The sequence below is a fragment of the Aptenodytes patagonicus genome, chromosome 3 (assembly GCF_965638725.1).
Source record: "Aptenodytes patagonicus chromosome 3, bAptPat1.pri.cur, whole genome shotgun sequence".
Taxonomy (NCBI): Eukaryota; Metazoa; Chordata; class Aves; order Sphenisciformes; family Spheniscidae; genus Aptenodytes; species Aptenodytes patagonicus.
The window spans coordinates 62,707,498-62,779,159 of record NC_134951.1 but is presented as its reverse complement, the minus strand read 5'-3'; the positions used below and the strand labels follow the sequence as shown (position 1 = coordinate 62,779,159).

At 43.2% G+C, this 71,662-nt stretch overlaps 1 protein-coding gene across 8 annotated transcripts; it reads left to right on the top strand.

The window, feature by feature from the left end:
* Window positions 1-20,056: 20,056 nt before the first annotated feature.
* On the top strand, window positions 20,057-69,388 carry ECHDC1 (ethylmalonyl-CoA decarboxylase 1). Of its 8 annotated transcripts, none has more exons than XM_076333556.1 (6): window positions 20,057-20,079; window positions 37,917-38,138; window positions 43,166-43,308; window positions 48,042-48,094; window positions 50,028-50,108; window positions 68,901-69,388. In XM_076333556.1, the coding sequence occupies exons 2-6, from the start codon at window positions 37,919-37,921 to the stop codon at window positions 69,304-69,306; spliced, it is 903 nt and encodes a 300-aa protein (XP_076189671.1). In that variant the 5' UTR covers window positions 20,057-20,079; window positions 37,917-37,918; the 3' UTR covers window positions 69,307-69,388. The 8 variants fall into 8 exon arrangements, with proteins under 8 accessions (XP_076189671.1, XP_076189672.1, XP_076189669.1 ...); XM_076333557.1 differs by lacking the exon at window positions 20,057-20,079 and adding an exon at window positions 26,071-26,083; XM_076333554.1 differs by lacking the exon at window positions 20,057-20,079 and adding an exon at window positions 26,622-26,704.
* The last annotated feature ends 2,274 nt before the right edge of the window (window positions 69,389-71,662 follow it).

Here is a 71,662-nt window from a genome sequence, read left to right as displayed (position 1 = left end):
GGGAATAAGTAAAAGCGGAGCAATAATAAACTCCAGATAAAATTCTTTGGGGATAAGTAGCCAAAATAGGCATGGTGAGGGGAAAGGACAAGGCCTGATATTTTGATGAAACCTTCATCCAAAGCACTTCCTAGTCATCACTCACCTAAAAAGAGGCAGTGTATGAGATGGGTAAACACTCCTCCTCCCATTTTACAGGTGGGGAGGTGAAGATGGGCACACGTAGGTGGTGCATTTTTCCAGCATCTCGCAGGAAACCTTGGCAAACCTCAGGCAGCTCTCTCAAACCCTAGCAGTAGACGGTCCCCCCTCTCTAGCTGGGAGCTGAGAAGCCATGGCGAGTGATCTCCGCTTCCTGCAGGAAGGCATCAGGCTTGCTGGGGTGGCCGGAGGGGGTACGGCCAAGGGCGAAGAGTTTGAGGAACCAAAGAATCAGTGTTTCCCTCTCCCTCACGAGCATAACTTCTGGCAAGTCTTCCCAGTGAGTTTTCAGTATCTGCTAGCAAAGACAAACTCTGTGTCAAAGGGAAAACAGCCTCACGAATAAACGAGCAGTGTATTTTTCAAGCCATGATAACCTCATCCAAAATGTGGTCTGGCAGCGGGCTTTTGTCTTTCTTCACGTGCTTCTGCTCCTGAGGACCTCCTATGGCAGAATCAGAAACAGCAGTGAAAGCAAGCTCCTCAATCTCTGATTTAAGTACACCACGGTGTTCTTTTAGAGGACTTGGCCCCACAGTAACAGTAGGCTTAAGTGCACATGAAACTACTTTTCGTTTTAATGCTTCTCTGTCTCAGTGCTTTCTGTCTGTGAATTTTGTAGGCAGGGCTCAGAAGCTGAGATCCCAGCACGGCGCGGGCCAAGGAGAAAAAGAACAGCTGAGCACACCAATAAAACAGAAGTAGAAATGGTAGCTACGCTGAGAGGGGCAAGGATCCGCAACCACACGGTCTGGCTCAGCATTGCCCTTTGGATCAGAAAACCGGGAGCAGGAGGGAGGGGCTCACTCTTCCTATATGGCTTCACCCACATCCTGCTGGGGACAGATCCCATTTCTTTAACAATGTGGATCTGGCTAAGGAGCAGCCAGAACAGTAAATATCGATGTGGGCAGAGTTCATAATGCCCTGCTCATTTTTGTTTTCTTGAAGTATTATGTAGCAGCAATAGTAAGTGGGTCTCTCTCCTCTTTTAGATGCCTTCAGGGAAATGTGAGGGTTTTCTAATTTTTTTTGAATTGGGTGAAGCCAAAAACTGGAAGGTGGATTTAATAGTCTGAAACCCAACATGCTTGAAACTATTCCAGAGTATTTCTGGGCTGGGATGTTCTTGGGAGAGCACCTCTGGATACCACAAAGTTGTTCATGGCATTAATCTGGGATTTGCCTTTCCTCCTTTAATCTTGTCCCTGTTGGGGAGATTTTTGCAGAATTGCATCACCAATTCTGATAGAAGTAAAGTCATTTCTTTCTGTTTCTTTTATCTAACAGGCAGGACATTTAGCCATTTGATTGCTATTGATTTCCTGGGGAATTAGGCACCTAAGTATTTTTGGGATTTGAGCCAAACCTCTGTGAAGAGATCTCCTTTTTGCACTTATAACATTTCTGGTCAGCCTATCCACAGGTGAGTGCCATAATCTGCCTTGAATCTTACTGTTCTCAGTCATACGTCCCATATTCCTTTGCCAAGTTTTCAGGGACAAAATCTACACTCAGCGTTAGAACTGTGAGCTCTACAGCTTGGTAAGAAATGGTGTATGGGTAGAAGGGCCGCCTTCTGCTCCCATCCAGGTCGTGGGGTGGAGGGCTGCTCCGTGTACTGGCAGGTCAGGGCGGATGAAATGGTGATATGTGGGGATATTCATCGGGGATGAAATTTGATCAGATGTAAGTTAGGTCAAACAGAAGGCTAGAAAAAGTAACCCTCAAAGCAAACAAAATGCAGCTGGATACAATTACTGGTGTGAGCTCTGTCCATTCTCTGGCCATTTTGGGTTCTTACACCACAAGTAGTCACTAATGGAGCTTTCAGCAACAGAAAAAACCCAGCACACTAGTGCTACTTTGGCTGACTTTAAAGCATGTGCTCTCTTGCACTGTTTCTGCAGAGTGGATTTTGGAAGACGGTTCAGCTTTGACAGTGTGTCCTTTTTGAAGGGCTCTGCTGACCTTTCCTGACAGCTAACAAGACAGAAGTGAGCTGCCTGCATTTTTTCCCCCTCACAATATTTGAAGACACTAGCAGGTATCAGAGTACATGATGGCCTGGACTTCTAGATGATGCCAGCTGAGGCACTTGCAATCATGTTGCCTACGTGGGGAAAGACTGGTCTCTTTCTGCACCTGGGATTTTCCTAGCACTTACATTTCAGCTTTTCTGGGGCCATCACCTCTGTGTGCCCCACTGAGGGACACGATCACCTGCCAGTGGCTGTCCTAGCCTTCTACACAAATTGCTGCAAATAGGTATCACCAAGTATTTATCACTTGCGGCTGGGTATGGTGGTTGGAGAAGAGCTCTACTGAATGCCAGGGAGCTCCCTCATTTCAACATGCGCAAGCATTTCTGGGTGCTCCTACTCTGCTGTGATTGGCATTATATATTGTGAAGATAAAAGTCACCAAGCCCTAACCACTCAACATGCTCCTACTACCTTGAGCAGTGTGTTTTTACCTAGGGTTTGTAGACTACTTCTAAAAGGTCTGTAAGAAGTAACTAAGGAAGGTAAGCCTATTGAAACTAGGTTTAAACTCAGTGGCAGGCTAGATGCTTAAAAAAAAATAAAATTAAGAGTCAGCAAGCCAAAAAAGGTTTCTGCATCTGAAACGTGCAGGTTAAAAATCAGTATCAAACTCTAAAGTCCATTGTCAGCTCTTAAGTAGCTATAATAAAGATTTCTATTCTTAAGAGTTACTGTTGCTATTGCAAGTCATGAATGAAATAGGCATGAAGGACCCCAGCAGAAATTTTTAGTAACATACTGAGGATGATACAGTTTATAATCTATCTGCTTTTATTTTTATCTTTTGTCTTTCTCCACATGTCTCTGCTCTTCGACCATCTAAATCGGAAAACTGTTTAGATTCTACAAAATGTGTTGGGGATTTGCTTTTCACATGTAACTGTCTTTTATTGAATCAATATGTACTAATCAAATCTGTAAGAAACAAATTCTTGTAGAAAGCTGCATGCAGCCTTCTGCCATGCAGTGGGCAGTCCCTTGGCCCACTCAGCCCACACTGCCTCCTCAAGCCACTTCATAAGCCACAGTAAGAAAGACACGCCGCCAAAAAGAAGATGGCAGATCCCGGAGTTAATCCCTTGCTGGGCACAGAGGAAACAAGGGTCTCTGAACACGTGGCAACAATAGCCCGTTTCATGGTGTTTCCAGAGCATAATTTCGGGCCATCAGTGCAATATGCACGAAACACGAGCATTTGTGCTGACTGAATATTTTGCTTGGGACGGGCTTTTTGAATAATTGTTGCTAATACTCTTGCTAATGGTGCTAGTTTGTTGCTTCAGTGATTTAAAGGAACTGTTAGACCGGCAAATCTGGCTTCCTGTAAAACTACAGACCATTACACTTCATCCAGCTATTCCTCTACTGAGTGGAATAGTTCATTTCTGACCCAAAAGTGATGTGTTTAGCTAAGGCTTCTGGAAAGAAAGTAAAGACAATAGTGATGGAGAATGTATCAGAAGAGAATCTCTCTCTTGTATCTGTATCTACGGATCTCTGTATCTGTATCTGTATCTATGAATCTATCATAACATTCAGTGTGTTCTGGATTGCTGGGTTTATATATGTATACACACATACACACACACGCGCACATACACAAAGTCAGGTTATAGCCGTATGTCTGATTTCTCACATTAATTAGTTTGGCTTCATTTTCCAGCTATGGTGTAACACCATGTCTATACAATTAGAGATATTTAAAACCCTATGTATTTCCTCATGAAATGTCACCATATAACCATCTCATCTTTTTTTTCATGACTGAATTCTTCAGGTAATTTTGTTTGTTTCTTTGTTTGCACGTTTGTTTCCTAGGATAGTGCCTTTCAGTCTGCTAGCCTGGCTTGCATCTTTTCTTCCTTGACATGAAACTTTGCAGGTTTGTGTTGAAGCCATTGTCGTGGTTTAACCTCAGACCGGCAACTAGGCACCACACAGCCGCTCGCCCACTCCCCCCCAGTGGGATGGGGGAGAGAATCGGAAGGGTAAAAGTGAGAAAACTCGTGGGTTGAGATAAAGACAGTTTAACAGGCAAAGCAAAAGCTGCGCACGCAAGCAAAGCAAAACAAGGAATTCATTCACTCCTTCCCATGGGCAGGCAGGTGTTCAGCCATCTCCAGGGAAGCAGGGCTCCGTCACGCGTAACGGTTACTTGGGAAGACAAACGCCATCACTCCAAACGTCCCCCCCTTCTTTTTCTTCCCCCAACTTTATATACTGAGCATGACATCACATGGTGTGGAATATCCCTTTGGCCAGTTTCCGTCAGCTGTCCTGGCTGTGCCCCCTCCCAGCTTCTCGTGCCCCTCCAGCCTTCTCAGTGGGTAGAGCGTGGGAAGCTGAAAAGCCCTTGACTAGTGTAAGCACTGCTTAGCAACAGCTAAAACATCGGTGTGTTATCAACATTGTTCTCACCCTAAATCCAAAACCCAGCACTGTACCAGCTACTAGGAAGGAAATTAACTCTATCCCTGCCGAAACCAGGACAGCCATTTTCACTGAATCGTTCCAGTTTACCAAGTGATCAAGATCATTACGGTTGACAGTCTTAGCCTGATCTTACCTACTTCTTTCATCTTGTCTCAGCCACCAGTTTTAGCATCAGTGATTTTATATTTACTTCTTGGCCCACAAGAAAATGGTGACTATTGCTAGACTCGAGCTGAGGTCTGGAGAAGCTCCCCAGATACATCCTCTTTCAATGATGATTCCTCACTAACAAACAGTTTTGAGATATGGGGTCACATATCTCTTTGTACTGGAGTGCCGGAGAGTACTCATTTTTAGAGCAAGAATATTGTGTGTTTCAAAGCTGATTGCCTTACACAATTGGAAAAAGTTTTAGGTTAAGGTCATATCTCTTATTAGAATATCCAAAATAATGAAAAGTTATATATGTGCAAACTACTTTTATCAACTAAACTCTTCAATAGGTGAAATTAGGGTTGTCTTACACTAAATATTTTCCATAAACTATGTGTCTTGACACTGTCCACCCATACTACATTGAATGTGATATCAGGGTATATGACCTGCAATTATTTGAGTCTTCTTTTGTGTTCTGTTTGAATACTTCCATATTTGGGATTTTCTCAAGTATACTAAGATTTATCAGAAATAATGACAGAAGGCCATTGATCTTTTTAGCTTATTTTTCTACGACTCCTGGATGAAAGCCATCAAAACTCAGGCTGTATTGCATATTCAGATTTAAAAAAATCCTATTTAAATCTTTTTTAAGAAAAATACATTATTTTCTGGAACATTAATTGCAAAATTGTGTGGGCTTTTTTAAGGAGAGCTGATTATAGTTTAAAAAATGTCCTTTTCATCAGCTTAAGTAAATTGAATTCACTTATAGTAACGTATTCCAAAGCAGGATTGCTGAAGCCAAACCCATGACATCAGAGAAATGTATTTGCGGGCAAGTACTGCTTATGACTGTAGCTGGTGGCGAGGATTAGCTTTACAAGAAAGGTGCAGCTTGAGGAAACTGAGAAAAAAAAATGCTCCCATTTTTTAATAGCTTTACCATGCAAATCAATGCACTTAACTTACACTTACCATTTAATACAGATAGTGTAGTACCTAAATTCAGCACTGTAGGTGAGACCATGTAATCCTTTGGTTGCACCACCATTAGAAGATGCTAAAAGTTGTGAAACATTGCATTTTCATTAGTTATGAGCCTTGCACTCCTGGGAAGTCACGGCTCCAACTTGTAATTGGGAATCCTTTGAAAAAACGCTGGATAGAAGGAAATTTCAGCAATATTTCAGCAAATTTTAGGAATATTCCCACTTTCCCTAAGACATTATTCTGTTTTTACATTTCTTAAAAGAAGAATGTGAAACCAAGATTTAACTGTAATTTCCCGTCTTCTTCCCTGTTGACACAGTTACTTACTCAATATGTGTGAATAATTGCTAGCGACCAAACTGCTCTGTGAATTTGATCTTTATTTGCCTGCAGTACAGGTGGGTTTCTTCCAGTGTATTTCTTGGCTAAATTCACCCATGTGCTGGTGTTATTAGAACTTGTGAACTGGACACAGAAGCCCTTCCCCCTGACATTGCTTCTTGCTGTGCTTGCTCTCAGGAGTGACATGATCGCTTCTCATAGCTGGCTGGCTGGCTCTAACTCCAGCTTAAAAATCCCACTAGAATTTTGATTCTTTTTTTCTCCTGGGAGAGACACTGACATAAACAGGAATGAGGAACTCCAGAAACTATGAAATAATTTCTTTTCCACCCAAACAGGCTGTATGTATGCCTCTTCCAACAGTAAAGAGGGTTCTGTCAGATTTATTGCCTGGATGCACAGTTTGCATTTAATTTTCCCTCCTCACCATCACACAGGTTTATTGCCATGTTCATACGGAATAATCAGCAGAATTGGAGATCCAGACCCCTACCCAGTGGAGATCCAGTGCCTTCTACCACTGAGGCAACTCCTCCTGTTCAAAGGGGACTTAAAGCATCTTTAATTCCTGCGCAGATGCAGCACGCTTAACCAGAAGACCTTCTTGAATGATAAAGAGGAAGCAGATCTGGACTGGAAGATGGAGAAGCCAAAATCCCATATGATCCATCTGTTCAGGTTAGTGAGATATTTCCTTGGTTAGATAAGGCAATGTTTTACTAGATAGACACCCTAAGGCTAGTCTGGTTTGTGCCAGAAGTTGGTTTGTCTCCTGGATACTTTGGTGTGATGGATTGGTAATAGAAAATGTTCCTTGGCAAGCCAGGAGATGACTTTCGAAATAGAGGCTGAACCTTTGTTCAGAACAAGAGGCAATACTCATTCTGCTGATCTTCTAACTGTAGAAATTGAGCTAAAAATCCTCATTTGGCATGTTAATATTTTATTTTAAGGGTGCATCTCTACTAGCTTGGAAAGCTATGTCCCGTCCAACTTGACCTTCCACACTGTAACTGAAAGCGAAGTTTGTTTTCTGGAATGCCCCTGCAAGAAGAAATATTTCTTCATTGAAAATGAACCTTTCAGGACCACAGGAACAGCTGGAGTTCATTGATTTTTAGCTTATGACAAACACCCCTCGTTATGTTTTGCAGTATGAACTCAGCTTTCGTTACTTCCTGAGGAGAGAAAACGTTATGTCTGCCTTCCTGATTGGGCTGCAACAGTTTATTCATTTCCCAGGAATGCTGATTCAGTGCCTCTCTTCCTTCTCTTCTTATAGTCAAACCGCTCAGGCAAAAGTTTGGGAACATCCAAGACTATTTTAAAGCAATTCATACTCCGTATTTCATTACGCTGTCTCATTTGAACTGCTCAGCTATCTAAGAGCATCCAAATGATGACGTCATGCAAGCATGTCTTCATTATGTCAATCCATGAGCATAACGATGCTCGTATATGTATACATACATTTCTAGCAGTTACAGCTCGTAGGCTGTAAAGCTGATGCGCTAATCTGAAGCAGCAGGTTGTTTTGGCCTCCGCTTCTTTTCTGTAAAAACCCAGCACCATGTCGCCATACGGATGTGCTCTGGAGCACAGTGTTAGCACAACGTACAGCTCTGCTTGCTAAGCAAGCGCTGCTGCCTTGAAACAAACGTGAAATGTGTGGCTGGGATTTTCATTTTCCACCAAGGCGCTTAGATGCTGTTAGAGTGATGAGAAAAAAAGACTTTTTAAAAGAAGAATAATACCCAGTGGGCCTACAGACACTTTGACTAGCCATGCTGCCACAGGGTGTCTCTGTCAACCTTACTGGGGCTAGTTTCTGCAATATATTAAAAACAGGGGAAGTACTATCAGCTGTAGAGCTGGGCAATCTGTTAAACTGAACCCTTATAATCTTTTGTTGAACAGATTAATGAAATCTTAAGCAAAAGCAGTTTGCCTAAGAGCCATACTATGCCTGCTTTTGAAAGGGATTGGTTTTGCATGGGCCAAAGTATTTTTTTTTTCACCAATATGATGCAAAACTTCAGTTTGCCCAGTCTGGGTACAAAACCAGAGTTGTTTGAAGAGCTTGACTGAGCTTTCCTTGGGTCTTAGAGATTTGTTTGACTCTATCTCTTCTCCTCTATCCCTCCCTGCCTCACCCAACAAAGGGTACATAGAGCAATCTCAGTTTTAATTTGTCTGAACAAACCAAATGCTTTAAAGGAATGCTGCCCTGTAAATAATACGATTCTTCCCCCTTGTGGCATTTCTTACAAAAATCACAATTTGTGATGTTTACGGTAAATACTTTGCAAATCTGACAGACTCAAACCCTTGTGTCTCATTTGTAGCTACAGGCAGGCAGAGGGAGGAGGAGAGCAGAGGTTTGAAGCAGCATTTGAAGATGACTTCTGTCACTTCTGATATGAGTTCAGGGTACAGCAGTGCCACACCTCAAGGTACGGCAGCGACATCGGCTGCCCTGTGGTGCGTGGCCTGACAGGAGAGGCTGCCGAGAGGCTGTTCTGTTTTCAGGAGTCTCACGCTCTTTCAGTGACACCATTTAACTCCGTGCTGCCCCAGCGATCACGGGAGTCAGCGAAGGCAGCGTGTGTCCCTGCAGCGAAGAGGCACTCCTCGGCAGGATCTGATTAACATCCTGTTCTTCTTTATCCTGATCCCTGCTGTTTAAGTAGATGCTCTGGAGCTCACTGAGGACTTCTGGCATTTGATACGCTGTCAATGCAATGAAGATATGGTTCCCCACAGGAGAAGGCTCATTCCTCTGACTCGGAGCAGCAATGGCAGAGGACGCGTTTTTCACGTGCCGTTGCAGAGCACAAGAGGAAGTTTCAGAGGAACTGCAGGTGAATTTCAGGATGTAATACCATGTCATTAATTTGATGAAGTTATCAAAATATAACTTAGGGGAGGGCTTTGCTTGCCACTGCTCTTCCTGTAGTGACGGTGTAATAAATCTGTATAGCAAATAACTCTGCTTCTCCACATTTATCCTCATTGTTTAATGCCAAATCCCTGCATCAATATACACTTGAGTTTTTTTAAGTTCGTGATGAAAAAGAAACCAGACTTCCTGGAGAGGGGAGGGAACACTCTTGGGTCACATCGCAGAAATTCCTGTTTGAAGCTCTGGTTCTTACTTCAGCTGCAGCACATCTTCAAGCCCTGTGAGAAGCATTCAGCCTCTCTTGGTGACCTTCTTATATCAGTGTGCAGCTGCCAGAGTAACTACCAGGGGTTACAAATGAGGCACAGCAGTTATTTAACAGCAGAAAAGCACTCCTCCCATTAAAGTCTTTGCAACACCTTTAACTAAGGCAGAGCTGTGCTTCATTGAATAGCACCCGCACATTTAACTTCTTTCACTCCGTACTGCAGGCAAGGTAAGGGGCACACACCTCCCCTACAATTTTTTCTGCTTGGAAAATCAGAGCCTAAGTCTGCTTTTGACACGAAAAATAAAGACCCATGTGCACTTCTCAGTCTGTTTCAACAGCCTGGCCTGGAGACTCCCTGTAAATTCATACTGCTGCACCAAACCACCACTTTTATTTTTCATTCAGAGTCTTGAAATAGTAGCAAAATCCTATTTAATTTCCCTGGTAACTGTATGGAAGAGAATAGAGTATTCCCTGGCATAGATATGCCGAGCAATAACTGAACTTCATGATGAGCAATTTCAAAACATCATCAGTTTTTGCCACCGCAGGATATTTTTTCCTCAGTTCTCCCACAAAACTCTGCCCACAGTCAACTGTTTTTACGCTCTCCCATTTGTTCCCACACAGGTTCCCGAATATTTGATTACCACGTTGGTCAGATTCATGGGTCTGCTGCAGCTGTTTTGTAGCACCACAGGTACACAGCGGCCATAAACCTGAACCGTGCTTTGTAGCTGCTGTGTGTTAGTGGAAGTCTCAGGTCATTAACCGAATACAGCTCTACAGAGGGACTGGGATCTGGTCCTAATGTGGCAGCTTGGAAAACAGCACCAGTTTCCCCATGCTATCGATCAGAGCCGGTCACCTCTTCTATACAGCACCTTGGAAAAGCAAGCTCATGGCCAGCAGGCAGCTGATTCCTTCCCACAACAGGACTGGGAAACAGTCTCCTGCAAGACAGCTGAAAACACATTTCATGGAGCATGTGTTGGCCTGTATCACAGTGAGGTGGGCACATATCTGCCTCTGTCTGATGAGTGTGTCCAGGCCGGGCCGTTTTATAATTATGGTGGTGTAACTTCTGCTGCCTGCCCATGAGGGCAGCTGGGGGGTGTGATACTGGATTATTGGATTACAGACAAACAGCTGGCAGTTCCACTCTGGCTGCCACAGCTGTACATAGGCTTTGTAGGACAGTCACATTTTGTAGTTTGGGACACCATTGACTAAAAGTTTAGGTTATATCATCATACATTCCCTGCCCTCACTGATATTTTTTAAATGCTTGTTTTTAACCCCAGGGAGCATTTGGCCTTCTGTAACACAGTGTACTCAAGATGGCACTCAGTACTGGGCACTGATTTATAAACTCTGAGGCCAGGACAGACTGGGAACCATCTCATCTGACCGCCTGAACAAAACAGAGCATTGCATTTCAGCCATTTATTCCTACATTAAGCATAGTTGTTTGGGAATTTGGAAGACATTTGAGTCAAATGCACACCAAGCGCTAAATCCCCCACTAGTTCTCTTGACATTTGTTCCCATGGTTGATTCCCCACTGCACCCCTGCGCTTAAAAAATGGGTGTCTATTTTCTCACTTGAAAACATGAAAGATTTCTCACCTGGCATTAACTGGTTCACGCTGGTTCACATCAGGACTTCTTCTCTGCTGGCGTGAAGGCACCTCCTCCTGGTGTGGGCACCTGGTCGACGAAACCGAGCCAAGGCATATGTGATGCACAAGCCTCAGCATGGCTCCTGTGAGCCTTCCCAGTGCAGACGAGTGCTGCAGGCATGGGCTGCCTGCCTCGTCTCCTCACCCTCGCCTGTACCTGAGGGTCTCCCTGTTAGTGTAATTACTCTGGCACCTCCACTGCAGAAAGCGTGTCCATCCCTCACAGCTAGGTGAAGATAGCAGTAAATGGGGAGCTGAGGTGTTCTCCTGTCAAGAAGCCACAACTCCTGAAGTCTCCACTCTGAGGTAAGCCTCAGGTGCAAGGCTTCGTTATTTCCTTCTTGAAGTCAAGCCTGTCTTGTGAATACCAGGTCAAACTAAAATGCATATTGATTGCTGTGTTACCTTCCCTGGAGTTCTATCATTAGCATCATCAAAGCGCCAGCTATGATGTCCTGTGTTCCTCTATCCTGCTGTAGACACTGGGTTTCCCCATTTGTCTAATCCTACAAGGAAGCTGAATTGGTTTATTATTGCAGAAAAACTGTATTTCCATTTGGTTTTGTTAAGGTATTGCTCAGTTACTACAGGAATGCATATAACCACTATTACTGATTAATAACAACTGTTACTGTTCAATCTGGAGGAAACGCTAAGACAATCAGCAGCTCCTCCATTATTTGTTTTAGAGCAAACCACTCCCAGTGGTTGTCCCGGACCCGAAGGTGGCAGCAGGAGCACCAGGGCTTGCAGCCTCTGCCTGTGGCCTCAGGGAGCTGCAGGCAGCCACGCTGAAAGCTCTCCCCCAGTCTGCCACGAGTGCAGCGACTCTTGCCAGGAAAGGAATGGGCAATTGCATCCCCATGCTGGAGCAAGTGTAGGCTGAGGCTGAGGCTGAGACCGGGCTGCATGGTGCATGTTGCTGTGAATCACACTGTTTCTATGACCTTTGAGTCCTTGGGACTAAATGGAGCGCCTCATCGCATTTTCCTCTAGAAACTCAGTGCAGCCCCAGAACCTGAGACTGAAGGACGTGTGTTGTGGTTTAACCCGGCAGGCAGGTAAACACCACACAGCCGTTTGGTCACCCCCCCACCCCCAGTGGGATGGGGGAGAGAATCGGGAAAAAAAAAAGTAAAATTCGCAGGTTGAGATAAAGACAGTTTAATAAGACAGAAAAGGAAAGGAAAATAATAATAATAATAGTGATAAAAGATTATACAAAGCAAGTGATGCACAATGCAATTGCTCACCACCCACCCACCGATGCCCAGCCAGTCCCTGAGCAGCGGTCACCGCCCCCCCGGCCAACTCCCCCCAGTTTATATACTGAGCATGACGTCACATGGTATGGAATGTCCCTGTGGCCAGTTTGGGTCAGCTGTCCTGGCTGGGCCCCCTCCCAGCTTCTCGCTGGCAGGGCACGAGGAGCTGAAAAGTCCTTGACTAGTGTAAGCACCACTTAGCAACAGCTAAAACATCGGTGTGTTATCAACATCATTCTCATACTAAATCCAAAACCCAGCACTGTACCAGCTACTAGGAAGAAAATTAACTCTATCCCAGCTAAAACCAGGACAACATGCTTGGACAATAATTCTGTGTCTGCTCTCAGCATCCACCCTTAACTCAAAAGAGAGGTCTCAGACTAGGGTGACTAGGGTGGTCCTGCTGCTAAAACTATCCTTCTTGTTTTATGCCAAGGCAAGGCTATGTAGAATAGGTACCTCAAGATTATCAAAATACGCCACTCCTTCAAACAGCATGGTGAGGTCAAATTGGACCAATATCATTTGTATACATACACACACCCGTGCTGGTTTTGGCTGGGGTAGAGTTAATTTTCTCCATAGTAGCTAGTATGGGGCTGTGTTCTGCATTTATGCCGGAAACAGTGTTGATAACACAGGGATGTTTTCGTTACTGCTGAGCAGTGCTTGCACAGAGTCAAGGCCTTTTCTGCCTCTCACACCACCCCACCAGCCAGTAGGCTGGGGGTGCACAAGAAGTTGGGAGGGGACACAGCTGGGACAGCTGACCCCAACTGACCAAAGGGATATTCCACACCATATGACATCATGCTCAGCATATAAAGCTGGGGGAAGAAGAAGGAAGGGGGGGGATGTTTGGAGTGATGGCATTTGTCTTCCCAAGTAACCGTTACGCGTGATGGAGCCCTGCTTTCCTGGAGATGGCTGAACATCTGCCAGCCGACGGGAAGCAGTGAATGAATTCCTGGTTTTGCTTTGTTTGCGTGCGCGGCTTTTGCTTTACCTATTAAACTGTTTTTATCTCAACCCACGAGTTTTCTCACTTTTACTCTTCCCATTCTCTCCCCCATCCCACTGGGGGGGGGAATGAGTGAGCGGCTGTGTTGCTTAGTTGGCAACTGGGGTTAAACCACGACAACACCTCTATCTATCTGTCTATCTATCTATCTATCTACCTACCTACCTATAACACAGATGATTGCTTCCTGGTTTCTTCTCCAGACAGGTCACCATGAAGTGTTACATGCTAAAGAAATTCATCTTGGTTTTCTCACCCAAGCCTCAGTAAATGGATTATGACCTGTGTCATACAGCCATCCCAGACAGGATGACACCTGGGCATTGATATACGGCACAGTGTTTACCTGTCAGCAGAAGCCCTGCAGCTGCAAAGCTCAAAAAGCACAGCCACAGCAAGGGATCCTTCTGCTTCATGTCAAAAGTGTTGACCCACCAATACTGCCTTTGCAAATAGATTTGATTGTCTCCTGTCTTGGTGAGGCCAAGTAAGCTCTCTGTGCACATCTCACCCACCTTCTTCTCCTCCGCCTCTTTTTTGTTACTCTCCTGACACTTCCCTTCTGTCTTCACTGTATAAACTTGCCATTGTTATTAATGCCTTGCTCCTTGTTCCTTCCTGCCTTGACTTTATAAGGCAAGAACAGAGGAGCAGCCCCCTTGGAAAGAATAAATGTTATTGCTACGAGGGGATGAAAACTCCACTGCTCCCGAGTTGCAGGCTCCCACATTGCCATTGTGTTTCTGGGAAAGTCAGAAAAGGCAGCTGAAGTCCTTAAGCTACCCGTATCACATGAGCTATAAGACCTGGGAAAGTGTGTCAGGGAGCCCTGAATATCTTGGGCAGATGACCATGTTATAACAATAAATTTCTTCTCTGAGCTCATTCTGCTTGCAGGTGACAGGTATGCCTGCAGTCCTATGATTTAGCACAGGTCTTATGTGTGTAAGTCAGTCTGGTGTCAGAGGAAAGCTATATTTACCAGAAACAGTGCTAGTATCTGGCGTATCTGATTGCTTGTAGGAAAAAGCGGAGGTTTCCCTGATGTGAACTGCTGTAAGGTACATGCGGCTCCACGTATCAGACTGACTGGATCCAGAAAGGGATCTCAGAGCACAGGGCAATGCGGATGAAATGTCAAAAAGGCATTAACATACCCGGGAACAGAGAAAGCAGGAAACGTTATATTTATTCTGTGGAAAAAGCTGTTATGATAGCTCAGATGTATGCCTTGGCTATGTTGTGTCATTGTAACAGACATATTACATTATTGTTGAAACTTACTTTATTTTTAAAAAGATAGAAAAGCTGCCAAGAAGGGCTAGTGTCTCTATACTTTATTGAAGCAGGAGATAATACTTGGTGCAGGAATGATCAGAAATCCTAGTTTCTGCTAAAGCAGCCTGGGTTATGGCTCTGTGGACCTTCATTTCTGCAGCAATGCTTGCTAAAGTGGCCCTTTCTTCCTTCTCACCTTGCTGTCTTGTTCTTACACCGCACCTCCCTCCTTCGTTGTGCCTGGCACAACTGCTTGTATAGTCACGCAATGAACTAGATCAGAGAACTTATCTGTCTGAAATTCAACTTTCATTTCCTCAGATGTGCTACTTTTCAGCCAAACCAAAACATCGATTCAGTTCATGATCTGGACACACAAACCCCTGTGCCAACATGGTGGAGGAGGTATTGGGTTAGGAGTGAGCTCCTAGAGGAAGGGAGGGTACTATATAAACTGCTGCAGCACTGCTGCCAAATGGGGGGAAATTCTATTAATGCAATGTCTTTAGTCTCTATAGCCATGGTCTCTTTAGCTCAGCACATCATGAAACACAAGTCTGTAGTCAATCCAACACGTACTGAGAGGTGTTAATGGGCCCCAGTCCTTGGCCTTGCTTCTCTTGCTGCATCACGATTAGCTCTGAAGTTATTATGCTGTAAACAAGTAATGTATTCAAATGCATGTATGTTCAGAGGGTGATGTAATCAGGTAATCTGACAATTTGTGTTCACTTGCTGAACCACTAACAGTAGCAGCAGCCATCTGGCCAGGTGGGGTCTTACAAAAGCATCTTTATGCTTCAAAATGGAAGCAAAGATAGACAAACCTCTGCAGGAGCCAGGAGAAAAACTAATGCCATAATCAAAATAGTTATCAAGAAAAGAAGGGGTAGAGGTGGGGCAAAACGACATAAATTTCTACTCCAGGTGATCTGGCTCACTGCAAGGCTTCCCCTTCTTTAGGGGCTGCCAGGTCCATCCTTGCTGCTGACCTACTCTCACAGCGCCAAACACTGCAAGCAGGAAGCCCTGGAGGCTGTGAGCATTTGTCCCTCTACCAGGCTGCAAGACAGCAGCCGCAGGGGCTGCCAGCAAGGATGTCAGCACAAAAGAAACCTCTCCCAGTGAAAATCCTTACCTGTAAAATGGGGAAGAAGGTGCTTGGCCACCAGGATTTCCCTGAACCTACAGCATGTGTTAGAAGTAGGCAAACTCCAACGTGCACTTACCCTTACCTACTCAATGATTTTATTTCCAAGGAATTTTCCCAGTTTAAATTTCCAAACATAAGTCAAATAATTATGTGAGAATATCCATTTTTAATTTTTTTAAAGTTCATTTTTAGTCCTTCTTTAGCAGTCTCAAAAATGTGATTCAAATTAACATGACTCTGAAGAATCCAGATAAGAAACACAATGTATGTATGAACATCATATTTATTACGATTTTTAGCCTGAAAATTAGTTTTATGGAATTATGCTGTCTGCACATCAGTCACTCCCCTTACAGTTTCTGAATCCTTTGCTTTATGTCAGCCAAGTCTGACAGAGGTCTCCAGGTCTCAAAGGTATTCAGATTTCTGAAAGTTTCATGTAAATCACCCTAGTGAGCTCAAATGAATTCCCCTTCAAGAGAAAGTTAAGCAAAACAGCCATTACTCCCTTGTTCTGGCAGTGGTCACCGAGTGCGCTGGCAGCCACACAGCACACATGCTGGGGTGTGCTGCCTCTGCCTTGGGGTGCCCTATGGGGAACATTGGGTTGTTGCAAAGGAGCTCGATGAGCCACCAGGCAGGCACAAATCCATAGGAAAGCACATCGCCTTGTTTTTCCCGTTCACAGAACAAACTGTCCAGTCAGTCCCAATACTGAGTCTCCTACGCTTGGAGCGCAGGGGGTAATGAATGCTGGTCTTGCTGTGCTCCGTCATCTTCTCTCACCTTACAGCCTCAAATATACATCACAATTTAGCAAATTAAGATGGAGTTTCAGTGCTGTTTGAAACGGTATTGGTTCCACTTCAAAAGCCGTGTGGCAGAGTAGAGCCAGGGTAGTACATACAGGACTGCCAAGTCCCAGGTTGTTACACGGTAGCAGGGCACGGTAGGAATGAGCTCACATGGCAGCTAATGCAGAGAAAATTTTGAAGAATCACTTCTAGTGTTTTCTACTTATTTGTGGTGGTTGACAAAAAGAATCCTGAAAAAAAGGTCTCTTAAAATAAACGGTGGCTTCTGTTCCTAGGCCAATAAACCCACCTTCCATCTTCTAGTATGGAAGAGCTTATTCGCATTAATAATTTGTATTGACAAAGTCTTTACAAGTCATAGCAGGACAGATTTTTAATAATAGCATGGACAAAAAACTTTCTCTCTTCTGCGAAACCTTTGTGAGAAGCGATGGCTCAGCTCCTGGTTCTGAATGAGTCCAGGCCGCAGCAGGAGGCAGGCACCGCTGCGAGGACCCACCAGTCAGCCGCACGGGAGCCCACTGGCAGACGGGATCTGCCAGCTACCACCACATTTTGGGTGGAACGCTTTTTCCACCTTCCTCTCAAAGACCTGTATCACATGCATTTAAGGTAGCACTTTGGCCTCTCTTCTACTTTGTAAGGGCGTGTCGTTGTAGCTGTTTGACAAACGGCTGTGGTGCACCATAGTGCAATAGAGGAAGAGACCGAAGTGCTGTGGGAGCAGCATAAATACATGTGAGTGCTCGTGCTACTTATGGGGGTCTCTGCCCTTGCTGTGTGACCCAGGACATGACAGACAGAGCCTGTCTCATGCACTGGATCCTGACAAATTTCCTGGTTCACTTTTTTCCTGGGTGTCCCATCCTCCCTCAATGACATTTAGAGCACAGCAGCTACTCTGAGGTTCCCAAACTTGCAGGCAGGCAGGTTGGGTGCCAGGTCCTAGGCAGGTTTTTAACCACCTAGGGCTTGAGATGAGGCTAATTCCCCACACAGCACCTTTGTGCACAGTCAGTATAAAGATTGATTTCTGTCATTTTCCTTTGCAGGTTTTTTTTTTAAAGATGTGATTATGCTCCCTACCCATCTCTTCCTGCTTGGATGAGGAAACAGCAGACAGAACACTGCACAGCATGCCAGATTAGAAGCTGCTAAAATATATATGGCCACAGATGTCTGATCACATCTGATGAATAATAATACCAATACCTAGTGTACAAAAGACTCTATAAAGGATGTCTGTCTAGCCATCCATCATTCTGCAGAAGGGAAAGGGGAGGTAAATGGAAAGGCAGGAGGCTCCCCCTGCCAGTGCCTGTTGTCTTCATCGATGGGGAATGTTTGCTCACTCTCAGCAGAGACGTTAGCTCAACCCCATGGGCAGAGCATCCCCCGCTGCCAGCTCCCATAGCTCCCCTGCCTTCCAGCACTGTGCCAGCATGCACGCACGCACACGCATTGACCAGCTACGCTCCGAGCTGACCAACCCAGCTTCCCAGTAACGCCTGGCTAACAAGTGCGGAGGGAAAAACAACGCAAATCCTAAACACCTTTGGAAATGATGACATGGTACCTCATCACCAGCTTTATAGGAATAGAAAAATAAATTTGTCTGCATTAAATAAATTTTTGTGATTTATTCACTTGATTCAGCAGTTAAAAGCTTGTAAAATTTGTTTTCTTGGTATATTACTGGGAAGTACGTGTAGTTTAAGCACCAGAAAGACGGAAAGGCATTCTGTGAAGATTCAGGCTTTTTGTTAATATTTTAAATCCTATTTTATTCACATGTATCTAAAAGGCAGTAGAGAGACGATAAAATCGATGAAGTGATCTTTTCATTTCTTTATGCCATTTGTTGTCAGGGTAGGCTGGTCATATTTTCAGATGCACTCCTCAGCAGCATCCTGAAATAAAGCTGTCTGAACGTACAACCAGATTACGCACAACCAACGCAAGCAGGAGCAGCCCTGCCTCAGGGACACAGATCATATAAATTTACGCTCAGGCTGACTCCAGCCTGCCGTCCCCTGGTTACCTTTGATAGTCCAGGGATTTTGCACCCCTGTTACTTTAGGTCAGCGGGCAACATACACCTATCTAGATCAACTTAAGTAAAATAAGGTTTGATTGCACTGCTAGTGAAAACATAGCGAGAATGATAAACTAACTCACAGATATTCATATTCCAGCGTTATTCATGTTAGGTGTTATTTTAGGCTGAAATTATTTATTTAGAAAGAAGCAAACAGTTAATTGAGATTTTGTATGTTGTTTGTCCAGTTGTGATCTGTTGACAGGGGGAAATGGGTCAGCACAGGAAGCACCAGTAACACAACAGGAATCTCGAGAGGTTTATTTTGCTTCCAAATCTCTCTGCATTTGGTTTTAGCTTCAAATTAAACCACAAAAGCAGTAAATTTTGACACTGTAAAAAGAGTGATGGGTTAGAACATTAGACTTGTACAGGATTACACTTTCAATGGAGGAAAAGTGCAGGGCCTGGTTAATCTTTAAAGGCTTTAAGAACAGTAGATATTCAAGACTTTTTTCTGTGAAAAACAAAAAAAAAATATATACAAACCCAGCACTTTACAGTATTAAAAAAATACTAACACATAGGTATAAATGAATTTATTCCTAAATTAACTACTTCAGAGACATGATCGCAGCCATTAACAGTTCTTCAATACTATTAAAATATCTAGATTTAATACCACGAAATCTCTGGTGATAGTCAGAAGTTTCTTTTTGTTAATTACCTCTTTTACCATTATTTTACATGCTTTGTGTTTCTATTTAATGTGGTTTATTACAAGATAAGCTCTAAGCTGGTCAGCTTTCCCGTAAAGTGGGGTCATAGGATTCAGCAGGCTGCTCTGCCTCCACCCAGCTGAGAACCTCATTATCCATCTTTTGAAATAATTCAGCTGTGGAAGCGATACACTGATATAACACGTACTTCAGAAAAATAAAACCATTTTTGCTTTTAAAGAGAAATGCTCTGCAGCTCCTGCTGCCACTCAATTCTCACAATTTCCTCTTTCTCTGTAAAGCGTGAACTAGAAAAATATTACGAGCAAAAACCAGCGATGACCAGAAAAGCAGGAAGAGCAACGATGAAAAAGGCAAACGAAAGCAGGGAATGATGCTACCTTACAAAAAAGGTACCTAAAAATATTCCAGTTCTTCTCATTTGCAACAATCCTCCCATGGCATCACAGCCTTTTCCATTTCGGCCGGAACCGCGTGCTCTCTCTTCACGTGAAAGGGGGAACTAGACCCACGTATGACACAAAACCGACGTCGATTTAGCGTTTCTGCGACCAGCGACCGCAGAGGCCGGGGCCGGGGAGCCGGCGGGCGGTACGCCGCACCCTCCGTGCCCGCCCCGGCCGCGGGACTCGCTCCGCCGCCACCTCCCGGCCCCCGCGGGCACTGCGCCCAGCCAGGCGCGATGGGTGCCTCCGGCACGGCGGGCGGAGGGGGTTCTCCTCGGTGGCCGGATTTCAAGAGGTCAGTCCCCGATCGGGGGCCGGTCTCCGCTTTAGCTGCGGAGATCTGGCCGCTCCGGAGATGAAGACCTTGCCACGGCTGCGATGGCGGGCGTCCGCGGCGGTGTGCTTAACCGCGCTGCGGGGGGACGCGGCGGCAGCAGTCGCAGGCTGAGATCTTCAGCCCGATCTCCGCGTAGTTCCTCGTAGATGGGCCTCCTGCGTAGGTAGCGAGGCGTAAAAGTGCCAACATCTACCGCCATTTCACGCTACGGCTACTGATAACAACTGGAAGCGTTATCAGTGCGTATCCAAAAGCTTTACCGCACTGCGAGGCAAGAAGGAACGTGGTTTGGCAGGCGGAGCGGACCTGAGTCAGCAAAGCGCTTATGTGTCGCTGAAATCAGTGGGACTATTTAGGGGCTTAATTGCTTTGCTGAGTCGGGGCCAAAGAGACAAAAAGCAAGACGGTTAAGGTGCAAGGCTGGGATATATATCTCTTTAGCCTGCAACACCTAGATCCTTTATCAATATTATGATTCCCCCTAATAATTCACGGTGGTTTAGAAAAGTTTCAAAGGAAGCACATGCCTTACTTTCTGGCCCTGATTTAGCAAACATTTTGGTGTCTGTGTAACATTATTCATACAGATAGTGACATTTTCTTAAGAACAGAAAGACACGAGTGAAATGCCACAACAGGCTGTTTTCGCAGGTCAGAGCTGTAGTTTAGTATCTACAGCATTTCAGCATTCCTGCCAAGGTTATACAACTGTTAGAGACATCTGGACCTAATACTGAAATGTTCCCTATTGCAAACTGTGTGTGTGTGAATATTCTTGTGCCAGAATATTTATTTTAAACTCTCTTTAAAAGAAAGAACAGTAAGTTCAGGGAGTTACAATTTTTTTCAGTTGTTTTTCTTTAAATAGTAAACACACCTCAGACAAATAAAAATGAACAATTTCAATACCACTGTTGAAATAATGCTTTTGCTCACTGCCTAGTCAGAACCCATACAGAATGGCTGCATTTGCCCTAATTAATGGCCCATTTTCAGGAGAGGCTTTAATTAACAGCTGATATTTAAGCAGCACTACAATGGGCTGTGCAATCATCACCTGGCCTACTTCTGGTGATTCAATTGCTCTTGGAGAAAAAGGCACAATGCCTTTTTTTTCCTGAAAGTTTGTGCTGGTTTTGGCTGGGGTAGAGTTAATTTTCTCCATAGTAGCTAGTATGGGGCTGTGTTCTGCATTTATGCTGGAAACGGTGTTGATAACACAGGGATGTTTTCGTTACTGCTGAGCAGTGCTTGCACAGAGTCAAGGCCTTTTCTGCTTCTCACACCACCCCACCAGCGAGTAGGCTGGGGGTGCACAAGAAGTTGGGAGGGGACACAGCTGGGACAGCTGACCCCAACTGACCAAAGGGATATTCCACACCACATGATGTCATGCTCAGCATATAAAGCTGGGGGAAGAAGAAGGAAGGGGGGGGATGTTTGGAGTGATGGCATTTGTCTTCCCAAGTAACCGCTATGTGTGATGGAGCCCTGCTTCCCTGGAGATGGCTGAACACCTGCCTGCTGATGGGAAGCAGTGAATGAATTCCTTGTTTTGCTTTGCTTGCGTGCGCAGCTTTTGCTTTATCTATTAAACTGTCTTTATCTCAACCCACGAGTTTTCTCACTTTTACCCTTCCTATTCTCTCCCCCATCCCACTGGGGAGGAGTTAGCGAGCGGCTGTGTGGTCCTTAGTTGCTGGCTGGGGTTAAACCACGGCAAAGTTTTACCAAACAGAGCGGTGAGAGAGAACTGAGGAAGAGGGAGGAAAGACAGCCGGATCTTCAAAGGGATTTAGGGTAGAGTTTTCCAGTACAATTAGCCTGACCCAGTGACTGGCTGCCCCCCTCAAAAGAGGGGCACCCACTCATGCATCTCTCGGCTTTGCCCTGGGTTACATATTTCTAACCCACTCCCTCTGCTCAAACTGGCAATGCCCTGAGCCTGGGAGTCAGGAATAATAATACAACCAAGCCCATTTGATAGCTCAGTGCTGCTAAAACGGCATGGCCTTCCTCCTACGATTTCCTCTATCTTCTTTCCCCTGTTTTGTGTCCGTGAGGCTCACCTGGTAGCAAGCCAGGCTGGTTCTGTTCCTTAGCCCTGGAATCAAAACAAAACCTAGTTGTTGTGCTAAAGCAGTTTTCTGCTGGTTCAGTGAGCTCATCCGGCTCGCTGTGCAGTCACCCTCGGTCCTCACTCCCAGGAAGGAGGAGGAAGAGGTGTGGGACCACCACCACTCAGCGGAGATGAGCTTGTATTTTAAGCTGTACTGTAAATTGAGCAGTCTTGTGAAATCAGACCTTATCTTGTGTAGGAAGGTAAACCACACACAAGCATATTTTTGTACTGTATACATTTCCTGCCAGAAAATTAATGTCTAATCAAATGACAGTGCTGGTAAAGTGAAAGGTGGGACCACGTGGCAGGGGCCTGCTGGCCCTTGTCCTGGTTTCGGCAAGGATAGAGTTAATTTTCATCCTAGTAGCTGGTATAGTGCTGTGTTTTGGATTTAGCATGAGACTAATGTGATAACACACTGATGTTTCAGTTGTTGCTAAGCAGTGTTTATACTAAGTCAGGGACTTTTCAGCTTCCCATACTCTGCCAGCAAAGAGGTGCACAAGAGCTGGGAGGGGGCACAGCCAGGACAGCTGACCCAAACTGGCCAAAGGGATATTGCATACCGTGTGACGTCATGCTCAGTATATAAACTGGAGGGAGTTGGCTGGGGGGCAGCGATCGCTGCTCGGGGACTGGCTGGGCGTCAGTCGGTGGGTGGTGAGCGGTTGCATCACTTGTTTTTCCTGGGTTTTGTTCCTCTCTCTCTCTGTTGTTGTTTTCCTTTTCATTACAATTTATTTTATTTATTATTATTATTATTATTATTTCAATTATTAAACTGTTCTTATCTCAACCCACAAGTTTTCTTACTTTTGCTCTTCCGATTCTCTCCCCCATCCCACCAGGGGTGGGGGGAGAGTGAGCGAACGGCTGTGTGGTGCTTGGTTGCTGATTGGAGTTAAACCACAACCCCCTTTGGGCTGGACTGAGCCCACTCTTGCAGTGGTGAGCCATAACCAGACAGAGAACTTTGCAGAGCAAGAACATGCTTTACCCTACCTGTTCCAAATGCTCTATATTGCATGCAATAACTTAAGTAGCTATTAATGTTTAAATACATCAGTATTTGCTGGGTCACTGAGAGAGTGAGCAAACACCAAGCTGTAGCCATGCCGAACCTCTCTCCTGCTCTCTAGCTTGATGAATATTTCATTACACTACACCAAGTGAAACAGCTTTCGGCACGGAGGCCTGGGCGCCTTTCCCTCAGCTTCCCCACGACACACCCCAGCCTGCTGATGAGAGCACCTTCCCCAGAGAAATGAGCTGGTTTGCTTGGGCAGAAGAGGGCATTCAGCCTGGCTGGATGACACTTCCCATGCCGTGCTAGAGGAGGCGGGTGTTTCTTTGCCTCTTCTTCCAGCCATGTCTTGGTGGAGCCCAGAGTCAGCTCTCCTGGTTCTCACAGGGCCCGCCGGAGGAGACCCTTAAATGACATGGGCAGAGAACATAAAATCAACACATCGTGGTAGGATGGGTATGGAGCTACCTGGGAAGAGCTGAGCCCTTTGCGGACATCTCCAGTGACCGAATCTTGTGTGGGAAATAACCCTGGTCTTATGTGCTGGCCGCTTTGATTCATGAGACGGACGGGCTGACATACGAGTGCCTGATAAGGTTGCAGTCCTGAGGTATGGACGGTGACTGCCCTGTCCCCAGCCAGCCCCTGCCTAACAAAATCAAACCAAATTTAACTTGGCATGCGGGGCTGCATTTAGAAAGCTGCGGCAGCTCAGGGGTATTCCAGATAGCTGCAGTGGGGACAGGAAAGACAGCTGGGGTGGTAGTCTTGTTAGCTGGCCTGATATAAATTGTCTCTTCCCGTGAATCACAGCTGCCAGGCACCAACAGGATTTGGGAGCCTCCAGGGTTTGGCAATGAGGAGAAACTGAATATCAGGATTTTGGATCCAGAAATCTAAATTTTAGAAAGGTTTTAGAAATTTGTATCCATGTCATTTTTGTGGATCTAGTCTTTGGAGTATGCATTAGGCCATCCTTTAGCCTGTTACACTTCCACACAGTTGATGATACTTGCCTCCTAAAAATTACAGTCAAGGGACCCTTTATGAACTGAATGTGGGGTTATGTGTCGGTTAGTATCCAGTAATTCCTGAGATCGAAGCCCGGATCTGTCATCAGTTTGTTCCATGGCTCTGAAAGGAGTTTGTAAAAATAGCACCAGGGAGCTCTGTATCTATCGGAATTCAATATTTCAGTCTGGCAGCCTTGGATCTGAGAGTGAGGTGTTGCTCTTTTAGCCAGTACACTGTCGCCAGCTCCTGGGTCAGTGATGGGGAACGGGAACGTACTAAATAATTCAGGTGGTGACCTGACTCTCCTAGGGCAGTACTGCTTTAGCAATGCAAGGAGAAAATGTTCTTGAAATCAGTGGGATTATTTGCATGAATAAGAATGAGAAACTTTGCAGGATTGTGCATTTTTTTTCTTTTTATTTTTTCTTCTTATTGTACAGTCAAACATGCAGGAACTAGTATCACCACCCTGCTGGAAGTTACAACCCGTAAGGGGTCTTCAGTGTCTGTGTTCAAAGAGGATCCCATTTGCCTGTTGGTTTTCCTACAGTCCTCATTCTGCACTCTTAGTATATCCTATTCTAATCATCATGTCGTATACGATACAACGCAATAAAAACAAAAGTGAGGCAAGCTGTTGTTTACAGAACTGGAGGTCAGGTTTGTGCTACTTTCGCTAAGTGCTGCTAGGTGGCAATATGTTACCTAGAAAACTACAAGCTTCCAACCACCATCACTCTCCTCTGCTTCGGCTGTAGCTGGGACATGTCTGGGCATTGCTCTGCTCCAAAGGGGACAAGGCCTTGGAGCAGGACCTGGCGAGAGCTGCTTCACTCACAGAGATTTCAATGTCCATACTGAGGTTTTCCAGAAACAAATGCAGGACTGAATCCTTCTGGAAAAATCTCTCCTCTGTGAACCCATGACGAAAAATAAGAGGCAAGCCTGCCTGTTGCAGTATTTCTGTTTATACCGGGAGCATTGTAATACGGGAATGAAGCCTTCTGTTGTATAAAGATATTGCCACCTGGGACTAGACTATTTCATATTCTCACAGGATTCTCTTAACAATACAAAATTAAAAATATCTGTTCAGAGTGCAAAGATTTTGTTTTTCCAAATGTATGATTAATTGAAATCCTCTGCATGTTTAATCATAATATTTAATCCACCAGACCAACTTCAGGACATTTGTATTGACAGTTGGGTTGAAAAACAGCTTTGATAAAGGTGGAGAAGATGTATTTCCAGATATATCTTTCAGCGATGCTACAAATACTTAAAACTGAGTCATCTTATGTATGTGTATTAACAAGAACACAGTAATAAGGACTGGCTTGTATTTGCATATTGCTTTGAATACGCAAAGTGATCTGCATTGAAACAAGCATTTATTTCCCTTGATCTGGCTCCTGGCGTGGCAGCACATGTTCTTCCAAGGGGAGAAACCAACAGCCAGGGGAAGGGCAGAGAGGGCAGGGCTGTGTGTGACGGTGCCATTTTATGCCAGCTGCAAGTTTACACAAAATTACAGCTTAAGGATTACTCCCTTTTGATGCCGGGGTAGTTTGCAGCTGGCTTGGCACTTTGGCCCAGCTGCCGGAGCGTGGGTGCAGGTGAGCAGCACCTGAAGCTGGGGAGGAGCACGCCTGCTGGAAAGGGCTCACATTTGTGCTGACAGATAAAATAGATATATGTGAACATGTAACTGAGCCTGCATCTCTCCTTGTTGTGGCATGGATAAGGCATTAATGTCTCTCCTCCCAACAGTGCAACGCTGGGGAGAGCAAGCGGGGCGGAAGGTCAGTGAGCAGCCGCTTCGCTCCAGGCCGAATCCTTGTGGCAGAGGCACATATTCTAACTCGAGCGACCTGAGGCGAGACGTTGTTCTGAGATGGCGGAGAAATTAGCATCTTTAATTACACTGGCCTGGATAGAAATACCGGGCTTGTTTTTTAGTGATGCAGGCTATTGGTGCAGGAAACAAAAATAATAATGACCTGCTCATGTGGTATTTAGCAACCTTGGAGCTAACAAGTGTCCTTCTGTGGCAAAACTGCTCAAATTTAGACTGAGTTTTTGGTGCCTGGGGTCACCCATAAGTGGATGTGGCACAAAGGACACCGCTTCCCCACTGCGGCTCAGGCTGCTGGCCCTAAGTCTGCCTCGAGCTCGCAGGAGCTCAATATTCTCTTTAATCACCTTTGCCTCGCTCCGGGGGCCGCCCCAGCACCCGCTGCTCCCCACAGCAGGGCGGCTGCAGGCCCGGCCCCGAAGCCTCGGCCCGGCCTCCCCCCGGCGCGGAGCCGGGCCCCGCCGGCCCGGCCCGGCGCAGCGGCGGTTCCCGGCGGGGCCGCTTTCCTCGCAGCACCGCCCGCCCGCCGCTGCCCGACCGGCGACGGGAAGGGGAGCGGCGGCGCCAGGTCAGTGTTCGGCCGCGGGCCTCCGCTTACCCCCGGCCAGCCCGGGGCCTGCGGCGCTCGGGGGCTGCCCTTGGCGGCTCGCCGGGACCGCGGGGTGGGGCGAAGAGAGCCTGGGGGGGGGGGGCTGGGGCTGCTGAGGCGGCTCGGGGCCTCTGCGGCGCCCTGGGGCTTGCGGTGGCGAAGGGGAGGCGCAGGGTCTGGCCGGGGCTTCGGGCCGAGGAGCGGGCCCGGGCCCAGCGGCGGCAGCTGCCGCGGGGGCGGGCGGCGCGGCCTGGTCCCCGCGGGGCCGCTGGGTGCCTGAGGCAAAGGCGAGGCGGCCTCGCCGGTGTTGGAGCGGCCGGTGGTGTTTCTGCCTGAAAATGCTATGCGCTGCGAGCTCCCATCGCTTGCTGGGCCTCAGCCCAGAGACCTGGGGTCTTATTTTGGGAACAGCCGGTTGCCGCCCCCTTCGGCCCTGCTCGGCACGGAGGCCTCGCTTGCCGGTTGATTTAAAATAAATACATTTTTTTTAAAATAGGCCGTGCCAGAAATGCTTGCCTAGGTCAGACCAAGTGCTACAGTGCACTTGTCGGGATTTTGGCATTGCACAAGGTCAGCAGCAAGAAACCTCTGCTGGGGAAGGAGTTTCCCCCCTTGAGTCTTTGCATTCTTCCCAGGGTGATACCATGCAGGATGCCTTTGCTTCCCGAAATTTAGTGTGTAGAGCCAAGGAGCCAGGTGACACGCTGTCCTGGTGTGCTTCTGCTAGTTCCTGGTGCCATTACAGGGGAGTAGGAGATATGCCCCTGAGAATCGTGCTGCGTGGCCAGTTCTGACATCAGGATGCGGTTTTGCTGTTGACTGTCAGCAAAGAGCATTTACTGGTGGTGGTGGTAAGGAGAGCAATAGTAAAAAACAGTGTACTAATTGGAATTCAGAGCACTGCTCGACTACAAAACTTTTTACAGTTTTCAAGGCAAATTAATCCTTGGGAAAGCATCAGTATTTGCGGTTACAGCTAGAATGAATTCATCCTTATGCTTTTTATGGTTTAGGATTTGCTAAAAAGCAAATGGTGAGTTGGTTGTGGTCGTTTCCATTCCTGTGAAGTAATGCATCTGTTTGTTTTAAAGGTGTCTAAAATACACCTAGTGGGCAGTGAGCTTTATGTGAACTTAAAAGTGTTTTCTGTCACTGTTACAGAGGGTCCTTTGCTGACAGAGGCAAAGAGATCCTCTTCAGATCAAACCATTAAAAAATAAAGGGCTTGCGTGCCTTTTGCAGAAGAGAATGGATTCTCGCGCTCACCCTCTGCTGTGAAACTCAAGATCTTGTACTCACCATGTGACCAAACCCTAATGTTTTTAGGTAGTCATGTGTATTTATGGAAAGACTTCTTTTGTCAGCTGTTTTGCATCCTTGAATGCCATTATTTTTCACTGGACTTGGGTATGTTTCTGTGTGATTTGTTTACTAGGTCTTCAAAATAATTAAAATGTGATTAAAAGAGAATATAATTGGTTAGGAACAGAGAGACAATTTGCGTCTAAACCTTAGCCTGCAGGGACCATCAAAAATACAAAACTAAACAAAGAACAAATAATTTGGAAAACACATAGCTTGCTATACCCAGAATTGAGCTGCTCAGAAACAATGAAAAAACAAGGGGAAAAAAAAGATAGAAGCAGAAAAGAGGTGTAAAGGGTAAGCCAGCTTAAAACTGAAGCCACAGACAAGAGGGTTTTTTACTTACAGTGTTAAAAGGGTTTTTTTCCCACGATTTATTTTTGTTTCACATGTGCATGATTTGAAGCTGTTTGTTAGCCAATTTGGACATCTTTTCACTTGTTCTCTCAGCTTTTAGACAGGTAAATGTTGTTTCTAATGCTGACATCTAGAAACTGGAGACCCAAACTTTTTGTTCTCTTCTCAACAGTAATATAGAGGCTAAAAAACCCTGTCCTTTATAATACCAGCTGCTTCTAAAGCCTGTTTTTAGAGGAGTCACAAAGCTCTCTAAGTACTTTCACACTGAACTGGAGGACTCTTGATCCCACCTAATTTGTTTATAATGTGGGTACCAGAGATAATGTACTAAAAATTTGAACAGGGTTCAGCAAGTTTGAGAGCACGGCATCTTGAGAAAGGCATGAGCTTGCGGCAGCTCCTGTTGAACTCGGTAGGAGTTCGTACTTTGTGTACAGATGCCATACAGGAGGTGCATTTTCCTTCTTGAGGAGGCAGAATTTTCCAAGCTTTGTTTAGTTTCCGTATTTGCAAATTACATTTTGTCAGTAGGTTTGCTGCTGCCGAACCCTTAGCATGCTTAAGATCTGCTCGCTGCTTTCTTCCAGCTGAAGGAAAGCCAGCTGGAGAGGTGACTGCCCTCAGCTTGCCTCAGCTGGTAATTATTAGAGTGGGAAGAACCTGTCAGGTAAGGTGTTCAAGTTAACCTAACCCACACATCACTGAAGGAAAGAACAGAGACGCATAAGCAGATGAGGTAGCTGGAAGGCTCTGGAGGGCTCTGTAACCTTCAGGTGAGGGGCGGTGACAAGCAGCTGGCAACAGTGGCCTGTTGAGCCAGTGCTGGGGAGGAACCCTGCAGGTGAGACCTCATTCCTACCACCTTTCTTGTGTCTGAAGGTGGGGTCCAGTGACTCCTCTTCACTGTGAGACCCACGCTCTTGTGTTGATTTGCAGCCAGGCTGGTCCCCTTTGATCTTGCTGTTTCTGAATTCCTTCTCTCTGTCCAACACTGGAATTTATTTTCTTTCTTTTTTTCCCCCACAATCACCCACCAGCCCACTGTCCCAGGTTCCAGTCAGCTGGTGTTAATGATTTTCACTCGTTTTCAACCTACTTTTATTTGTACAGATGGACTATTTTCATGCTTTCGTTATATTACTCTCTGCTCTTTCATCTGCTTTCACGTTGTAGGGTCAGTTGTGCCAGTCCTCAGCACTGGGTCACCATTTGCTTTCCATTCATTAGTCAGTCACTGCAGGAACCCGGTGAAGCATCCGACAGTCACGCACACTGCTCTCTGGTACAGATGAATGCCTTCAACAGTGACTGGTAAGACACACACACAGAGGGTTGAACTGTGAATCATCTCATCATCATCTTCAGTTCACATCTTCTGTCCCTTTCTCCATGCCCCATATTTGCACTTCTGTGCTTGTCACTGAAACTGCAGCTGCTGAAGGTCTTCATCAAGTCAAGTTCTCCTGTGCTTCTTGACCTGTCAGCTGCCTTTGATGCCTTTGGCAGTGTCACAAAAGTGCCTTTCTAATTGTTTTTTTGTTACGTCATTTGAATATTTTCTTCTTCCCGAGATTTCTTTTGTGGATTTTGTATGTTGGATCCCTTTATTTCTGCTACACTTTATCTCAGGAAACCTTCATCCAAAACCAGAAATTCAGCTGATGTTTTTTTGCAGGTGACTCGCAAGTCTGTATCTGCACATCACACCTGTCGCTTCCTGCCCCGCATGAAAGGGCACGCTTATTTCCCTGATGTATTGAAAACACATCCCTACATCTTTTCTCCCCATTTTCTTTTTCCCTGACTTGTGTCAATAATTCAGGCACTATCTTTGAGTCGGAATTTTCCCTGCTCATGTATTTTAACTTGCTGATTATTTCTGTGTAGCTGCTCTGTAGTGCAGCGTTTCTGGTTTGTGCATGCAGCTCAAATGCTCATTTGGGCTCCCAGCGTCCAGTTCTCTGGTTTGTCTTGGTTCTTCTACCCATCCAGGAGGTTGCTACCTACATCCCTTACCCAGTGCCCTGGCTGGCTATCTTTATGCTCACTGGCAATTGCAACTGGCAACATTGCTGGAGGTTGCTGTTTGATACAGCGTGTTTTAAGAGAAAAACTGGGGTTGCAACAGAGTAGTGGTGAATGGCAAGGGCAAATATGCTTGTTCAAGAGTTGGGGTTTATTAGTTTCCCAAAGAATCAGCACAAATATTCCCTAGCTGAGCAGGTGTTATCCCTATTATTATTATTTTTTTGTTAACATTGTGAGAGCTGAATTTTAACTGGGCAGTTACCAGAGACTTTCAGAAGGCCTCTGATACGTACGTATACACAAAAATACATATACTCTGTGTGTGTCTGTATGTAGATACATATATTGCTCTTGCATAATGTGTGTCATTCCTTTCATACTGAAGTGTTGACATTTGATACGTGTTAATATTAACCCCCAGTCTGCTAGCCCACAGGCAAGGGTGTTACAAAATCACTTCAGTGTCAAATGGGATTTAAACTGTTGGTTTATGTAAGAGGTATAATAACTGTGGAATGAACAACTATTAATGTCCATACTACCGGCTTATCTCTTAGTTGTCACCAGTGATATGTAAAGCTGTAGCACTTCTTAAAACATTTGAAAGATGCTAATTGCCCACAGTGTTCATTATTCCTATACTGTCACATTTTTTTCACTATAAAAACTGTGCATAAACTGTGTGTGCTACAGATATTAATGGGTATAGCATGTCTGACTTTTTAAAATTAGACTAAGACTTCATTTCTGTAAGTGTATCTAAATAGATGTAATTATGTTAAACTGAAAATCTGAAAATTTTAGTGTAATAAATATCTCTTGGCTTGTCCTACGACATTGTGCGGGTTACTGCAACATCTCTCTCTTACACTGCTTTCACTTACAGTACAAAAAATCAATCTCAGTCATGCTGTGGATTGCGAGTGCTCCATACTGATTGAAATTTTGCATGTTGTTTGTCAGAGATCAGCAGAAATCCCTTTAGTTTGAGAGAGTTGTAGCTTAAATATCATGCTTTTCCTGAGTGGTTAGCTTTCTCAGACTGAGCTGTTGAAATAAGCTTGTTTTTATTAAAAAAAGTACTCGGTACTGACCAGTACTGTAAGAGATGGTTTTAAAGAAAATAATTCAATGATAATACCTTGCATGAGTCATTAATCATGAGTCATGATCAGCAGGCAGTGATGTCCAATTTGTTTTCTAATCCCGCACTTGCTGATGCTCTTTATTACCATAGTGATAATATTAAAGAGCTATTAATGCATATAACCACGCAGTTGAAAATGACAGACTCTTTTTTCGGTTGAATAAAATTTCCATATCTTAAGTCTTGTTTTGCACTGTACATTTTTTGACATGATAAATCTAGGTAGTATAAAAGTGATCAAACAAGTATAATTTGGCAGGGAGTTAGGTTAACAGAACAGACTTCCCCCCCACCCCCCGCCCCTTTGCTTTCAAGCCAATCATTGTGGCTTCCTAGAGAATGAAATCTAGTCTGTCTTCTTATGAGGATTGGGAGGCTTTGTATGCATTAAAAATTGTGAGCTAATTGTTCAAGCTACACTTTGCAACGAGAGCCTGCACTATCCATATTTTTAATGTTTGTTCTCTCCTGAGCAAAAACTGGTAGCTGGATGGAAAGTTTTATTGCATGAATGTGTGTTGGGGAATGACTACTGAGGTTTTAGAGAAAATGGAAGGCTGTTTCTCTTCTGAGAGCCTGAATATAAAAAGAATCATTTAGCTGAGAAATGAGCTTTGGAAACCTGTTTTCACTCTTAAAATAAAATTTTAGCAAGAGAAGCCGTTTTAAAAGCTATGGAAGGTGATGGCTGAAATGTTGCAGACAATATTAGAATGTGCATATTAGATGGAGAGTGTTAGGGTGCAGCAGCAATTGGGTGATATTATTTATGAAGTAACGAATTTTGTATTCAATCAGATTTTTAACTTGATTAAATTTTAATGAGTTTTATTAGTTTACACTTGAGTGTAGAAAAGTTGATTATGACAGATGAAAACCTTGAATTTAGTAAGGAACTCGGAAGACCCTTCAAAGTGCCTCACCAGATGTTAAAAAATGATCCCTTTACCTATTCCAGTGTATATGACCTTATAATGCATAGATTCATATAGGCTTTCCTAGTTTCTTGGTGTTGAACTTGTGAGATAGTGCTGTATTGGTGGATACGATGTGGCAGGACAGGTATGAATCTACTGGCATAGGCGGCTCTCTTCAAAATTGTCTGGTGCGATGCATACTTTTCCACATCCCATAATGTGGTTGCTGTGTAAACTCCTTCTCTGTTTCCCGGAGGATTATACCTGCCCCAACAGAAGCATTTTCCACTTTAGTGTGGCATGGTGCAGCTAGAGACAAGGTAAGTGTATACCTGACAGGATTGTTCCCTTCTTTCATTATAAACTAATTGTGCGTGCTTTTTTAATGTGTTTGCTTGTTCATGTGTATATAATAAATGTTTTAAAAACTTCAGTCTATAAACTGTAAGATGCCTTGAACACAGCATTAAATATAGCTTTCACCAAATTCTGTCTTGGTGAATATGTTTGTGTTCTGGGTTCACCTTAGAAAAACTCTTCAGGAGCTTCTTGTGAGTTTTGGAAGACTCTTGTTTCTGCCAAATATGATTAAGAAACAAAGATGGTCTTTTCCCAGTTCTCCAAAAAATGAGCATCTACCGTGTCTTCTGAACAGCTGTATCCATTAAAAAGGGGGTTGGGGCAAAGCTAGGACTAGTCTAACAAATTGCAAGATTTAAATATAGCAAACCTTTTTCTGTGTCCTGTGGCAGTTCTTTTACTTCCCACTCCGAGTGGCTTCTAAGATGACTTCTTTTTCAGATCAGCAGTCTCCAGTTCAGGCTTTACCCTATTTCTTTCGAATCATACAATCATAGAATAGTTTGGGTTGGAAGGGACCTCTAAAGGTCACCTAGTCCAACCCTCCTGCCGTGGGCAGGGACATCTTCAACTCGATCAGGTTGCTCAGAGCCCCGTCCAACCTGACCTGGAATGTTTCCAGGGATGGGGCATCCACCACCTCTCTGGGCAACCTGTGCCAGTGTCTCACCACCCTCAGCCTAAAAAATTTCTTCCTTCTATCTAGTCTCAACCTACCCCCCTTTAGTTTAAAGCCATTCCCCCTTGTCCTGTCGCAACAGGCCCTGCTCAAAAGTTTGCCGCCATCTTTTTTATAAGCCCCCTTTAAGTCCTGATAGGCTGCAATAAGGTCTCCCCGAAGCCCTCTCTTCTCTAGGCTGAACAACCCCAACTCTCTCAGCCTTTCCTCATAGGAGAGATGTTCCATCCCCCTGATCATTCTCGTGGCCCTCTTCGGGACCCACTCCAACAGGTCTGTGTCTTTCTTATGCTGAGGGCTCCAGAGCTGGACGCAGTACTCCAGGTGGGGGTCTCACCAGAGCAGAGGAGAGGGGCAGAATCACCTCCCTCGACTTGCTGGCCACGCTGCTTTTGATGCAGCCCAGGATACGGTTGGCCTTCTGGGCTGCGAGCGCACATTGCTGGCTCCTGTCCAGCTTTTCATCCACCAGTACCCCCAAGTCCTTCTTGGCAGGGCTGCTCTCAATGCCTTCATCCCCCAGCCTGTCTTGATACTGGGGGTTGCCCCAACCCAGGTGCAGGACCTTGCCCTTGGCCTTGTTAAACCTCATGAGGTTCACACGGGCCCACTTCTCCAGCTTGCCCAGGTCTGGATGTCTCTGGATGGCATCCTGTCCCTCTGGCGTGTCGACTGCACCACTCAGCTTGGTGTCATCTGCAAACTTGCTGAGGGTGCACTCAATCCCACTGTCTATGGCATTGATGAAGATATTAAACAGTACTGGTCCCAATACAGACCCCTGCGGGACACCACTCGTCACCAATCTCCATCTGGACATTGAGCCGTTGACCACTACCCTCTGGATGTGACCATCTAACCAATTCCTCGCCCACCGGACAGTCCACCCATCCAATCCATGCCTCTCCAGTTTAGAGAGAAGGATGTTGTGGGGGACCGTGTCAAAGGCCTTATAGAGGTCCAGATAGATGACATCTGTAGCCCTTCCTGTGTCCACTGATGTAGTCACTCCATCATGGAAGGCCACTAGGTTAGTCAGGCAGGACCTGCCCTTGGTGAAGCCGTGCTGGCTGTCTTGAATCACCTCCTCGTCCTCCATGTGCCTTAGCAGAGCTTCCAGGGGGATCTGTTCCATGATCTTCCCAGGCACAGAGGTGAGACTGACTGGCCTGTAGTTCCCCAGGCCTTCCTTTTTTCCGTTTTTAAAAATGGGGGTTATGTTTCCCCTTTTCCAGTGAGTGGGAACTTCACCGGACTGCCACGACTTCTCAAATACGATGGATAGTGGCTTAGCAACTTCATCCGCCAGTTCCTTCAGGACCCGTGGATGGATCTCATCGGGTCCCATGGACTTGTGCACCTTCAGGTGCCTTAGATGGTCTCGAACCTGATGCTCTCCCACAGTGGGCAGCTCTTCATTCTCCCAGTCCCCGCCTTTGCCTTCTGTGGCTTGGGCGGTGAGGCTCGAGCACTTGCTGGTGAAGACCGAGGCAAAAAAGTCATTGAGTACCTCCGCCTTCTCCATGTCCTGGGTAACCAGGTCTCCCGTTTCGTTCTGGAGAGGGCCCACATTTTCCCCCGTCTTCCTTTTATCCCTGATGTACCTATAGAATCTTTTCTTGTTGCCCTTGACGTCCCTGGCCAGATTTAATTCCATCAGGGCTTTCACTTTCCTAACCTGATCCCTGGCTGCTCGGGCAATTTCTCTGTATTCCTCCCAGGCTACCTGTCCTTGCTTCCACCCTCTGAACGCTTCCTTTTTGTGTTTGAGTTTGTCCAGGAGATCCTTGTTCATCCATGCAGGCCTCCTGGCATTTTTGCCTGACTTCCTCTTTGTTGGGATGCATCGCTCCTGAGCTTGAAGGAGGTGATCCTTGAATATTACGCAGCTTTCTTGGGCCCCTCTTCCCTCCAGGGCTTTGTCCCATGGCACTCTACCAAGCAGATCCCTGAAGAGGCCAAAGTCTGCTCTCCTGAAGTCCAGGGTAGTGAGCTTGCTGTGCGTCCTCCTCGGTGCCCTAAGGATCTTGAATTCCACCATTTCGTGGTCGCTGCAGCCCAGGCTGCCCTTGAGCTTCACATTCCCCACCAGCCCTTCCTTGTTGGTGAGAACAAGGTCCAGCATAGCACCTCTCCTTATTGGCTCCTCTACCACTTGGAGAAGGAAGTTATCATCGACGCATTCCAGGGACCTCCTGGATTGCTTATGCCCTGCCATGTTGTCCCTGCGACAGATGTCGGGGCGGTTGAAGTTCCCCATGAGGACCAGGGCTTGTGAGCGTGAGGCTGCTCCTATCTGTCTATAGAGGGCCTCATCCGCTCAGTTTTCCTGGTCAGGTGGCCTGTAGCGGACCCCCACCGTAATGTCACCTGTCCCTGCCGTCCCTTTAATTCTGACCCACAAGCTCTCAGTCGGTTCCTCATCCATCCCCAGGCAGAGCTCCATGCACTCCAGCTGGTCATTGACATAGAGGGTGACACCCCCTCCTCCTCGTTTCCCCTGCCTGTCCTTCCTAAAGAGCCTGTATCCCTCCATGCCAACACTCCAGTCATAGGAGCCATTCCACCATGTCTCCGTGATGCCAATAAGGTCGTAGCCCTGCAGGCATGCACATGTCTCTAACTCCTCTTGTTTATTCCCCATGCTACGTGCGTTTGCATAGAGGCATATAAGTTGGGCCCCTGATGAAGCTGACTTACTGGCTGGAGTTCCTTTGTGCTGCTCTTCAGGCGCTCTCCTGCTGACCTGTGTTCCTTCTCCAGGCTCTGGGCATCTATTGCTGGCCCTGGCATGAAACTGGTAGGAGTGGGATGGATTGAGATTCCCCTCCCCCGGCATCTCTAGTTTAAAGCCCTCTTCACCAGTTTGGCAAGCCTATGACCGAAGATACTCTTCCCCTTCTCTGACAGATGGACCCCATCAGCCCCCAGTAGACCAGGTTTCTCAAAGCGGGTCCCATAGTCTAAGCAGCCGAACCCCTGGCTGTGGCACCGGTCCCGTAACCGTCTGTTGATACGCCAAATTCGACTGGCCCTTTCAAACCCCTTCCCTTTGACCGGCAGGATTGATGAAAGAACTAGCTGTGCTCCCGAGTCCCTTACCACTGCTCCCAGGGCTCTGTAGTCCTTCTTGATAGTCCTCAGACTGCTCCTGGCTGTGTCACTGGTGCCCACATGAAACAGCAGCAGTGGATAATACTCAGTGGACTGTACAAGGCTTAGTAGCCTCTTGGTGACATCTCTGATGCAAGCCCCCAGTAAGCAGCACGCCTCTCTAGAGAGCGCGTCCAGTCGGCAAATGGGTGCCTCCGTACCTTTCAGAAGAGAGTCACCTACTACTATCACCCGTCGCCACTTGTCAGCCCCTTTCTCCAGTAGACCCTTTTCCAAAGTAAATAAAATAGAGCCACAGCTCAAGAATAATATTTGATAATGACTTCCTTGTTATTTCCTGGTATACACGCATACATTGCAGAGTGGAAATAGCGGAGGAATAAGCCATGGGTGTGCTGGTACGTAGAACGAGACTAACAATATCACGTAGCTGTATAAAAGGCAAGTGCAAAGCTCTCTACATAATACTATTGTACACTTTTCCTCCTTTGGGGTACTGCACAGGTTCTGGTGCTTTGTGTCCAGGTGAGATCAATTCAAAGTGGAGCTGGAATGACTGGGAAAAGCGTACAGCTACCAGGGGCTAGGAAGTCTAACTAGTGTTAAGATGGAGTGTGATAAATGTGTTAATGGAATTAGGTGACAGGGAATAGACCTCAATATAGGAATGGTCTTCGGTTCTTAATTTTTGTGTTCCTCAAATATTTCTCTCAGAAAGGTCTTGTGGTGTAATAGTTGTTTACAGAAAAACAGGAGATCCTGAAAACATCCAGCTCCTGAAAAATAGGGGTTTTGGTAGATTTCTCCTCCAACACAGGTGTGGGCTTTTATTGGTGTTTTTTTTTGGTGGAGGGGGGAGGGTTTAGAAGATTAGTACAGAGTAAGTTGGTCTAATGGAGTATGTAAGCATCTTACTACAGTTCTTGACCCTCTATGATATTCTGCACCCAAATACTTTTGGGTAATTTTTAGAAGAAAGTATTTTAAAAGATGCTAATTTCTGGCTTACCTACTAAAATCACTTCATAAAACTCCTTCTTTTAACTTTGTGGGAGTAGATTAAAACACAGAATTTTGCAAATACTGTCTGCAGTGATTTCTGTAGACTTGTGTGATTGCATCACCTTTATATTAGTTTCTGCTGTCCTGCTTCCCTCTGTCAGAGGACTGAGGTGGATCTCAAAGGACATTTACTCCCCCCCCCCCCCCGTTTCTTTCCAGAAATGGCAGCTTCTCTGTGGAAGAGCTTGCTTCAGACTACAAAGGAAAGGATACTACAACAGAGAAGGGCATCACTGTATATTGATGCTCATGGTTATGAGGAAGAATTGATAAAGAAGAAACTTCAGCAGTTTGCTGGTGGATCCATCAACTTCTCCAAAGAAGACAGTGGCATTGGAATACTTACTTTGAACAACCCGAAGCTAATGAATGCCTTTACAGGTATTAATTAGTTGATGGCGTTGCTTGTTTGTTTTTTTTCCTCCTTCAGTTACCCCTTTTAGCATTTTGCCTAAACAAAATGAAAACCTGTGCCTTACTGTTCCTTAGTTAAAAGTGTGTAAGTTTTATTCAGATGTGCATCAAATGCCCACTGCTCTGTGTAGTAGCTTTGCCACAAATGTCATGAGAATATAAGAAATTCTCAGCGACACAGGGACTGTCTGGCAGAACATGCCTCCCCCCCCTTTTTTTTTTTCAGTCAGCCCAATTCTGCTACTGTGCTTTTTCTTGTATCTCCTTTTATTTTATCTCTACTGCTTTGGAAATGTATAGGGTATTTTTATGGGGGTGGGAAGATGCCACCTTTGTTTTGTACGTGGTGTAGAAAGGGTGAGTTTATGTCTTTGTTCTTTACCTAAAGCCTTCCCTGTAACTTAAGATTCTATAATTTGGTCTTTTTGTCACCCAAACTGGCTTCCATTTCTTCTTCGTTTGCCTTATATCTTAAATACCAGTGACTGGTTAATGAAAGATCAGATGAGCTGTGTATTCTCAGCTGTTGCAGATCAGGAATCTTCTTAATAAGCTTTTACACTGGACAGTACTTAGCTGTCAAAACCAAGTGCCCTGTTTGATTAATCTTGTATTATGAGAGGCTTTTGATCTCCAAGACGGGTATATTTACTGCCTCTCCTTAACTGTCTAGAATATTCCAATTTATGCTGTTCTCTTCAGACCTAAGTGGCACAGGTTCAGGGTCTGCATCTGCCTGAGCTGGAGCTGTGCCTAAGCCTTCACTATAAGAATGTCTTTATCTCTTAATATTTTGAAATGGATACATTTGTGTCATCTTGTTAATTTCTTTTTGCTGTTCTATTTTCCTGCCCGGTTCTCACTGTTCCTTTGCTGTCAGCAAATATGTTTGCAACCCACTAGCAAAGCGTAGAGCTGTTTACATGGAGAATGTCAATCTACTCCTTCCACTAATGATTGTTAGCTGAAAGGAAGAGAACCTAACAGAACAACAGAATTAGTGGTAATGCACCTAGATGCAGTTTCTCTTTTGTTTCCCTGTAAAAGCTCATGTATAAAATCATTACCTAGCTTGAGAAGTTGTAGCTAAAAGATGTTAGCATGGAGATTGTCCTTCTGAATGCCTCCCTGTCAGCATACAGTTATTATACAATCATAATGACGTTGTTGTTTCCTCTTTTTCTACAGATTGTTTTTTTATTTTTGACTCAAAATAGAGCTGTGTAAGGTACAGCTTGTAGACTGTGTGCTCTTGGCTTATTTGTTGTGGAAGTTGAAAGGGGCATGAGAAATGAGAATGTAATAGCAAAAGGAGAAAGGACAGATGAAGCCCAGTCTGCTATGGAGATCAGATGTAATACAAGTCAAATTGCTTAAACTAAATTTTCATAGAATCTTACAACTGTGTTCTCTGTTTTCTAGGTGCTTGGCAGAAGGGACTCAGAACTGATTTATTGAAGCGCTGAGCAGTTGAAGCTGCTATTTAGGCCACTGGTAGCTGTGCTTTGACTATACAAAGTGCTATATAATGTTAATATACTGAAATCATATCACACATCTCAAGTTGAGCACCCAAAATTAGCAGATATTTTCTCTCTGGCTCAGTTAGTGGTCTGTAAAATAATCTCTTCTCTCCTTATAGGACTGCTGTGAAAATAAATTATTAGTGTATGTCAATTAGATGCTCTAGTAGCAAAGAGGAGCTACAAAAACTTGTGAGGAAATTAATAGTTCTGTCTTTGTTGCAGACCCTGATTAGCATATAGCAAATGAGCCATGGGATCAGGCAGTTCTGTTTTATGGTAGTATGTAGAGCCCTGTAGAGAGCAGTACTCCATTTTGCTAGGTAATAGCCACAAAACTTTGCTCTGGAAAATCTTGCTATGGCAGTTCAAGAGATTACTGCTTCTTTCTACTGTGCACCTCTGCCAGAGACTTTTGTTGTTACAGGAAGGAGAGTAGAAGAAAAATCATGCTGGCCCCTTGGCCACTGCGGTGGATGGTATGGCATATTAATTTATACTGCTCTTCATTTTATTTTAACATTACTGTCTGTAAACTGTAGTTGCTGAGGAACTAGCAAGCACTTGATCCTTTTCCTTTTTTTGTCTATCAAGTAATACCCTTCAGGAGAAGTATGCAAAGGGATGGGATGTGCCACCCTTAAATTGCCCCAGCAGGACCTGGTTGACTTCATCAGCCAGAGCCTGTGGATACCGTGCCACTCAAATAAATTCTGTTGATTCTGTGTCTCAGAGCTTCTGGATAGTGGCAGATGTGAATTTATATATAAATGTACGCTTCCTTTAGAAAGCTGCAAAACATCATTAAACTGTTGAGAGAAATCCTATTTGCCAGGCATTTACTTTACACAGCAGCTTTTTATCTCAAAGGAATTATGTTTATTCTAAGCTTGAGCAACTCATGGAACCAAAAGCAGAACAAAATTGTTGGCAAATTGCTAATGAGCAATGTGGAGGTTGTTATGCCTTTTTTCTCTTCTTAATTGGAATCTGATAGCCACCTGTTCGAAATGGTATCTTTGGAAACAAATGCTAATAATGTCAGTTTAAGCCTGGTGGAACCAATTTCAGCAGCCCAACCTCTTGCTGAACCAAAGTTGAACTTAATTTAAAAGAGAAGGAAGCCAGCCTGCAGGAATTAGATAATAATGGTGATAATTTTATTTTCTAGAATTGACTTTAAAGCATTTATTCTCAGATTATAATTAAGATGCAAACAAATTGTTATTCCAAGTAGATTTAGTTCTGTGAAGAGCATGAGCTTACTGGTATCAAATACTGAAGGACCAAGACTGGCAGAATGAGGATTTGCTTTAGTATTGTGTCCTCATCGTTATTTTAAACATCATGGACTATATCTGTTTGTAAAATAATAGTTCAGTGTTGTCAGTTATGGAAGGGATCCTCTCCCAGGAGGATGGGACTGGCTCTGGCCAGAGTCTCTTGTCCCCTGATGTTGCATGTAACTGGCTCATACAGTTCCTTTTTGTAAACTCCCATTTTTCAGTTAACCAGATTTTTGGCTCGTAATACTCTGTGGAACGACTCTTCAGCACCTCACTGTTTTAACTATTAAAAGCACCACAAACAGTGCGTGTGCTGTATCTTGACTCTGGCAAAGCTTGGATGCCAGCTGAAATACCTTTTTTGTAAGAAAACTTGGCAAATATGCAAAAAGTGAAATCCACAGGGTTGATGCACACCTATTTAAACATCAGCATTTGCAGAAAAGTTGTTGAGTGTATTGTCAGGCTGGGAACGCATTTCAAGTGAAGACCCACAAAAATTTCATCTAGGCCTAGTTCTGCTCAGTATTTTCATTCATGGCTGGGATGAGGGAATAGAAGGTGAACTGCTGAAATTGTCAGATGACCCCAAATGGGGAGAGCTTGCAAGAAGATTATTATTTGGATCAGAGGAGTGGAATTCAAAGTGATCTTGATTAACTGCTACAAAGAGCTCAAGATCAACAAAGTGAAGTTCAATGAAAGCAAATGTAATGTGCAACACACAAAAAGCATGACCAAATTATAAATACAGAAGGGAAAGGAACCGGTAAAAGTGCTGGGATTTGTCAGAGGGTCATAGTCTGGACCTGACAGTGGGGAAAAAACCCAACCCACTGTCATTCTGATGTATAATATGTAATGTACACTTAATTATTGCCCTCCTCAGGAACACTGTCAAAATGTGCTATTTCAGTGGCTGAGACCAAGCCTAAGGTGGAAGCGCTTGGCTGAGAATTCACTCTTGACCTGGTGCTGGGAAGCTTACTTCGTAAGGAACTGCAAGGAAAACAAGCAGGAAGGGGAAAAAAAGATCTCCCATGTGAGGATGGCTGCTAACAGGCAATTTCAGAACAGGATGAGTTCTGTGCATGCTGGCATAGGGTCAAAAAACCAACACTCTTGGCAGAAAAGGAAAGAGTCCTTGAGGGTATTAATCTAAAGCACATTTCTGTCTGACAAAGGTAGGCCTGTCCATCTAAATTCTTGTTAAATGAGGATAAAGCTGAGAGTATCATTAGCCTGTATGTAGGCTGCTTTCTGAAATTAGTTTCTGTAAGCATTTTCTCTTAAGAATATAACTGAACGAGAGTCATAGGCATTCAGAGTGGAAGATTTAAGTTAATGTTGGGTAAGCTCAGTTGGTGTAGAAGATGCTGCAGTCTAGGACGAGCTCTAGAAACAGGAGTTTGTAGAGTTCCACATCAGGAAGGGTACTTATGTGAACATACGAGAATACTATGTTTAAGCTAGCAATAGAAAGCTACTACTGTACATTTGGAGCCTAGGTTATACTTTGTAAAGAGAACCTTTCTAGAAAGGTACCAGGGAAGGAATCAAAGATGTTTTAGAATTATCTTTTTTTTTTTTTTTCTTGTCCTTTTAAAAGATAAAAGGCACTTTGCTCCTATTTTCAAATATATCTTTATTTTCTTTTGGATGAACAACTTCTAAATGTCTTTGGCCTCCAACATAGTTTGTTCTTCAGCCTTTTTTTTAGGAATCTTTATTAACATTGACTGGTTGTACCTTGAATCCTGCTTGCACGTGATTCTTTTCTGTACTCTGCCAGCTCTTTGGGCAGGGTGAAATGACAGTAAAATCAAAATGACTAGATGGACAGATCTGGATAGATACACGTAAGTTCCTGTGTCCTGAGTGTATGCAAACAAGAATAAATCAGGTAGAGTTTATGCTTGCCTCCTTGCATTTTTTTTTTTTTTTTTTTGCTGAGCATAACACAAATTGCAGAATATCCTTCAGAATTTCAGGAAATGCATCTTTGAGGAAAAAACATATGTCAGTGCTTGCGTGTGGGATTTAAGGTGATGCTTTCCCTTGTGCTTTTAAGCCCGTCAGTTACTTATTAATGATAACTTGGTTTTGGTGGTGAAAAATGTAATGTAAAACATAGTGGTGATAATAAATTCCTGTTAAAAATTTTGCTTCTCTCTTCTTGTGACAGGCACTATGATGCTAGAACTCCAGGAGCGGGTAACTGAACTGGAAAACTGGAAGGATGGCAAAGGCCTTATCATCCATGGTGCTGGAAACACCTTTTGCTCAGGATCTGATTTGAATGCTGTCAAAGCAATATCCAACTCCCAGGCAAGTAGTGATACAAATTAAGTTTTGAAGAAAAATCAGCTTTCTGATATTCTGAGATCCCTTTCAGACAGAGGTGTTGCACTATGCCTCTGCTGCAATTTTACATGTAAGTCACAGAATAGAGCTTTGAATGGTTCAAAAAATGCTGGCAGACCCTTTAAGCCATGGCTTAACTGTTACTGTAATTGATTAATAACTCTGAATTCCTACATTACATTTTTTAGCCTTTTCTTTTAAAAATGTAATTTCAGTTTCTCAGAGCAGTATATGGTGAATTTACACATCAAATAACCTGTGCTTCAGTAGTTTGACCTTTAAAAGCAGATACAAGTAATCATTTCTCATGTATTATAAAGTCAAAACCAAATTTAAGCAGCATGGCTGCTATTACAGAAAGGTTTCAACTCTGTCAAAACTGTGCTTGGACCTGCATAAAATGGAAGAACAGATGCAATTCTCGTGCTGTAGAGCTTTGGCATTGATCTTGTAGTCCAGTCACGTGGGTCATGTGTGTAACTATAGGGTTGAAGAGGTCAGGGTTTGATGGCAGTTTTTCACCATGCCACCCTGTCTTGACAACTTTCACATGTGCTGCAATTCTTTTTATGGGTTAATATGTGGTTCTTGGCAATGTGTGAAATAGGACTTTGTCATACAGGGGAAGGGGGCCTTCCTGTGCTGCTCTTACATCCTGGTTTGGAATTGTGGTAACTGGCATCCTGGTGCTTTTTTGTGGCCACTTCAAATATCAGGATTTAACCACACAAATTAAACATTTAACTGAATAGTCCAGTAAGAACACCAACTCAAACACTGATAAATCTGGTATTTGTCTTTAGTGATGATTTGTTTCTGTTGATGAAACTAAATATCATAATGTCTTAAATATTTCTGTCCTGATAAAATAAATAGGACGGTTCAGTTTTCAAAAGGTATGGGAGGCTTTGTTTCCTTTGTGGAACACCATGAGAGTTATGCTCTTCTTAATATGGAGACACCATGCTTTATAGATATAAACGTTTTGGGGAGTTTTCATTTGAACGCTTTATAAGCACTGGTCATTTAAAAAATATAGATATATCTGTGATTTTGGTTTTTTAAATCTGAAATTTTCAGCTTATTTTAGTATTATAGCAACAGAAAAGGAGATGAAACCAAGCATGGGCCAGTTCTTTTCTTATCTGCAGTCTAGGCTTTCCTTCAGAGTTCTGCATTCAGTAATTCTCAGTGATTCTGCTTCCATACTCTCTTTGACATTTAGTATTCTGTCTATATGTTTATACAAATTACTTGGAGCCACTGCAGTGGCAGAGAGGGCACTTGTAAGGATTAGGGTCCATAACAGATACACACTGGGCAGAATGCAATGCATAGGTATTAATTATAACTTCGTTGAAAATTCTCTGCAAAGAATCTATAACTCATGCTAGTACTGAAATATAAGTCTAAGAGTGACCAGAAATGCTCCAAGAACAGTTAAACATGGTTGCTTTCTATTTCCTTGGGAGAGTTCAAACGATTTATCCTGAACTGAGTTTCTTTATAGCCAACTCATAAACCATCTGTTTGGTGGGATTTAATAGTCTTTATTGAATAAAACTTTAATAGAATAAGGAATAGTATTTGCTGTTCTTTAGTCTTGCAGAACTCTGCTCTCTAACTCACTGCAGATGAGAGAGTTTTGTCTGGTTTCAGGTTAAAAAAGCATTAGATTAGGTTTTCTGTCCGCAGGCATCCCTAAGGCAGAAAAAAAAGTGAATAGCTTCATGCCTGAACTGGTATGTTTTCCCTTTATTTTTTTGCAAGGCTGCTTTAGCCCATAGCTTTTAGTAATTACAGAAAACACTTTTATTTTATTCAGCCAGGTGGTTGAGGGAAGATTGTATTTTTGATAATCTATGATACAGTTTGCCTTTCCGTGTGGTACAGGAAAGGCAGAATAATGGCCAAGAACGCTGAAGGATTTTCGTGCCCCCTAGTGGCTCTTCGTCCTCCTCTTCCTCTTTGTCCTCGTCCTCTTCGTCCTCCTCTTCCTCTTTGTCCTCCTTCTCCTGTGTTTGGTTGTTCCTAACATAACCTGACCCAGGTCCCTGCCTGTTCTTTGGCGAGTGCTAGCATTGTGTGACCAAATCACAGAAGGCAAATTAATGGTGGAATTTAAAAAAAAGATTTTTCTTTCTGTCCTTGTAAGCCTGGTTCCCAAGAGCAATAACCTCATTCAGGAGTGAGACTTGAAAAGCTGGCTAGCTGAAAAGCAGGAGAGGCTCTTGAAAGGACAGCTGAGAAAAGAGGCACGAAGGAGAATTTCACTTTCCTTGGTCCCTGTCTAGAAGCCCTAGGACAGAGGTTCCCAAGCAGTAAGCTGCAGAGGGAGGACTTCCAAGCAGTTGGAGATGGTCTGTGGAAATATTCTTCTTTCTGTAGTGAAAGTGGATTCTAAGCTCTTGCAGCAAAAAGAGCCAGTGGTACGGTTTTCTACTTTATGAAGGTGACTTCTTCCCTAGGCCTACCGCAAACTATTAATCCTTTTCTTCCATATGTAGTGCATACTGTATTTTACCTCACTTTCTGCTTGTTAGTTTTCTTCTTACTCCACGGACAGCATTAGAGCTGAAAATGTGGTTATTCCACTGGACTCCAGTGAACACCTCTCTTATTCAGAAAAAATATTCTATTAGCCCTATTTTTCTTATGAGGAAGGTTTGAAGGGTATGTTGGCCAGGACTCAAGTAATTGTGATTTTTTTATTTCAGGGTGTTTTCTGTGCAGGCATTTTTTCCATGTGATATACACTAATCTCTCTACCACCTGAGAATATGAAGACCTTTCTTTTTGTCTGCTCTGTCATAACTGTGTTTATCAAGCTGGTCTGTTCTGGCATTAATCTTTAATTACCATTTTGGATTTTGGTATGAATTGAGATGGCCAATTTGAATGCAAGGACTCCGCTGTGATGAAGTGAAAAATTACTTTCTCTGAAGAGCTTATTTGCAGCTTTGTCCTGATGGTTGTAGTATGGGGAATTGTGCAAGTCCATGTCCAAGAACTGGTACCTTGTATGTTTGTGTGGGTTTTGAACTTAGCTGTTAAGACAGCTATCACGGAGGATTTGATTGTTCTTTAGTTTGGAATGGAAATATTGCTACTGGTCTTAATGGGTGTAGGAGGTGGCTACAGTGATAAATAAAAGCCTTTTTGTAAATCAGCATGTGCTGAAATTTGCAAGCAAGCCGTTAATGTAATGAAACTGAATTCATTGGTTCCTGTGTAGTGATTGTTGTGGCAGCTTATATCTGCTAGAGATCTGTCTCTAAACACCATAACGCTGGTTGCCGTTGGGCAGAGTAGGTCTTGGGATTGCATTAATAAATGGACAATAAATCAGCTGAAGTTGACCTACTATTATTTCAAGGTCCTATTCCAAGATGTACTGAAGACTTACTGCATATCTTTACTTTCCCTGAGGTATGAGTCAGAAGCTTTTAGTTAAGGCAGATTCTTTCACTTGCCAACCCCTGTAAAACTGTGTTTTAGAAATTAGTAAATGCCAATAAAGAGATGTTTGTTTGTTCTTTTTCTTCCTACCATTTGTTTGGGGGGTTTTTGGGTTTTGGTGGGGTTTTTCGTTGTTTGGGTTTTTTTGAAAGACGTGCTGAAATTGTTACCTACTTTTTTTTACTTCTGCAGTGTCCAAACATTTTTTTCTTTTTTTAATCTGGATTAAATGGCACACGTGTAGTTCAGTGTATGCAGTTCAGTATGTATATGAACTTGGTCATACTTGGTTTTTTAGCCCAGTCATTTGTCGAGTTCCTGGTCAATACTGGATGTCTGAGAAAGAATATAAGAACAGGGAAGGCAGATAGATAATGATTTTGCTTCAAAATATTCTCTTAGTCCCCAGCAATTTGTGACTAAGACTTCTAGAACTAGAGGTGTTACTTTGTATTTAATAACCTTTTGTTGATTTTCTGTCATGAGTTTATCTAGTTGTTCTTGAATTCATGTAGTGTTTTAGAGGTTGCAATGCCCTGCTGCAAAGTGTTCCACAGTTTAACTACATGTTGTAGGAAGAAATATTTGTTTTGAACCTAGCAGCAACTGATTTCATTTGGAGCCCCTTAGTTCTTGTACCGGAAGAGAAGGGAACAATTGTTCCCTATTCACTATTGTTTGCCAGCTGATGTAAAACATAAAGGAGGAGAGAAATAAGAAGAATCTTCTTTCTGTTTTGGTTTGGTTTGTTGGGGTTTTTTTTTGTTGAAATGCTTTTGGCCCAAACAATAAAAAATGTAGTTGCTACATTGTATCTTGTCTAAAACTTTATGGATTTGGAACACTAAAAAGTATGCAGTGCTCTGTGGTCCTGTACAGACTTTTAAAACTCAGCATTATGGGTGTTTAACTGGGAGTGAGAAGAGGAAATTAAGAGGAAAGGATATAAAATTTCACATCATAGAATTTCAGTATTGCAATTACTTTAACAGTGGCTTAATTATAACTGAAATTCATATAAATTGATTGAGTTCTGATTTTTTTTTTTTTTTAACCTGATTTATACTAGGTTTTCTATTTGTGCATAGTGGGGTTGGGCTGGAATTCGGGCAAGATTAACCAAGGAGAAAAAACCCAGCTAGAGTAAATATAATGAATACTCCTGTCTACTCCATCTGTGTATTTAATTGCTTCACATTAGGGTCACTTAACATTTTTTAATTTCCTATTCTTTGTAGGATGGGATGAATATGTGCATGTTTATGCAAAACACCTTGACCAGACTTATGAGGTAATATATTTTATTTACCCTTCTTTATGAAGTAATTATAAGGATTGGAATATGTTTTGGCTAACTCTTTAACAAGATGTTTGAAGTTAAATACATAGTTTTAAGTATGTGATTTTGAATCCCAGACCTTGTATTTGCATATGTTAATCAGGTAGGTATTTATGGATTTAAATTAGACCTTGACATTTTGCAACTATTAGATTTTCCAGAGATTGGAACAGAAAAAAGCCCTATAGGCTTATATGTGGAGGGCCAGGAGATACCTAGAGTTAAGGAAATCTAGGCCTTCAAAGTTTCTGAAGCTGAGTTCTGTAACTCGGTGGAAATCGGTAGCTCTTAAAAAACAAGTAGGACCATCTTATGCAGCCTACGCCGGTAACATTTATTTAATATATTTATTTAATCTTCCCACTTCATAAAAGGAATGTATTCAGTTCTACCATCTGGTATTTCTGAAAAACATTTTTTCCTTTCCTTTAGATTTAGCTTCCCTTAAGAAATCACATTTCTATTAAATCCATGTGTGGAAGAGTGTGTCTTTTTTTCTGCTCAGAGCTCTTTGAAGATAAATATTCTTTGTTTTCAAATAATCTGTATGAGAAAGTGTTACAAGTTAACATTATTCTGTAAAACTGCCCAGGAGATTGGAGACTTAGTAGTAGTAGTAGTAGTACTGTAAGGAATCCTCAGGATTGGAATTATAATCCGTTTTTATAAGTTGGTCACCGTATAATCAAAATTATACAAAGAGGAGGAAGATGTATGCAGATTAAGCCCTCACCTCAGGTGTCTTGACTTAGAGTATGTTGAAGCTATGGTTCAAGGGGAGCACTGAACTGCTGTCTGGGGACACCTATTGTAGATGGGATCAGTCTCCCTCAGAGGGAACTGAGGCCGACTGCGATCCTGAAGGAGGTGCCTCAAATGGATCAGAGTGTGGATGTAGGGGACTTGGACCCATATCTTCTGGGTCCCCATAGACCATAGGAAAAATGAGGTTACCCTCTTCCAGTGGGTTCACTTGTGCCATGTATTGTATGAAGTGTGCTGCAGCTGGAAAGTGAACTTGGGCCATAAGAAATTGTTGGTGCTTCTGTGAAAGTAGAAGTAAAACCAAACACCTGGTCATGATTGGGAAGCTGACTTCTGAATGTGGTTTCAAAACTGCTCAATGAGTTAAATGTCTCTTCGTAGTAAAAGACGAAACAGCTGTATCAGCATGCAAAGTCTGGGACTAACCAGTTGCCTTAGTTTCTTAGGGAACTTGGCTTATCCTAAGTCAGTCACTGTTCATTAGTATTCATTTCACAATGGCAGTGGGGAAAGAGGTTCTCCCTACATACTCTTCCTTCCCTCTGTCCTTTGAATTACCTTGAACATGATTAAATACAACACCATCAAAGGTAACAGATTGTTGCTATCCTCAAAGGATGGTTTTGTCCTCCAAAAAAAAGTTTTGTTGATGACTGAGACGGTAGCACTCTGAAGAAGCTGCTGAAGGTATCATGCTGAATCTCATTATTTTTAGATAACCCAGCCATGCAGTTCTTCGTGTCCCTTTTTACTGCTTTCTGTAATGTACTGGCTTAGCGTAGGGTCTTGTGTCACTGTCCTGTCACTCCTTCTTGCAGATAGTCTTTTTAGGTATAATCTGTAGCATGTATTTTTCATAACATAGTACACAATCTTCTTTACTTTGATTCCATTTGATACATCTGTCTTGCTGTTGGGATTCCATGTTAATTATGGAATAATCATTTTAGCATAAGTCGAACTGGTATTGTGCTACTTACCCACAAAGATGTAGTTATTTGAATAAGTTGGAACAGTATATTTTTCTGATCTCTTACTATAGAGATGGTTTGCTTGAATCCTTTTGTAATTTCTAGAAGACTAAAACCATGAATTTTGGTTACAAAACTCTCTTGTGTAGATTGCCTTTGATCAGTGTTGCACTAGTCCAAGGAAAAGCTGTTGGAGGAGGAGCAGAACTTACCACGGCATGTGATTTCAGGTAAGATCAACAATTTGAGTAGCTGTCAAGTTGGGTCAGTGATTTAATGACTGTACCTATGAAATGTGGGAAGCTTGAGGTACCACTTTTACCAGGAGTCAGGTCCCTGAATTCCAAGGCATTAGGAACTGGGCTTTGTCAGCAGACTTCACAGGAAAAAAGTTTGGGTTTCCTGATAGTACAGAGAAAAGGTTATTTACTGTCAGGTTATACTGTTTGAATCACTGTGTAAAGCAAGAGCAGTGAGGAGCTTTAGCAACTGACTGTGTCGTAGACCAAGTGGGTCCAACTTCTCACCCCTGAGTAAGAGGTAGGACTGCAAAATTGTATATCCCCTTATGTCTCTTTATGTGGCTGTCATAAGTAAAAATAAATAAATAAAACTCTCCATTAATCTGGTATTTTGTGTCCTGGGTTTATTATTTGTAACATAACTTTGTGCTGTACAGTTTTTGAAACAAGAGTTTGAGATGCAGAAGAAAGCAAATGAGGTTCTGTCCCTGTTTTTTTTCTATGCAGGTGCAGGGTTTTGCCAGCATGAAACAACTAGCGAAAAACAGAGGGCTTTAATTAAAGAGGCTGAATGCAGAACAGGAACTGGAAGAAACTAAAATAATGAAACGTCAGTTTATTTAAACAGTTGCTAATGTGCAAACAGCCTACAGATACAACAGGATACAACAGGATAAGCACTGTGCACAGCCTCTCTGAAAATGAGGAGCTTTTAGTGAAGTTTCTATCTAAGAGAAGGAAATGTGCTCTTTAAGAGGGCCTCAGCGCCCAAAGTGGGAAGGGAATTGTCCAGAACAAGCTGAAAGTGCGTGTATTCAAAAGTAATACTAAGCAAAGTAAACTAGAGTATTACAGTGCTGTTCCAGGTGTCAGGAACAGGCTTTGGACAGAGGAGATGGTACCTGCATTGTCTGAGCCACTTGGAAGTAATCTTCCTTTGCTTTGAAACTAGATGCGTCCAGATCTTTCTTCATATCTACACAGCACCCAGTGAACTGGAACCTCAGCTCTGACTGTGGCCTCTGAGTAAATGCTGTATTATAAATGCCTAGGAAACATGCAGAGAGGTACAGCGTTTGTCAGCTGCAGCGCTGACAGGAGAATGCACCTGGGAGACTTAGTAGACCTTTCTGTATCTGTGAGTCCAGTGACAAAAAGTGAATCCCGTTATCCCTAAATAGGAGTCTAGGGAATGTGAACATAATGAAATGGACATCTTTTGGCTTTCTAAAATAGGTAGTCTCTACTTTTACTGCAGCTATGTTGTTTGACATACTGTGTAATTATAGTCATTGTCAAGTATCTCTTATTTGCATGAATTGAGCAGCTGCAATTCCTCTGATGTGCTGCCATAATTTTCATAATAACTACAGCTGTTGATCCGTCTTCCATTACTTTCTAACACACCCACCCAGTGCAACTAAATAATAGCAATTCAGGAGCAGCAAATGGGACTTAATTAATAACAACAACAAGATAGAGAAACATACTCTGTGCTGCTATTGCTCTTGAATTTGAGAATTTTAATACTGGGAGACAAAATCTGGGGGTTTTTTGAGGGCTATGAGCAGATATTAGTGGAACAGGTATTCTGTCCTGAGTCACTAGATGCCAAAAGAGGAACTTGAGAACAGAAATCAGAGGTTTGTTTTCTTCCTTGAATAAATCGTTTGGACTTTTTTTTTTTTTTTAAGAACACAGTGAGTTGTGGCTGCTTTTAATTCTAAATTTTCAAATCCACTTCTGTTTTTCACAGTAATCATGTAAACTACCAAAGTGCTTCGTATTGGCCTGAAATATTTTCTGATTTTTATCTCTACCAGTTTGTACTACATTAACTATACTGATACTGTTGAAGTGATTCACTTGAACCAAAATGGCTTATGTACCTTCTCTGAAATGTGCTCTGACAGCATGATGCACATCTCTACTGAAGTAGAGGCGTGGACAAATGCAATTTTAAAATAGCTGAGGTGGTTTAAGATATTACTGATGTATTCTTCCAGTGGCAGTTCTTGTGGCTAATTGTCTCTTAGTCTGTTTCAAGCCAGCTCATTTAAAATTGGATTAGGGAGGGCTTGCATGAGCATTTATTGCTGGCATAAGGGCAGTGATGAAAAGTGAAAACATTTTAGGTCACTCCACCTTGGATCTGGAGGAAGAGGTCTTCTCAAAACATCTTCTTCGATCTTAGCTGCTTTATGGATTGTTGCAGTATGACTCTCCGTAAGAGCAACATCCTTACAAAGATCATAACCATGTGATTGGGGGGGGGGAAATCATTGTCCAGACAAGTGCAAGGTAATTAAAATCCTTTTAGACCTTTTCTGATACGAAAATTGGGAAGATAAGGCTTCTGACACTGTAATTATTTATCTCAATTATTTCTGTAGAACTAGTAATGTAAAACCATGCAGGTATGAAACTTGTTTGGACAGCTGAGCTTTTTAGTGCGGTTTCAAGAAACCTAGACTTTTTTCAGTGTGCCACAGTTGAATATTCTCTCTGAGCCTGTGAGGATGGCTTGTGGGTTCTGCTGCCAAATGTCAGTGTACGTTGCAGTTCTGCGTGACATGGCAGCCGTTTCGGTGAAGCGCACAAATGACTGTGATGCTGGATTCAGTGATGCAATTTTACAGATAATCAAAATGAAGTACCTGTTCTGAGTTCCTTGTATGCAGAAACTTGCATACATTGTACTTGCGCAATGCATGAAGTTAAGGAGAACTGATTTGGCAGGGTTGGTTAAAGAATTTGGGCAAGAGTTGTAGTGGGTTGTTGGACAATAAGCTAACAGTTAGATATGGGGCAGAGGCAGTTTGGTAATGAATCTGTGCAATTAGTAGATCACAATAATCTCTGAGCGCAGTAGCTGCAGTGTGCTACCAGCCAATAGCCAGAATAACTAACTTGGAATTCTGAACTGTCTTGTCTTCTATGTCACATCAGTGCCTTTGAGAAATCTCGCTGGGGCGATGTCTGCGTAGATGTGTCTAAAAGACCTAGAACTTTGAAAATTTGGTCCTACATCACTTGCCGAATGGACTTCCATTATACCTGGGTGCTTCTGAAAAATATAGTCTCTTCCCCCCTCCACCCCGTTTTTCCTCTCTAATGCTATTGCAGTCAAAATAGAGGTGTGCCACTGCCATGAGAATCCCATTTAGAAGGTGGTGTCTCCAGGCAGAGGATGAGAGGGCAAAGATGGAGAGCTACTCGTTTCTCTTGCCATTGACCTCAAAATGGGCTCATAGGTAGAGGCAGCAGTGTTCTCCTTTTCTTTTTTAGAAAGTAAATTAATCAACTATAATTTCTTCAGGTGTAATTGATGTTGCACAGTTAAATCGCAAAGGGCCAATTTCATTACTCTTGTTAGTGCTGAGCAGTATCCTACTTCGTAAAAAGCACCATTGATTTAAAGAGGTATTTGCTTTCTGAGCAGACTTCTGCTCTGTATCTGTAGGAACGGCAGAATCGAGCTTTTAAGAAGGGAAGACGCTTATGCTAATAATACTGTATTGATATCAAATTGGCCTTGCTGCATTTTAATTGAATGTTTTCTATATTTTTGTGAAATATGTAGGCATGCTTATTATTACACTTGAAGGTGTTAGGTGTGTTCCATAAAACACCTAATGAGAGATACAATGAAATGCGCTGTTATCGAGTAGCTTTTGTTGTGTGTATTCTTGTGAGGACTTGTGTTTATTTACTTTTACAAGCACGTGTTTAGTGCATTAAATGTAGCTTATATGAAATGAAAGGAGCAGAAGAGAATATAACCACTACATAGATGTAGGCCCACTGTGACCGACTTTGCAGTTGTGGGCACTCATCCTTATATTATGTTACAGATAATTTGTTGCCCCTTTAAAAAAGCAGGGGGAGAAGCTGTAAAGACATTAGTATTCTACAGCAAGCTTTTCCAAGAATAGGTTTCAGAATGTCAGAGCACAACACACTAGCTTCTTTGGAAATATTCTGCTGTATGCAAGGATTTCAGCTTTTAGTTTTATCAGGAGGAGCTTTTAGGTACACAAGATGCTGCTGTTTGAAATGAGAGTGGCTCAGTATATAGTAGCTCTTTTCACTAGGCAGAGCACGATACGAATGTAGGGGGATGGGGTTCACATATTCATGAGTTCTTGCAAGGTCCAGGCTGACAAAGCACTTTTCATCAGGTGGGACTCCATAACGTTGCTGCACATTGTCAGGAGCAGAATCAGTAGCCAAATCTGAGAGTGGGTTCTCACAGTTTCAAGTGCCTGCTATATGCCGTAGATCACTTTTTTTAGTTATATAAAATTTTCCTCTCTCGTGTGTGTGTATGTATTTGTAAAACGTCTTTCAAATCAGTTGGCAATTTTAGAATTCCATTGCAGTCATGCATCACTTCACATTTTTAGAGCCCTGGAGGTTTATTAGTACAATTTTCAGAGGAATTTTCAGAGAGATGGATTATGATTTTAAGTGTTTCACGTTGCCTGCCTTTAAGAAGGCTGTTCTTATTTTTGACCTGGCACACTTGACATCTGGTTAAGTAATCGCAGCACTGCTAGAAGTGGACTTGAGAGCTTGTATTTTTGGGCTTGTATTTATGGACTGGTATTGGGGTTTTTTTTTCTTTATTACTTGTTTTCATTTGGGTTTGAATTTCATGTGTTTACAATCTTCCAGGCAGAGGATTTTTTACATAGTCTACAGTTCAAATTTACTACTGTTGGATTTTACTGGAAATGTAACTAACAGCAACAAAGCATGAATTTGAGTTCAAGTTTTCTTTCTGAGGTTGTCTTTTTGTAGGGTTTTACTTCATTCCAAGTTTTTCTTTCTTTGGGAGGCCAAACCATCTTATCCTGGGTGAATGAGATTTCTGTTATCAGCACGTGTCTACATTTTAGACCACTTCTACCACGCAAACTTACGTCCTTTCTGTTGAACAATCCTGTATGCAGCTGATTCACTGCTGCACAGTAACAATAAACAGAGATAGCCCAGATAATGGAAAACTTAGATGAGACAGATTTTGGGGAACACAGAGCTGGACCCATGCTGATTCTTGCTGGGACACCAGGCTGTTGGTACACTGTACAGAAGCATTCGAGGTTCAAGAAGAATTAGTTTTGGAAGAGTACAAATGCACTGAAATTGTCCATTATGCTTGCATCTGTGAAGTGACTAATCCCCAGTTTAGATAAACGGCCTGCAGGTGTTTGAGTTTGACACTCCACTGCTGATCTTCACTACCAAAATAATTTTTTTTTTTTAAAATATGTATTCTGATAGCTCCACAAGTTGGTTAATACAAAGTCTGAGAAGCACTTAATGTATTCCAGTCTGCTGATTCTGAGATGGGATTATGTTGAGCTGTGATTTTGTGAGCAGGACAGACTGCCTGAACAGCTCACCTTGATGTGGGAGGATGTCCCTGCTGCCCATTCCCAGCTCACTGCTTACCTCTGGTTTGCCAAGCACCAGTGAAGATGCCTGTATAAGTCAATTATCTCACGAAAAAGCAACAGAAGGGCTAGATATTTCCTGTTCTTACAGTGAATTAAGGTGGTTTGTAAAAGGATATAGTAATGGCTAGAGCCAAGGTAGAGGAGGAACTCAGCCTCTTGGAGAGGATGACAAAGAACAGGAGGGGATGGGAATACAATCTTCTCCTTTTGGCTCTAGGGAGCTGTTAGGTAGCCTCAGTTTCCCCTGAAGCTGCAGCTTTAAAGTGCCTAACTGCATTGGATCAGCTTCCAGAGGATGTTTTCCAGAGTCCTTGTTACTTACCTCTTTTTTCAGTTCTGTCGTGCTATTGAAGGACTACAAGAAGAACTCCTCCTCTTCTTTAATGCTCCAGGTAGCAATATAGTTAATATTGTAGGTGTCTGAAGGGTAGTCATCCACATCAGAGTTACCGTTCATTGGAATGACCAAATATTCCCCAAATGACTCAATTTCCCTGGGTTTTTGCAAGTGTAAGCAGGCATTGCTGTGTGGATCTCAACCTACTTTGTAAATATGGCCTTCACAATTGCAACTTCCAGTCTTCCCCTTCACCCTCTGTTTCTCATTCCCCCTCTAATCCAAAGCAACCCAATATACTAGTGAAGATTTGGAGCCCTGCTGGCTGAACCTCTGTGTTCCTGTTCCTTCCAGACTTATCCAAAATTGTGTGAAACAAGACTGCAGGCTGTTTGAACCTGTAAACCTTGGTAGCTTCAGCTTCCAACTTCTTCCTGGATTTTGCTACTGCTGTAACTCAGCAGTCACAGTAAGAATAAATCAAATTATAAATTCTTACATTAAATAAACGCCTATTGTGCTTAAACTGTTGTATGTTTAAGAACTTCTAGTGTATCCATGGTCTGTATTATCCTCCAGTTCTGATTTGTGTGCTGATACGTTCATAAGCAAAAAGCAAATATATAGACTAAGGAAAAACCCAATAATTTCAATTAGTGTGGATTTGTGTGTGTGTGAAAGCGAGAGAGAACGATTGTAAATAAAAAGGTACCAGGGGAAATTAAACTTTTGGTGATAAAGAGAATTGGTCACACTCTGGGGCATATTTGTGGAGGATCTGTTACTGTTTGCTGAAAATGTGCCTGTTTCTTGTCCAGCTAGTCTGAACAGACCGTCGGTTAGTGATCTGAAGCTGGCTTTAGTTCCTCATCAATACAGCTAATGTACTATATTAAAAAGTAAAGAGGAGAAGAAGCTAAGTTACTGTTTTAATGTAGAATTTTAATGTTAAATTCTCTATCCCATTTATGCCTTTTTTGAGATATGTCATTGTGCTCCCTCTCCACCCCCCCCACCCCCCCAAAAAAAAGAAAAAAAGCTCTGAAATTATATCTCATATCTGGAAAACTTAAAACTTAAGTCACAGCCACTGTGATCATTTAAAAAAAACACCACAAACCTCAGCATTTTTTGTTTGAGATTATTAACCTGGTACCCTGACAAAATAGCAACGTTTCATTATAATTTTATTACCAGTGATTTCAAATAAGTGTATGATCTCTCTTAGTTTTAGTCAGAAATTGTGTAGGATGTGCAAATGCAGCATCAGTAGCACTGCACGCAGACACAGCTGAATTTCAAAGTGCGTCTTGTTACCCTAGGTCTTGCGAAGGGTTGTTAGTTAGTGTGACGTTACAAAATATTTTTAATCCTTTAATGCTGTGGGTTGCAGAAATGTGATACATCAAATCCATCATAAAGTATTAGAGCAAGTCGAACCTTGCATCTCTTAGGGCTGATGTCAAGAAATGCGGTTCCTTTCCAGTCGGCTGAGTTCAGGCGAGTGAGGTGATCTTTGCCATTTTGACATTTTAGACGCCAAGGTCTGAGGCAGAGTGTTGGGCTGCCCCCCCTCCCCTTCCTCTATCAGTAGCAGAGATGAGCAAAGAGTATGACTGAAATGTTCCTGCTTTAAGAGACTCTTGACTTTGGAGAATTTTCTTCTGTTTTCTTTGGTCTTGATAAACATATATGATGGAAATAAAGATGTGGGAAACTGAGGTTGTAAACACGGGTGTATATGCTGCATGAAAGTGTGCACATAATCTAAAAAACATAATATTTTCAATTTGAAAACGAGCTCCCGTGTACTTTTTTTGATTTCTAGATGAATACTGGCATTCAGATTTGACTAAAAATTTCAATTATCAGTCAAACACCTTTACCTCCAAGTGGTCTTTTTTCATCGAAGAATCTGGTAAAATATCACTGGATCTTTTCTAATGGAAATTTTTGCTTTAGTCTAAGAGGCGTATCTGTTGTTGAAAATGTTTGCTTGAATGAAGTCCAAATCACTGTAGTTCCTTTTTGGAAGGAAAGACTCATGTAACATTTTAGATTTCCAGCATGAGTAATTTTTATGTGAGCATTATTTTGGCGTTCACTCACTTGTGTATGAAGACTTTGGCAGCCTGTAAAAGGATAGCTAAAACCTGCTTCATGGGTAAGACCCGAGTGCTATGTCAAGATGAGAACTACTCTGAAAATAATTGTATGGTAACGGAGGTGGCGGTGTGCCCTCGGCTGGGACCCGTTGACACTGGGTATATAAATAAAGTCATAGCTGGGAATTAGAAGAGGAGGAGAGTGTTAGTAAGACATTGGTCGTTCGCAGGGGAGGAGAAATGGGGTGGTACCCCGTTGATTGCTGTCGTGCAACTGCGGGGAGAAAGGAGGATCCAGGCACTACATTTTGAACAATGAGGCTTCGGTCCCGCTTTATGGCTCTGGTGATTCATGACGTTTACTATACTGCACGCTTCAGGGGAATTACAGCTCCCCGGTGTAACTATCTGTTTTACTCTCTTGATTCTGTGTGCTCCTAAATTGTGGTATGAGCCTTGCGTGTGTTCATAAGCCTTTGTAAAGCTATGCTGCTCCTTCCCCGGGTGCACACAGGGGGTGTTGTCAAACAGATCCGAGGCAGCACCCATGGACTGGGGACTTTTTATTGCTAACTGTATAATTGTAAAAAGCCTATGTCTCTCCCACTTGGGAAAGGCCTTTTAATTTACTTTTTCTGCTGTTTTCTGGGTCTCCTCAGCTCACTTGAATGCTCAGGCACAGGAGTGGGGCCGAAGGAACAGTGTGTGGCTCACACAGCTTTTATGTCACATCGCAGCTTGCAAAGGGGCCGCACGATGCATGCATTGCAGCACGAAGCGCCTTGCGTGACAGCGGTGGGGGGGCTGCACAAGCCCCCTGGCCAGCCCTCTCCCCATCTCCCCAGCCCCCCTGCACGGTGCTGCTCACCTCACGGCACCCACAGCCCGCCGTGGGGGGGATAGTGCCCGGGGCTGTGGGAAACCCCTGTTGAGCATCGCATGTGGACCTCAAGAAGTATCAGCCTGGGAAATGCGGCAGATTCACTTTGCGGTTTGGCCAAATAATTTTCTTTCCTGACAGTTTATTGAAAAACGACCGGGGGGGAGAAAAAAAACCAAAGGCTTGTCTTACTTCCTTTAATACCACTCGTAGAGTTTTAATCAGTCATGCTTTTTTGGGCCCCTATTTCGTGCCCTGTGATCTGTCATCTAATTCAATTTTTCACTCCTACTACAGTAAAAGTCTTTTTGTAACTTCGAATATTCAGCTTCATTTATCCCTTTTAGAAGAAATGTAGCTTTTTATAGCATGCTTTTCTGTCTCCGGCTTCTGTGAAGCCACGGACGAGAAAGTGTCAAGCCTGAGGTAAAAACTTAGATTTAAAACCCCTAATCCAGGTCTGCTGGGTGAGCCTTCATCCGTAGCTGACGTCTGGGAGATTCTGGTCCAGCAAGAGATTGGAAGAGCCATCTGTGTGGATGGCAGCCAGTATGACGGCAAGCATCACCTGCAGGAGACTTTTGGAGGGCCCTACCTACCTTGCCTTGTTTGAGGCTGCCCTGCTCCCCTTGTAGGGTATTAGCAACAGCTTCTTTCCCTGTGTTTCTTTTCCTTCCATAATCCCTCTCTCGAATTAACAATCTTTCTTGGCCTTTTAGCCACTCTCCTTTTATCAGGGAAGTGCTTAAGAAATAAACCTTTTTTCACTTCTCTGGTCGTTCTTACACAATCATGCCTGGACCAGTTTTAGTCTGGGTCTTGCTGGATCAGAGAGTGCTCTGCTGCTTTACCATACTCTTTTTGCTGCCGATAGGCCTTTTCTTAATTTTTCTCAGTGCAGGCTTTGCTATTGATGAGATGCTAGTTTTTGGGGCATGCAGATTTCTGTATCTGCCTATTATAATTTAACTCCTGTTATCCACGGGATCTTTTTCTAGTAACAATATTATTTTTGTGCTTCTTCCCTGGAGTGGCTCCCTTTGAAATTGGTAATCTTACAGCCTCTTTGAGTTGACTCTGTTCCTTTTGCAGGCTCATCTTCCGAATGTTTGGGTAATAAATGGCGGAGTTATCCACACCTTAAACTCCTGTTTATTCTCAGAGACCATATTCCTCCTAAAACGGCTCATGTTTATTTAGCAGTTTCTGCTCTGTTGTCCCTGTGTTCCATCTCTGCCTCCAACTCTTTTCTTGTTACTCCATCTTCCTTTTTTTTGATCTGGGATTCCACTTTTCAGAATTCTAGCATCAACCAAATGTTTTGTGCCTTTAGATGAAAATATGACTTTGTCATTCTTTCTTCTGCATTTCATTTGACTCTGGGTGATGTGAAAAACCATGATAGAGTCACGTTATAAATGGTTATTTTCAGGTTTCCTTTGAAGAGTGCATCCCTCGTTGTTTAGGTCCATCTGCTCCCCTCTGGGAAGTGGCCTGGGGTTTCCCAGCCAACCCAGAAGAATATTAACTCTTGCTCAAGAAAATACATCTGTAATTAGGGTCTATTTTTGTATTGGATTTTGACCCTGATTCTTAGCGCTCCATAAAATGCATTGGAAAATCTTACCAGAGGGCAGAAAGTAAGGTGGTAAAGGCAACGTGCTAGGGAGACTTGAGATATTTTCTCCTAGGCTACTTCATGTAAACCTTGATTCTTCGCTTTTGTTGCAAGCGGGGGGAAAATGGATGCACTAAGAGTGTTACAAAATAATTCAGTAACTATAAATAAAATTCCATATAATCTGTAAGGCAATTTGAAAAGAGCTGTGAGAAAAGAGAGCTCTCGTGTTGGTGAGATTTCTTAGGCTGGCATCAAGCCTACTCCTTTGACACCGAGTTTTAGAGCGTGCCTAGAACACTCTGTACTTGGGAGGCTCGGTAGGATTTTTTTATTTTGGTTCTTGGGTATTATTTTCATTTATTTAAACCTCAAGTAAAGAAGGTGTATTGTTTTGTTTTAATCACTGAAAGGATTTGAGAGGGCTGACTTTCTGATGGGCTTATTAAAATAGCAGCTGGACCTACTTCTTTCCATTGCATTCCTGTAGTAAAGGTTACACGTTAAAGCTCATAAACAGGAAAGATCATTAATGTGCACAGTCTTCTCTTACCCTATTGAAATTTGGGATTGCAGAGCCGCTTTGTGCAATTTTATCTAAGATATGCACAAGGGACATAGTTCCCCCAAACTCTCTTAAACCATTTTGTCTTCATTTTTATATTCTTTAGTGGTTTCCATTTAGGCATCTGTCAAGTGCATATTTGTGACTAAAGGATTTTCAGAAAGAGCAAAGATCTAGGGGGTTGTTTTTATGATGCCAGTCTGCATGGACTATCACCAAATGCATGCAGGACAAATCCTTAGTTTTACCGGTTTTACAGTATTTTCACTTTGGAAGTCTCACTTCGTGTTGCCAGAGCTCTGAAGCAGCAATTGTTGTCATGTCTAATGGTCTTATTCTTTCTCTGCATAGGGCAGAAACATGAGAAGCTCTCCATGAGAGAGAAGATATGGGAAGAGGAGCAGGGGGAATTAATACTAGCAAGCTGTGCTGGGAAAGCGCGGAGCAGTCATGGCTGGCCGATATTCACTGCATTGTTATAGTTCGAAAATCTGCTAAATATAGTTAGCAAGGAGTTAATTATTAAACGTATAATTGAGGCTTTTTGATCCTTTAAAGCCTATCCAATTAATCAAGTGAGATTGAAAGATAAGTGAAATTATGACTAACTCTTCTCAGGATGAATCCTCTTGTTAATATTTTCAGAGAATTAGGAGGGTTTTTTGGTGATAGAGGGTGTAGTAAGATAGCTGAGTTTCAGAAAAATCTTTAGCTGTTTTGTCTAGATAACCCCTTTACAGAGTACCTAGGTAATTATTTGATGGTGTAGTGATAAAGAGACTGACGAGACACTGCACTGGATAGGCAGAGACAGATTAATTAGTCCCAACTTGCTTTTTGGAGGAGACTGTCTTATTCTTGAGGGTCTAATTCTAACAGCATCTGTCATGAAAATTGAAGTAAGGACTGGAAACTGCTCATCAGCAGCATTGCTGACTGGCTAAATTATTTTAGTGTAGTACTGCATATTTCTTCTGCAGAATATTCTTCCCACAGTACCTTGCTGCTTCAAAACACATTTTTAATTGCAAAAATGACTGGTTAATGCAGTTGTTGTTTTAAGGTGAGTTTCTGTAATAACCATAGAAGGCTTGTGTGTTGGAATATTGAACAAGGCTAGAACTAGGGCTTTTTTAATTAAAAATAAAACCCTGTACACTCTGCAATTAAATACTGATGAAAGTATTCCTAGCCTTTCCAGTAAGATTTATGGTCCTAAGAATATTTTGAGAGACTACAGACTTCTACAAGACAAGTTGTCACTATTAGAACACAATGCTGTCATGTAATTAACTATCAGTATTTAGGTTTCCAGGTTAGGTCTCCACAGGCATGAACTGCAGCCTTAACTTTAGTCAGTACTCTTAATTTCAGGTTTTCTGTGGCTTTGTGAAGATGTCAAGGCAGTGGTTCGTATTCAGGTCTTGTTTTCAAGGCTATACTCAGAAATTACTTCTGTTGTTAAAAGATTCTGGAGAAGGTAGGGATGAGTTTTGCAGCAAATTGTCAAGGAGCATTCATATACGAGGCCTCAAGAATTTGTATCTTAATGCTAAGGAAGTTCCGTAGTTTCTTACCTGTGCATTAACATCTGTCCGTGCATGGTGGGGAGGATAGGTTTTAGATATATTAAATGGGAAGGTACATGATCTCTGGTGTATCTTTCTGACGCTAAGATTTGGAACGCAGGTATCAGAGGTGGGTTGAGCACTAGGTACATGTTAAAACTTGCAGGGCCACCTGCCATGCTAAAGCAAATGGGGAGAAGGCAGCTAGCCTGGAGGTTTCCAAACCACAGTGTGTGCTCCATGAACCGTTCAAGATAGTGCGCAGTTGCAGCAGTGCTTGACTACTTGTGCGATGGTCCGTGCCTAAGCTTCAGGCTAACAGCGCCTGGAGTCCCAGTTAATTGCTCCTTACAGTCCAGCTTGCAGGGCTGCCACTTGCAGGGGCAAGACCCCTTGGCACCTCTGCCTGAGCCAACGAACTGAAGCTCCAGAATTGGCTGGCTGCATCTGCAGCAAAGGGGCTGGAGGCATCAGAGGAGACCACCAGGACTTGGGTTTTTGGACAGGGCAGGTGCTCCCAGCACGTGCTGCAGCCACTGATCATAGGTTTGCTCAGCCCTTTTGTGGCTGTAGGAAGAGCTTTACCCTGCTGTTGGCTGAAGACCCTTTCACACGCTTGCATCTCCTCAGGCACAGATGGACCTTGATTTTCATATGCCATGATGGACAGTACAGGAGATCCCAGCTATTCAGATCCTATAGTTGTACTGAACTCTAGATGCCTATGGCAATGCTTTTGCCTCCAGTGAAAGATTCAAGGTGACTTCTCTCTTTTATGGAAATGCTTTCGCATCCAACTACCCACTTCTACCCCTTTTTTTTTTTTTTTTTTTTTTTGCAAAGCCAGAGATGTAGTATGCTGCCTAGAAGATAGTACTTGATTTATGTGGTGCACTGGAGCAACCTGAAATAAAGGACTTCTGTTTAATCACAAATCAGGGCTTTTGTTGTACAGATAAAGGAACAGGTAGTTTAGTTCTTACTCTGATGCTATAAATTCAACAATCACAACTCTCCCTTGCTTTGTTTTTACTTATTGTAGCACCCTAGTTGACTAAAAACATCGCATCTACGGCATGTGTTCAGCAGCACTTTGCATGTAAGAGCAGCACTTTTATTTTTTTGGTGGGTTTTGCATGCATCAGCAAGAGAAGGCAGATCAGATTACAGATACTACCTGTGTAACTCTCTATCTGCTGCCTGGGTCACAGTCACTTGCTGCAAGAACCCACCACCAATACTGGGATCTCCTGTGCCCCTTGGGGTGCTGAAGAAGTGTAAGGAAGATGGAGTGAGACTATGAGGTGCAATGTGCAGGTGAAGTGATGGGACAGGGACTGTATTTTGAGTGTTGAGAATCTCACTTAAGGTCCAGCATGCATTTGAGAGCTGCTGCTGTGGTGGATGGTCCTGGTAGCACTTGCCAAGCCAAGTTACAAAATCCTAAAGTAGTTACAAGCTTTTGTCACTTGCAAGCAAGGTCATCAAATTTTCATGCCCACCTGGCAAAACAAGTTCCATTTGCGTGATAAACACCATCCATAGATAATGTCATACCTGACCTCTAACAAATTCTTGAACTTGCACTCCCCAGCAGCGTGTATTTTAAAAAGCTGTTTTGGCCACATGTCAGCATAGCATGGCTGTTACTTAATTTAACAAGAGTTAATTAAGCTGATATCATATTGATGAGTGTATTAGAAAAGCATACATGTTGGGGAAAGTGTATGACTGGATTGTACATCAACTTTGTTCTTCTGTTGTTTGCTGGTTAAAACAAACGTTTGGCCCTTGATAGCCTTCTTTCTGTTACCATTTTCCTGGTGGTTTTCTTTTTTCTTTAATGTCTCTCTTTTCCTGTGCTTAAAATAGTTGTGTGTGTGGTTTGGATAGTTGGTTGAAAGCCTTTGATATCAATACTGTATTCTTGCTGCCTTCACTGAGTAATGACAATCGGCCAAAATGCATGTGTGGCTGACCATGGCCATTGCTTTTCATGTGTCTGGATGTCTTCCATCTGTGTTTTGCAAGTTGTATTTGAAATTTTCTTATTATTTCTATTTCTGTAACTTTTGCTCTACAGCATGTTAAAATTATGGATGTCTTTTAATTGTACCCCAAGGCCTTTGACTCTGTTTTTTGGAGAATTTTCCACTTTGTGTTGGTTCAGTCACCTCATAGATAGTGTTAGCAAAATTTATAGAAGTTAGCAGATTTGGTGAGGGAACTTCCTATGACCCAAGGCATAAGCTTTGCTTATTATTTATGTTGATTGGTGGTTTGAGAGCGGGAGGCCCAAGTATTTGTGGGAGAGATAAAAGTCATCTCCCGCAGTTCTGGCTGCCCTCTCAGAATAACCATAGCCGAGAACCAGGTGCTGCAGCACTGCGTGATGCCGGCTGCCTCCCTCTGTGGTGTGCCAGTCTCACGCCGGCTAAAAGGAGAAGATTGGAAATCAGGAGCTGTGTCCTTACGTGACACCGGGAGTCAAACAGGGATGGGAACAACATCCAGGTTGCTGACGACACGTTTAATGTTTTAGGCATCCTTTTTTTCCATCATGGGTTTCAGAAGCACAGTGGTAGGAGCTTTTAAAATGCATAAAGTAGAGGATGGTATTTGTCCCTCCCTAGTCAACTTCATTAGTGCCTTTGCCTTGTCAGAATGCTGAATATAATTCACACCCCGACGTCCAGGAAATGATGAGTTAAGGGCCAGCACAAACCTTAATATAATCTTAATTCTGCCCAAGGAACTTATTATACCTGTTGGAACAGTTCAGTAACAGGACTACTATAAAAAGCAGGTATGAAAACCTGAGAAAATACATTTTTGTTTGCATTTTCAGCTTTCATTGTATATGCTCCAGCTTCAAGTAGCTGGAAAATACTTTAGCAAAGGAAAGCATAGCTGTTAGCTCACAGCAGGTGCCGCCTTTGAGGAAGCAAGTGTACCTGTTTAAGGATGGGATTTGTTAGGTTGCATTGTTAATGGCAAACAAGTTTTTTCTCTCACGTGCATTGCCAGTGCTGTGATGTGGCGTGACAGTCGGTAGTTCGTGGGCGCAATGAGATGTCGGAGTGAAGGAATCTTGCGCTCAAAGGTGGAGGGTTTGTAACATTTAGCGCGTCTGAGAACATCTTAAAATGTACAGCAGGAACATTTGCTGTAGCTCTTGTTTGCTTTAGATGACTAACCCAAAATTGGATGTGGCCCATGGTGGCTGTGCTTTCTTCCTAGGGATGTTGTAGTGCTTGTAACATGGAAATACAATGTTCTTTGTATGAAGGTTTCAGCTGGGCTTTGGTGCTTGTATTACCTTAACCTCTTATTTCCAATTTAAGTTGTGAGGATTTTGCTACCCTTCACATTTCTGAAGGATGTTTCTCTGCTTGTAAGGTCTTCAATTACTTTGTTACATTAATTACATTTAATAAATATTTTTTTAGTATTGTCATGCAACAGATTTTCTTCTTTTTTTTAGGCCAGGGAAGGCATGTGTCCAGGAACCTAGTGGTATGACCTTCCCCTGGGATACAGGAGACCCAGATTTTAATTCTCTTGACCTGGAAGACAGGAACAGGCATATTGAGTCAAATCAGGGTTCATTTTGTATTCATCTACTATTCTGTCTCAGGCAGGGCCAGTACTAGGTGAATAAGGTGTAAACAGCTCAGGAATAGAACGGTACTTCTGTCTTTTCAGCTTTTTGATGTCTGCCTCTTTGTGTTTAGTAATGTTTGATGTACTTTCCTTACATAAATTCATCTAATGGGAGATCAGAGCTGTCATGTCTCAGAAGGTAGACTCAATTCCTTTAATAAAATAAAAAAGGAAATATTTATGCGAGGCTGCAGCTGGTGACGTTCAGAGGCTGATCCCAGGCTAGCTTGGTAGCGGCATACGCCTCTTCAGATCTGAGCTCAGGTCTCCATTGCTTCCTTGGGCACGGGGACTCGAAGTGAGTGGTATACCTAACAGAGAGTGTGATGGGTGGTTTCTGTAAGAAATGGTGTGACTTCAGGAGAGGATTCATAGTTGAAAAGGCTGAAAAAACATAGATACCTTTCTTAAGCCTGAAGGCAGTCCAAGACTACCTTTACACCTTCTACTGACCACCACTTATCTCAGTATTTTCTGTGAAGCTTGTTCAAAGGAGCATTGTGGGGAGAGGTGAATCCCAGTGAGATCCTGGAAGTTGCAGCCTCACAGTCTCTATGGATTTAGCTGTCAGTTGTTTATTTTCCTTTCATCATGTTTGGTTCCATTTTCTCAGAGGGAGGTGAAGACTGTGCAGGGTAACAGAGCCTGTCCTACGTACTAAATGTTTTCAACTTTTTTCTTGTTGGCGCTGATGGATCGGCTGCGCTTCTAATGTAAAATTTGACTTCCCATGCAAACTTCAGTGTGCATTGACCCAGCTTCCCATATGAGTCCATATGCTGCCCACAGGACATTCACTGAAACGCCTGTCCTTAAGGCCTGAACCCAGGTGCCTGGGACAGCCTCAAATTCAACAAACACAACATTGTCTTACCAACCTGCAGTGGCTGTCTTATGTGACTGCTGACAGATTGTCTAGCATCAGATGCCTAGGTGTGTATGACCGCTTCTTTTTTAACGCTTCACATCGCTCAGCACAGCTAGAATTAAACACTTTATAATGTTTTCATTATTGCTTTCCCAGTGGGACACTGGGTGTTAGTAAATTGCAAAGTAAGCTGAGCCAGCGAAGGAGTTTTGGAATACTTGCAGAATCTTCCTTGTGGAGAGGAGAGACCTGAGCTCCCTGGGATTTGCTGGGTTTGGGAAGCACTTGCTAATGTTAGCTAAAAGCCTTTCCTCCCCTGCAATACTCTGCTCTCTTCCTTTTGTCACACAACCTTCCTCCGCTATCTCTACAAAAAGGCTTTCATGCAATCTGGCATGTCAGCTGTTGCCTTTGTGCATTGTGTTGGGTCTGGGATAAAGCGTAAGCTCTTCAGCTCTGGTGTTTTATAGTATGGCATGAATGCTGATGGTGCTCTGGTTAAGAAAAAAGCAACCAAGCAAACTTACAATTAACAATAACGAAGCAGGTCTGGGAACTGTGAGTTCCTAGAAGTAGTTGCATTTTTAAAGGTTTTCTTTTTCTGTCCCCTTTTAAAACTGTTCACCTTGGTATTTTCACTATGGAAAACTGCACTGTTAGGAAACAGACGTGTGTAGATCTTAGTATTACATGATTTATCTTCAGAAAGCCCATTACTGGTTGAAGTAGAAGCTAATCTACTTCACAAGTATAATTTACATCCCTTGTCTTACAAGCAGCAGCAAGCAACCACACTGCAGAACATCATCTTAAGAAAGAGCAAGTACTGGTTTGCTTCTATACATCTTTTCTATATGTTTCTATTTCTAGAGGCTTTTTCCACTAACCTAATGTGTGTCAGTGTGAACACTATGCAGAGACAGTACAATCCGCTGCAGCAGAGCTCCTCCAGGGAGATAGCTTAATCAGCCCTAGGGTGAGTTCTTAAATAAGGGAGGTGACAGACTGTAGAAAAGAAGCAAAGATGTGAAATCTTTGAAAAGAGGAATGTGGGTCTACCTTCTGGAGGGGAGCAATTCTGTTACACACTGTAAGGCATAAATAGAAAGCAATTCTATTATACGTTGTGAGCCATAAGTAGAGCGTCCATCCCGACTTCCCTTGCTGTAGTGAGCAGTTAGAAATCAAACTCACACGGACGCTCTAAAGTACGGAACAAAAAGACGCCAACTATGCTATAATGAAGCACCAGGGTGCTGACAGAACCTCCCCAGCACAGACCAGTACTAACACCACGATCCATCCTCTTGAGAAATACGTTGCGTGTGCTAGTTTGCTTGGGTTTTACCCCAAACCCTGTTGTTTCAGGCATGAATTAGCAAGGCAGTGTTGGCACTGTGCATAAGTGTAACATGCCCTCCGACTTCGCAATTCTGTTTTCTTTTTAGAACTGACTACAGGTATCAGTGTGGGCACTAAGCATCTTGTGGCAGCCTACGAATCTCATCTTGAGGAGGGCCAAAAGCTGCAGCTAAGGCACTGGGGTGATGTAAAAATTAAGATATTCCAGCTCTGGCTGTAAGCGGTATGCTGTCGAGTTGTATCAGCCTTTGGAAGCAGAGGGGAGGAGAAAACAGAAAATTGAGTGCGGGCGAGCTGAACATGTTAAGTCAATACATGGATTGACCTCTGCGTGTTTGTTCTTCATTGACAGGTTGATGACGCCTGGGAGTGAAATTCGATTTGTCCATAAGCACATGGGTCTGGTGCCAGGCTGGGGAGGAGCTGCCCGGCTGGTGCGGATCGTCGGCAGCGGGGCTGCCCTCCGGCTGCTGAGCGGGGCTGCCGGGGTGGACCCCGCGAGAGCTTTGCACCTTGGGCTCTCGGAGGAGATGTTGTCGTCTTCAGATGAAACCGCAGCGTTAGAAGAAGCCCGAGCCTGGCTGAGTCAGTACACAGAGGGTCCAGCCAATGTGATTCGGGCTGTGAAAAAGGTGGTGACAGCGGGAAGAGAGCTACCGGTGGAAGCTGCCCTAAGGACAGAGAAGGACGTTTTCGGGACTGTATGGGGTGGGCCTGCCAATTTGCAGGCATTGGTTAGAAGACAAAGACACAAATGATGGTCAGTGCGTGTAAGAAGTGTCCTTGACCTTTTTGCAAACAAAGCTTTCACTAAAGCAGGCATTAAACGGAATCATTTAAGGACTTGTTCATTTAAATTGTGATTAACATTCCTGTTGTTCAAGTTGGGCAGACATAGTTGGTATGCAACCACAGAGAAATCCCCGGCAGATACTTTACTGTCCTAATCACCCACTGAATGGAGATTAGTGAAATTAGTATGTAAAGGTAAATACTGTGCTGAGAATAGAACTATAATTCTTTTGGAATGAGGCTGAAGATTATTTTCTTTGGAGTCAATTTTGTTTTTCTAACTGGTATGGAAATGAATTGCTTGAAAGATACGAGGTTTATCTATTTGCAGAACAGGTGCATCTAAAGCTGCAAAATATGAGTTCCCCAACATGAGACCAGTGTCTTTAAGCAGCTTTGAAGGGATGATAACTGGTGAGATGATATTTTATGCTTTCGTCTTCAGTCAGTTCTTTGTATAATTGCTGAGGAAGTGTCCAAGGATACTTCAATTTTCATAGTGATTTTTCCAGGAGAAGCTCTAACTTACTGAGGAGCTTATAGCCCTCATTCACTTAAGGACCTCATTCAGGTCTTTAAATGCATTTAGGTGTCTTCTCACTGCTTGAGGAACCAACTACCTACATACATATACGCACAATCCCATAGGCTGGACCTGTGCTGCTGAGCAAGCACAAAGCTGCTGACCCGATTCTTCACACAGAATCTAGCTGAAATCTTGGAAGGCCATGATGTATCATGCCCCCAAATGGGATGTCCTTGACTGACTGGGTGGTCTGAGTACTTCAGCATTCCGGAAAGACACGCATGTGGATCTGTCTATGTCTTATTTCAGAGTATTTTTACTGGTAGGGCATATTTGGGCTGACCAGAAGAGTTGGAACTCGGTCTCCACTTCATGCCGGTGACTGTGCAGGTAATTAGATAACTCAGTGGGGAGGGTTTTCCCTTTAGAAATTAGAAACTGACACCGAGTCCCTGCTTTGGCAGATGGTTCTTAAAATGAAACATCTGTGAGAGCAAAAACATGCAGACATATCCATGACTGAGAGTTTCCTATACTGTTGGTTAGGATGCACTTGTCTCTAAATCCAGCAGGGGTTGAGATCTGAGCCCAGGACCCAAGTACTCCAGGGGAGCACGTTAAGGAGGAAACTTTGGGCTACGTGCCACTGACATGCATTCTTGCTCTGACCAGGCATAACTAACTCTAGATACATGGAACAAGCTCCCTGAGGAAAAGGAGGCAATTCCTTGGATGGAAATCCATGTTACGATTTCTACAGTGTGGCAGGATTCCTGAGTTTTAGACAGCGAGGTAACTGTACATATGTTTGAGGATCTTGGGACAGATCAACGATGGGAATTAGGCCTGGATTGCCTGTTAAGATTCTGAAGCTTTCCAGCAGATGCTGTTCTCTGCTGGGGATGTTTTACTATATGGCTTTCACAGTGGGGAGTGTGTATAGCCTGAAGCAACCAAAAGAAATGCTGAAGAAAGGGATGTGGTTTTGAGCTGGCACCTCAGGGAGAATAAGGAACAAACTTACTCTGCCCTGTTGATCCTGCCTGTTTGCCTTCACACCTGAAGCTGCTGCTGGAGGAAGATTTCAAATCTCTCTTCCCCAAAAATAGAGTTCAGTTTTTACTCCCAGGTTAGAGAAGAGACAGGAATGGGAATATGGGGAGATAGTAGTGATCTAGTTTGTCCCGCTTCCCCCCGTCCCCCTTTTTATTCAATAGCTCAGTTGTTAGTCCCTGGTGCAGCTGGATTCTTTCCCGTGCTCTAAAGGACTTCAAACCCATGACTTCTGAAGTACAGATGTTTTAATATAGTCAGGCAGTACTTGACTGTTTAGTAATGAAGCTGTTCTGCTTTTCATTAAGTTCCTCAAGACTCGTGAGGGATTCCAGCCTGCCAACATCACTGAACCTTCAGAGCATGCTCCAGTCCATACTCATCCAATTTTTTGAAGCAATAGCCCATCACATTGTCGTGAGTCAAAAAAATTGTGCTTTAAAGGGCAACTGGTTATGTCTTTGCTAGTAACAAGGATAAATTTGCCATTACTAATACTGTGATTATGTTTTTAAAATGGGTGTGAAAATTGCTTAGAACCTGAGCAAGACCCTTGAATCATTTATTTTTCAGGTGCCAGGCTGTAAGGCTCATTAGTGTATCCTGTGCACTGGGTGATACAAATTTGTAAGGGAGGAAACTGTAGCAGAAAAGCAGAATCCGTTTTACTTGCACGTTTTGAACTAGACCTGCGCTGCCAGTACGTGAAACTCGGTATGTACACCTATTGGGGACCTCTTTCC

What these genes read in the sequence shown, in the direction of transcription:
- ECHDC1 (XM_076333556.1), top strand. Translation starts at nt 37,919, where the DNA reads ATGGCAGCTTCTCTGTGGAAGAGCTTGCTTCAGACTACAAAGGAAAGG. An exon ending in GCTAATGAATGCCTTTACAG is followed by an intron (nt 38,139 to 43,165) that starts GTATTAATTAGT and finishes TTCTTGTGACAG; the next exon opens with GCACTATGATGCTAGAACTC. An exon ending in ACCACGGCATGTGATTTCAG is followed by an intron (nt 50,109 to 68,900) that starts GTAAGATCAACA and finishes CTTCATTGACAG; the next exon opens with GTTGATGACGCCTGGGAGTG.